This window comes from Coffea arabica, chromosome 10e (assembly GCF_036785885.1).
Source record: "Coffea arabica cultivar ET-39 chromosome 10e, Coffea Arabica ET-39 HiFi, whole genome shotgun sequence".
Classification (NCBI taxonomy): domain Eukaryota; kingdom Viridiplantae; phylum Streptophyta; class Magnoliopsida; order Gentianales; family Rubiaceae; genus Coffea; species Coffea arabica.
The window spans coordinates 10,019,066-10,084,048 of record NC_092328.1 but is presented as its reverse complement, the minus strand read 5'-3'; the positions used below and the strand labels follow the sequence as shown (position 1 = coordinate 10,084,048).

Below are 64,983 nucleotides of genomic sequence, written 5' to 3'. Positions count from 1 at the left end.
GGGATCACAGTCAACAGATAATACCCAACAGTCAGAGAGCCAATAGCGAAAAGAAACACAGTGACCCCACCAAAACCAGAATAAGCAAACCGACACAAAGATGCCCCACTGGCATCACACGTGTACCAAATATCAGATCCACCAAAGCCCACGAATATTTTCAGTCCAAATTTGAGTCAAATAGAGCACAGATTCCAAATTCAACGACTAGTGGCAAAAATAGAGTAAAACAGAGGTACCACTTTCTATCCACGCTGGAGGAGACCGCGGTGGAGACGTACGGCGAGAGAGGCACACGAGGGATGTGCGAGTGTGCTGGGCAAGGCGCGCGGTTGATGGGCTCGCAGCGTGCGCAGGCTCTAATAGGTCGGGTCGCACGCGCAGGAGATTCGCGCTCTTGCTCTGTGCTGGTCGTGCACTGAAGGGGCGCTCGCTGACTGTCGAGCGCGAGAGAGGGCTGGCGGGCGCGCGACTGCTCTGGGGCTAGGCTCCCGCGAAGAGGGTGTGCGGTGGAGAAGGTGCCCGCAGACTGTCGCGCGAAGGAGATGCGCGCACTGGTGAGACTCAGGTGAAGCGCGTAAGTGCGCGCTGCTCGTGCTGTTGGAGCGTACGATTGAAGCGCGCTGTGCGGCTGTGCCGCGCGTGTGGCTAGCTGCGCGAGGCTGGGCGGTGCTCGTCAGATCTTGTCAGCGGCGGAGTGGAGAGGGGGAGCGACGGCGCCTAAATGAGAATGGAGTGGTGGTGGGAGAGAGAGATAGTGAGAGAGACCCGCGGCCGCACCGGCGGCACGCAAGGTGAAGCGGCGGCGGACCAACAAGAAAATTGAAAAGATGACTTGAAATAAAAAAAACAACTAGAAAAGAGAAAGGAAAGGGACAAACAGAATACTAAGAGAAAAGAGAAAAGTAGGCTTGGATAGGTCCTGGTCAAATAATTTTTTTTTCTCTTTGACTTTCATTACCGGAAGGATTGGAATGCGTGGGCACGTCCTAGAACTGCTAGTCTCCAATTTGCTCAGGGTACCTGGTGTACCCCTTCCAAGGCGTGGACACGCCTTGGAACCCCTAGTCTTCTGTTTATCACCACAAAAGCAATTAAATTAGAAAAATAGAACTGAAAAATTGCAAAGTAACGAAAAATGACCACACTAATACTGTAATCAGGGTTGCCTCCTAAGCAGCGTCTTTCTTTAATGTCTTTGGCTAGACATTGCCCCGTTTGTTCACAGAGGATAAAACCGTGTAACTTGTTTCAGTGTTTCATTTTCTTTGTAATCCTGATATTCCTCGTAAATAGAGTAATTCTTGAACACACGAGCTACGGTTTTCCATGGATTAGTAGATGACGCCAAACAAGTCAACAAGAATCTTAATTCTTCACTCACTCCTCCATCACGAGCACTTATTGGTTTGAGATATTTTGCCATCGTGACTCTTAACTTATTCCTGTCATGAAACTCAAAATCGTCTGGTATAATAAATTCAATCTCACTAATAGGAATTAAAGAATAAAAGTTAGAAAAATATTGATTAAGGAATAGAGGAGATGTCACCGCATTTGGAGATTGTTTACTGGATTCATCCACTTGAACCATTTGATGTTGGAGTCTCATTTCATGCACTTCAACTTTCTTTTCAACTGCATCTTTAGATCCTTCTTCTTGAGATTATCATAGTACCATGTCATTTGTCAGGATAATTGCACTCTCATCTTTCTCATGGTCGATAATAGTTTGTGAGGGCAATTCTTCACTCATTCCAGAAGTCAATTGCGTTATCCTAGATGTCAATTGATCCATTTGATCTGCCAGGTTAAGCATGCTCGCTTGTGTCTCCTGATGAAATTGATATGTGTTAGTAGCTAATAATTCAATCATTTCTTCAAGAGACCTACCTAACATGGATGATAATTGTTGAGAATCTTGCTGTTAAAAATTCATTGGCCCTTGTTCATAATTAAGATTAGAATTATCCCACCATCCTTGATCATACCCGTTTGAATAAGGGTCATACCACGTTTGATATTGAGGTGAAAAATCTCCAAAAGTATCGATTGGAGCACTTCGGCCATCTTGAAATGTGAAGTATATGTCGGTTGAATGATTTGAGGCAAAATAAATTTCACAATTTGCAACAGTCCATTGATCATTAGAAAAAGTACGAGTCTCATATCCCCTTCTAGAAATAAAATCCAGTGCATTACCAAAATACGAAATGTTAGCAGCCATAAACTATATATAAAAAAATAAGAGCAAAAATAAAAAAATAAAAAAAAGATGAACTCAAAATGAAACAAATTAATCAGGCACCAGTCCTCGGCAACGGCGCCAAAAATTGACAGGTTGTTGAGCCTGTGCAATAATAATTACCTACTCAAGAAAAATACAAATTTTGTATATAGCAGTGGGTAGGGTCGAATCCGCAGGGATTGGGGATAATTCGTTTCTTCCAGAGTCCGAAGTATGGGGGATTTTTGGAGAATATAAAATAACTAATTACTAACTAATCAAACAACTAATAAAAATAAACAAGAATTAATCAATAACCAATACAACTCTAGCCAAAGGTGCAACTTTTCAGACACGGTCCATTCAACTGATCATCGATGCAAAGATAATTCAATTATTCATTACTAGATTGGTTATAATTGTCATACACGCGATAAACAACCAACCTTTCCTTACTTTTTCGATAGTCAAGGTACGACCGTTAACTATTTCTCTAATCAAGAAATAATCCTAGGTACGACCGTAGGATTTAATTCCTCGTTTGTATTAAGAATTAGAAAAGCCCAATTCTAACTAATAAACACGCTACAAGGGTTTGTTTAAATTAGATCATACGTTTCGTTAACATGAAACCAATCACGCTAGTCGCCACTGGTATTAATCAATAGAACAATTACGGATTCAATCAATTAATATGACAGTAGATTATTAGGTTAATTTGAATATCGGACCCTTGACATTCAAATAACAAAACAATCATAAGCAATTAAACCAGAAAACGTACGAATACCAATGAATAAAAGAAATAAGTAAAATAATTCGATCTCACAGATATTTAGAACCGAGTTTTCAAGTTGACCTTCGACTAGATGAAAAACTTAGCCATGCCTCATGAGAAAATATCCACGTAATTTAATTGAGGTCAAGGCCATCACGTTTTCCGTTAAGTAATCAAGTAGTCAAAGCTATTCTCTTAATAATCAATAGTACTAACCAAGCTATGTTCCAGTGGTTCTCATAGAAGAGAGCAAAAAAAAGCGGCAAAAACGAGACTAAGGAACCAAGAACGAAAAACTCCTATCTAACCACAATTCCCCCCTTTCTCTATGTGGCCCCCGCTTGATAAGGAAAAAAACAGCAGCCCCCGGGAAAAAGTTCAAGCACTATCGAGGAATTCCCTTCTATTTCGTTTCCTCCAACTAGTAGGACTCCTCGTACAAGGTAACTCTTCATCAACAAAAAGAAAAGACAATCCGTTTCTTCTCTCCTTGTGGGCCAGGTTCGTGGAGCTTTTAGAAGCCTCCCCCGTGTGGAGTATTTGTCTCGAGAAGATCTCCTTTTTAGTACTTTTCTGACCCACTTCCTGAAATTAAATCCAAATACTAAATATAAGTATATGTTAACAATTAAAACAATATTTGGCAGGGACAAAGGGGAAATTAACAATAAAATTACTAATAATTATCACCCTATCATAGTCGAAATTCTGCAATTTGCTCAGTCATTTCTCTTATGTTCACACCACTTTCCAGCTATTTTTGGTAAGGGAATTCGGCTGCACATGCTTCAGAAGACAAAAAGGAAGAGGTATAGCCAAAGTTCCAAGTCAAAAACCATTGTTTTTTACTTTCTTAACAAAATGAAGATTTGAGAATCAATCAAGAGGAGATGTAACGGTGGAAAATGGAGCTTTTGATCAGTTTATAGGCAGAGAGAAAATAGAGGTCAGAGATCAGAACGGGAGAAGCTTGGAGTCTGCAGAAATGTAGTTCTTCCATTTCCTTAGTGTAGGATAGTTTAGCTAGTTAGTTCATCCTTCTTGTATATTAGCTAGATTAGGATGAAGATGGAGATGAAGAAGGAGGAGTTGAAACTCAAGTGACATGGGTTATCTCTTCTCCAACTCTTTATCTTTTGTACTTGATTCCAAGTTTAGTTAATATGCAAGTTCTAGATTTTGTGTTTATTATGTATCTTTAAAGTTTATGCCTTGGGTTTGGTTGAACTTCCTATGATTATTAGTATTTATTATTTGGCTATTTGATTGCTATTATTTGATAAAGTTATTTAGCACTTTATCTCTTTAAATCATGATTAATCTGGTACCATTGATTGTGATTATCTAACGTGTTGTTTCTGCAATGAAAATTGAGATTTAACACTGGTTCAAGAAGTACTAAACATAGGGAGTATACTCACGAGAGTAGAGGTGCACCTATGTGATTTTAGTGATTCATTTCATATAATTTCATTGAAGAAATTAACTTGTAGCTAATTTCATAACCATGAGAATAGCTATGGATTAGTTATGAGTATAATTGATTCACTACGAAAGTAGGATTCATAAGTATAAGGAAATTACACCATAGTTAGCCTAGATAGTAGTACTCAATGATCCAAATATAGCACTTGCATGAGTAGTAAGGGATACCATAACCTAAGGAGTTTTCATTTGTTATTTTGCATAAGTTCAGTAGGTTTCATTTCTTATAATTCATTGATAGTCTAAATAATAGAGAAGTTTTAGTAGTACCAGTAATTGTTCAATCTTTCTCGTGGGATCGACCCGATATATGCCCTAAACTACTAGTTGACCTATATACTTGCAGTGAAATGGGTGTAAATCAGATTTTTTAACTTGTAGGTATATCAAAATCCCGTCAAAAACTCCGCCCAAATTTTTTCAAAATCTTTTCCAAAATTGCACTATGACCCAGAAACTATGATGGATTGTCAAATTTCCCTAATGGTTGAACCAATTTAAATATGATTTTGAAGAATTCATTTCTTTCGTGACTTGTGATTAGTATTATGTGATTATGATAAGTGCACTTTAGGAAGTATATTTAATAAAGTGAGGACAATTATGCCTCTATTTCTATCTTTAATAAGTTCTCTCCCTTCACTTTGATTTACAAATAGGTGATTGATATAGTTTAATTGGTAATGTTTTTCCATTTCCATGATAAAAGAGAGTTGTATATACATATATATATGTTCTAGAAAAAAAAGAGAGAGAAAAAGAAGAAGAAAGAAAAAGAGAAGCAATAAAGTTGCACCGACTACTTAAGTATTGAGCAACCGGGAATCCCCATCTAAAAATGTTGATTTTCGTGTAAAAAAGTACTTGAGGTAAAAAGGTGTTGTGACCTTGATATGGAAGTGCGGAGTAATTGGGGATTTTCACTTAAAAGTGTCGACCTTTGCGTAAAAAGGCATTTGCAATGTTCAAGTGTTGGCATTTAGCATATATTTATGATACCCTCCTATAGTAAAAGTTTGAAAAAAAATGGAATATAAAGGAAAGTATTACCTTGTGACTATATGAGTCGGTTATTTGTGAGGACAAATTATGGTGAGAGAATGATTTGAATGTGGTTAAATTTATGCATAATTGTTTCCCCTTTATTGAGTATTATGAGTATTGAGTGCATTTTGAAGAATTGCATCGTGATTAATAGCCAAGTTGTGAGAAGTGAATTTGAAAAAGCATATTTTCTATTTGGCACTTGAATTGTTGTTTGAGTGGTTTCTTGCATTGCTTGAGGACAAGCAATGATTCAAGTGTGGGGGAGTTTGATAAGTGAATATTTTGTATATATTTTTGTACAGTTTTGCACGAGCTTTTGCCATATTTTTAGAGGATTATAGTCGTACTTAAGCTCTTTTTGGTGCAAATTGCTTCAAGTGTTGTTTAGTGATCGGGACTTACAAAATGAGTAGATTAATGCATAAACATGTGATATTTTGTAGGTTATCAAGGCATGAAACACTTACATAAAATAAAGAAGAGGCAAGATGCTAGTTGGAGGACAACGGACAAGTGAAACAAGGAGCGAAAATCGAGCGAAAGAGAAAAGAATTTGAAGATGGAAATAGGGGAGAGGGATCCGAGCTCGGATCCAGTCTCATCCCCAGTGATCCGAGTCCTCGTCTAATCTTCTGGAGAAGTGGACCCGAGGGCCAGACGATCCGAGCTCGGATGGATTTGAAGAAGGCCTCGAATCTTGCATGAAGAATGGTGAAGAAAAGATTGAAGGAAGGGATCCGAGCTCGGATCAATTTCACCCCTCAGATCTAGGCCTCGGATCTTTCTCTCTCCTCTGCAACTTGCAGAACAACTTGTCCTCAGTTCATACTTACTTTTTGACTCATGTTTCACACTTAATTTCTGCTGGAAGCTGGCAGACCTCTTGTACATTTGAACAAGCAATATGTGAAGATTTCAATGAGGGGCAAATTTGGAAAGGAAGGGAGAAAAAGACATTATTAGAGAAGAGTAGAAGATAGTAGAAGTAGTTGATATCAGATTTTAGCATTAGAACTTAGAAATTAGTCTTGTCTTGTTCTCTCTGGCTAGTAACTTTTGTGGAGAATAATTGGAGACTTTATTGTACACCATTTTGTTGAAGAAATTGAAGATCATTGGGAGCTTCTTCATTAACATTGGCTAAGCTTTCTTTAATCTACCTTTTACTTGTGATTCATGATGTGTTCATGCAATGAAACTATGTGTTTTCTTGTTATATCTTACATGAGTAGCTAAATTTCTAGATCTAAGAAGTAGATGAAGCTTATGACTACTTGATATGAAGTGGATATGATTTACATTTGTTACATCTTGTATTAACTTGTCTACTTGTGCATGCTTAGCCCTTGTTGTTGCTTGATCACCAATAACAAGCTCTTAGTTGTTATTATTCAATGAAAATTGGTAATAATGATGGAACAACATGAGTAGAGCTTAAGTAGTAGACTCATGAGAATAGAGGTACACTTAAGTGGATTAAACTTGCATTTCATGAAGGAAACAAGAGTAGAACTAGTATTTCACCATGAGAATAGGGAAAACTAGACTATTTTAGGCCATTTTATCATGAGAAAGAGATTTGGTAAAATAGGAAATGAATCCCTAGTTAAACAAGGGTTGTAACAAGAGGTAAATTTATTCATTTGTGTTGTTTATGCCATAAGTGGAATCTACATCCCTAGACTCAAGTTTTTAGTGAATTTTCTCCATTTGTTATCTTGCAATTGTTTAGTTAAGACTTACAGGTAGTAGTAGTTATAGATTCTCTTGCTTTAATTATTAGTTAGTCTAAATAATAGAGTAAGTAAAGGACCTAGTACTTGTTTAAGTTGCTCCTTGTGGGATCGACCCGATATTTGTTCCAAAACTACTAAATTGACCTGTATACTTGCAGTCTAAACCGGTAAAATTCGGAATTAAACATGCACTTATATAAAAATCCCGTCAATTAAAGTAAAAAGTAGAAAGCAATCCCATCATATTTGTCTTTATGCATCATTAATAAAGGACATAAGGGAAATTTCAGAGTAAAAAATAGTTAGAAATGTCAAACATGACAAACATTTTGGAACAGCCCAAAAAGAAAAATATGACACTTTCAATGAGACGAAGGGAGTAATAGTAGGTGTTTTAAGGTATTAATAATTTATTTTTAAGAGTATATTTAAGGTGTTTTCAAGCCAAAAAATATTATTAACTTTGAAGTGTTTACAGTCAACTTGAGGAGTTTTTCAAATTATTAGAATTTTAGAAAACTAGGAAAAATTTAAATTATGTGTTTTTTTTTTTTTTTGATAGCAAGCATAAAGTTCGCTGCCTATTTAATCACAAAATATGGAGTCAAAATTTCAAATGATTGATCAGAACGAATTGGGCCTCGTGGATCACAAAGATCTACAACAAATCATCTGCAACTACTTTTAAGGCTTTGTCAATGGGTACTCGAACACAACATCTTTGCCTGAAAGCTTTCTGTAAACTGCAGCAAAAGTCTCCAGCTTATATTCAGTATTGTTTCTTTCCTTGGGGTCCAAGAAGACCTTCATTATCTTGGATCCATCAATGCGATATCTAACGCGCTTCCCAACAATCTCAGCAGGGACAACAACATCCTCTAACATGGCATCATGTACTGTAGTTAAAGTCCGGCTGCGGGGTCGTTGAACGGCGGATCCTTTCTTTGGGGGCCTCAGTATCCTTCGGGTGGCAATCAGAATCACATCCTTGCCACTGAATTTCTTCTCCAACTCCCTGACAAGCCTGATGTGAATCTTGCGGAAAGCTTTTCTGAGTCTGTATGGCACATGGATAACAACAGCCTTCCGGTTTCCAGAGACATCAATTTGAACAGCAGAATTGATGTACAGATTTAAATTATGTTTACAAAATCATTCAATATGTTTTCTGAAAAGTGTTTTTGAATTTCAATATTTAATATTTATTGTGCCAACTAATGGCATGAAAACTATTAAAATGTTTTTCAATATTGTTAATATCCTATAATTCTTAACTACAAAGCGATATCAATGAAGTTTTTAAAAGTTTAAAGGATTAAACTACATTTGTTATGAAAACAAAAATGGTGCAGAAGAAAAGGGCAATATTGGATTGAACACATATTCTCTATCCAAAAATGAGCTTTTCTAATAATACATTTTAAAATGGATTTATAATGTTACAAAAAGTTAAAAATAAGGAAAGTAAGTAATATTTTTCAAATTTCAAGAATGCCAAACCTCAGAGGAGGTTTATAAAATGATCACTATAATATATGTAGCCTTCTAATTATAAACACTTCCATCATTGTTCAAAGCCCCAAACTAACATGGTACATAAACTCGAGAACGAATACGTTTTGAATCGCTGAAGACCACGTTTGAGCATGTTTGCATACAAATTTTGTTCAGTTCCTCTTATTTATTATAAAGTATCAATTTTTTTTTGGCTTGATTTGCTTCCATTAATTCAAAGTCTGACAATTACATAGTAGATTTTTGTTTTAGGACTGGTATTGGGGGAATGGGGCAAATAAAGGATCCAAGTATTTAATCAAGTGTTAATTAACTGAATGTTCAAAGTTCTGTGCTTTTTTGTTAAATTCTGCTGAAAAAGTTGAATTTTTGGGTGACTTTCCAACTTTAGCGGTGATATTAAATGTAGTTATTTGGATATTAATTCCAACGGGAGATGCATAATGGGGCGCCAGTCAGGATTGTCATTATCAATTATTATTGGGTAATAGTTAGCTAGCTTTGCTAAATTTTTTGTATTAAGTGATCTATTGAACCTCTCAACTGACGTTACGTCTAATTATTAGTTGTAAGATGTGATTTGACAAATGAATTGATAACAAGGTTGTTGAATTGATAACAAGGTTGTTGAAATTAGAAACAAAGTCATCTTCAAGTTTTCAATAACATGGTAACAGTTGAAGCCTACTTAATCACCCCTTGACTTTTCAATGTTTTATGAATGTATATGTGAATTAAATTAAAAGATGCATTTTGTGGTGATTAACATAACCTTTAACTTCCTGTAGAGCTGCCCTACGAAGCTTCAGACTTGAGCAGTAGGGAATTAGATACGCGGATGTAAATTGCATGGGTGGTTTGGTGCTCTACAATGGAAATGCCAAAAAGATTTGGCCATGCAGATCGGGGAAAAGGTTATCTTTGATGCATCTTGAGCAATCAATTGGACTCTTCTAATTGTCTCTCCATCTACGTCTTGCTAAGTCCCAAAAAAGCTGGAACTCCCCGTATTGTTCAAGTCCGAGTATTGCTACTCAAATACTTGACCAAGGAGAATAGCTGATCATTGGTCAAATTTTGGCAATTTTTCTAACAAGACAGTCATGTGTTTGACAGGAAAAGGCTTGGGAGGAAATTTCTTAGTATTCTTGTTTAGCAAAATTGGGCTCTGACGTAGTAATAGTGTGGTTCTTTTTATCTTTTCAGGGGCTTTGTTGAATAATTACACTCTAGGGTTTAAAACTAGTTAAACTAAGGTTGCGTTCTTTAAAACTGAAATCTGAAATTTGAAATCTCAATCCATTAAATTATTGAATTGTTAATTATTAAATCTAATATATTTGAGTGTATATCCCATTCAGTGATGAGTGAATAACTTATCACTTAATTTTGGGAGCAAATTTTGCATAAAAAATTCAATGCCACTTAATTAATTCAAATGTTCAATTTTTTATTATCAAACATGTCTAAACATATTAAGATCTGAATCTATTAAATTTAAGTGCTTAATTGGGTTATCAAACATGACCTAAGAAAGAGAATAATGGGTTTCTTTAATATAATGAACTAATTAACATGATGTTAAAAAAAATTATTTCCACTATATTAGAAATATTTGGAATCAACCAAAAATAAACTGGAAAAAATTCGGGCAGTCAACTACAAGCAAAAAAACTGCAAGATGTATAGGGTATGTAGCCGCGCCCCGTGGGTAGGTTGGCTGGAACTGGTCGTCTGTAGTTACAGCAAGGTCTCAGGTTCGACCCCCATATGTTACCGTTGTTGGGTATCTTTGGGGCGAAACTCTGCCCAACTTGGGGGGATTAGCCTCCAGACCCGAAAAAAAAAATAGTATATGTAGCCTTCTAACTATAAGCACGCCTATCATTTCTAGTTCAAAGACCCAAACTAATATGTTACATAAACTGATTTCCATTTTAGTTAAGTATTTACAACTTTTAATTTGGAATTTAAGATGCCACATGTTGGAGGAATTCAATTGGGAGAATATTTTTACTGAATTCTTGATTTGTACAACAACATAATGCCTATATTTATAGGCTTTGTAAAATGATACTTAAAACCAATGAATCTAGATTAATATTCTACAAGATACTTAAAACCTAATTGATGCTAATGTATAGTAATTGATATAAAAGAATAGGGATAATTTCCAAAACCTCCCCTGAGGTTTCAAATAATTTCACTTGGCTCCCTTAAGGTTTCAAAAATTACACCCACCTCCCTTGCCTATTAAAAATGACAATACTAACCTTAATATATTAATAAAACTCCCTTGTTGCCATGTTTTTACAAAGGATATATTTTATAATTTTTTTCCTTTTTCCTTGATATTCATTTCTCTAATATTTCATTAGAATTATAGAAGAACTATCAATGGTATCCCTAATATCTATCTCGATCAAATGTTAAACGAGTAATTTTTTTTTATCACTTTTAATATCATCCAATTTTAGTAGCTCTTTTTTTTTTGTATCAAAATCAAGAATAAATAAAAATAAATGGCCCCAAATCACTACCAAACTATGGTAGTTCTATAACTAAACTAGTTCATAAACTTTTTATCAAAAAAAATATAGTCCATAAATTTTTTTTAAAAAAAAGATAGCACTTTTTTCTTTATCTTAAAAAGAATCTATATCCCTAATAAAGCACTCTAAACAATAGCCTATTATATCAAAAGATTTATTGTTATAGTTAATTATTAATTAACAAATATTGGCATGAAAAACTTGAGACTCTTTTTCTTTTATAATTGTGCCAAATTATTTTATAATTGTTTAGAAGAATAAATTAAACTTTATAAAATAAGGACATTTTTGGGTATTCATTAAATTTTTTACCCTATTTTAAGGTTTGGTTACTAAGGTGTCAAATCAAGGGAGGTAAACGTAATTTTTAAAACTTCAACGGAACTAAGTGAAATAGTTAAAATCCTTAGGGGAGGTTTCCGAAATTATCCCAAAAGAATATTTTAAATCAACATCCCCTCAATTTCAGCGCTGTTGCAAGGAAACCAACTTCAGTTTGTACACGAGATCATTTGGAAGAAAATTATACAAGGTAAGATACTAATTGATGCTAACGAACAGTAATTAATACAACAAAATATTTTACATTAACACCACGAGTGACCACACCTAATTCAAATTCAAATTAATTTCAAATATATTATTTTAATTATATATAGCTAATCTGGGATCAAGCCTTAATTTGCTGTATGTATCTTTCCTTATCCTAGGAAAGGCCAAAGAGGATATTTATTGCTTATGTTGAACTACCAAGAAAGGCTTTTGAGCATCTCTTATCCTTAACGTAAGTGCATGTATCATTTTCAAGAAGAGGCAAAGAAGTTTCTTTATTTCCAAAAACCAGGTCATGAAAATAGATCACCTAACACCTCGATTGGCGTCGGTGTTAAAAGGGTTATATCACTAAACCTGCAACATTTGTTGTCATTTGCACTTTTCTCCCTATTGTTACTTTTGTTGAACTTTGCCTCATCTGTTAAGTCACGTCAGTTTTTCCTGTTCTCAAAAGTTTGGATTTTACCATTATCTTCATTTTTCTCTATTCGTCTTTTTCCTGCCCAGACTTCTCATGTCACCCATTTCTAGCGAAGAAATCTTTTTTTTTTTTTTGAAAACTAAGTTTCTAAAATATTTCACTTCTACTAAAAAAAAATCTAACCATATTAAGTAAATTCAAATTTTTGTTGTTTAAAATTACATGATATTCATTTTTTTAACATCTTTATAATCGTTTGTGTACATGAAATGATTTTGTTTTTCATATCACATGGAACTTGACACAAATTAATCCTACTTATTAGGACATCATCTTACTAACTAAATCAGGTTTATTCCCTCTTTAGTTAATTGTTTACAACTTCTAATTTTGGAATTTAAGACGCCACCGTGGCCATACCTGATTAAAACCTAAATCAATTTCAAATATCAGTTTAATTGTATATAGATAATCAGGGACAAAGTCTTTCCAGCATCCATCTATTTTAATCCTAGAAAAAGGCAAGAGATATTTATTCCTCTAGTCCACACAGTCAAAAGGACTTTCGAGCATCTCTTTTCCTTAACGTAAGTATATATATATCATTTTCAAGAAAGAGACAAAGAAGTACCTCTGGCCAGTCTGGAAGTGAATGATTTTCCTGTAACGTGGTTGGAATTAATCTACTTTCTGTATTTCCAACCAGGTCATGAAAAATAATCACCTAAAAGCTGGATTAGTATTGGTATTTAAGTTGCAATCATGACCTTTTCAAATCAACTAACACCACTAACTGAATATTAAGAAGACTTAATTTGCAAACAAGATTAGTTGTGGTACGAAATTTCTCTGGATTTATAATGGGCAGAAGTGCATGAATATTAACTTCTTAACTTCTAGAAACAATTAGTAAAGTTTGACTAGGTGATATGGAAAATTACAGTGGCATGGGATAGTACGTTCTATCACAAAACCTTTTTTCAGTTTGGATCAGATTAGTGCTCTAATTTATTATTGCATATCCAACTAAAGATGTATTTGATAAAACTGAAATCTGAAAACTAAAGTTTGAAATCTGAAATCTGAAGTTTGAATCTATTAAGTTATTGAATTGTTAAATATTAAATCTAATACATTTGAGTGTATATTACATTTAGTGATATGTGAATAGTTTATCACTTAATTTTGGAAGCAAGTTTTGCCTAGAAAATTCAGTGCCACTTAATTAATTCAGATGTTCAATTTTTAGTTATCAAACGGTCTGAATATGTTAAGATCTGATTCCATTAAGTTTAAATGTTGAATTGGGTTATCAAATAGGGTCTAAGTATATTTAGTCAGACGATCCGAATCCACCCAAACTTTTATTTAACCAAAAAAAATTTGTCAGAGGATCCAAATCTAAAAAAGATATGATTGAATTTTTTGCTGCTCCTCATAGCTACTTCTCTACACTATTCTTCCTGGGAATTATTTTCACTTAATGATTAAAAAGTATGGAAGGTGAACAAAAAAACAAGCACCAAATCATCCATAGGCAACAGTTGATTGCAAAAAGAGGAAATAGAGTGGAACATTTAAAAGAAATTTTTTTTTGAGCGGCTTAAATAAAATTAAGTTTTGTAATAGTACTCTTTTTTCAATAATACCTTATGCATATCCCTCGAAAAGAATGTACAATTAAGCATCAATTAGGCCTCTCTAAGGAGTAAGTTCAAAGTATTTGTTGTACTCAGAACATTCAAAGACAGCATCTCACTAGTACCTGTTGGAAGACTTTACGCACGATATCAGTTGCAGGAAATTCAAAAGGAAAAAATCATTATCTAGAATCACGAGGAATTCAAAAATTAGATCACGAACTTTTCAAACTTTTTGCCATCAAAGTAAAACTTTAATCCGGAAATTAACACTGATAGGGGACCTTTTCAATTGGTATATACCTTTCTTGTTCTTTTTTTTTTTTTCCAGAGGAACAGGAAGGGAAAACCAATATTGAATGCTCAGAATGTTAGCCATAAGAAGATATAGGGTTATAAATTTGGTGCAACATGCTCCCATAAAAATCGAGTGGCAAGAAATCTAAAATTTCATGCAAAAACATGCGGCCCATTGTTAAATCGTTCGCTATCTGCCCAAACCAATTTAATTAAAAGAAGCTAAAGTGCCAATGGAAGTGTATCATTTTCCATGGAGAAAAATGATCGGATCGGTTGGGGTATAAAATTGAGAACAAAATGATTCCAGAAAAGTTTGGGTGGAAAAAAAGAAAGTTCAGCTGAGAGTCTCAGCTAGATAAATGCATCTACTTAGTTGTTGAGAAAAGATTCATCTTGCTGTGACTTAATATTTAAGTATAAAAAGTCACCAACCTAACCTGTAGACCTAGTTGTCAATCAGGTGTAACCGTCTTCATGTGATAGAGTAATAAACTTGGCGAATAGTCAAATGAAATATGCCTATATATAGCTTCAAATCTTTGCCCAAATCCCTCGAACCATCAACCAAAGAGTTAGTGTAAGAAATACTAGATCTCGTCCACAATTACCATGGGATCTCCGTTCCTGATAACCTTAGCCACAATGGCACTATTTTCATCCCTTGCCATCGCTTCTGATCCTAGCCCTTTGCAGGATTTTTGTGTTGCAATCAATGATCCTAAAACGGCTGGTAATTCCTTGTACCTATCAGAGCATGTTGCGAAACATTTCTCTTTTTCTCAGTACAATTTTCGTGTCCTGTCATGTTTTGGCTTGACTTATAAGTTATCTCTTTATTACTATTATTTATTATTTTCACAACATCGTGCATGATGGATAATAAGACATGCAAAAATCAATCTGGGTTTGTTTTGTCTCATTATTACATTACTAACAGCTAGTTTTTTAAATGCAGTGTTTGTGAACGGAAAGATTTGCAAGGACCCAAAGGTTGTGAAGGCCAACGATTTCTTCTTTCGGGGACTGAACAAACCTCGAAATACAGCAAATCGACAAGGTTCTAATGTTACTGCTGTGAACGTCAACAATCTAGCTGGACTCAACACTTTGGGAGTTTCCCTAGCTCGTCTTGATTTCGCTCCTCATGGCCTAAACCCACCCCATACCCATCCTCGTGCAACCGAGGTCCTATTCGTGTTAGAGGGCACTCTTCATGTTGGTTTTGTCACTTCAAATCCACCAAATAACATGAAAAATCAACTCTTTACGAAAACGTTGAATCCAGGAGATGTTTTCGTGTTCCCTGAAGGTCTGATTCACTTCCAATTTAATTTTGGGAAGACGAATGCTGTTGCATTTGCTGGTTTCGGCAGCCAAAATCCAGGAGTCATTACTATTGCAAATGCTGTCTTTGGATCAGATCCTCTCATTTCTCCAGCTGTTCTCGCTAAGGCATTCCAAGTTGACAAGAAAGTCATTGACTTACTTGAGGCACAGTTTTCTTGAGACAACCAGAAAGGATCCATGGATTTGTTGTAAATTTCTACTAGCATGACTCTTGTGCTATATATGCACAGGACATTGCCATGATTATCTTGATAATCCTACTTTATTATATGTTTGAGAATAGTGTGATATTTTATTAATTAGCTAACGTGTCCTTTTCGATGAAGTAATTTTTGCACGTACAAGTCAAGAAGGAAGGGAAAAGCTCAAAAGAAAATAATGACATTTGGTGAGTTTTAGCTTTTTTTTTTTTTTTGGCTGAAACGATAAGTGATTTTATAGATTATCAAAACTATACATTTGCGAGCAAAGGCTCGAATGATCTATACACGCAGTGTACTTAGACACTGAGGAATCCAAAGTTCCTCATCTTCGATTATGCCTATGGCATATGAACTAATTCTAATACTAGCATGATTATCTTTCTTTTTTACTAAGCAAAAAGAGCACATTTGAAACAACAAACTTAATTGATAAATGTCCTCCACTAAGGTTGCCGATCTCATATCTTGAGCTTTCCTGGACAAAATGCAGCTGAGAACTTGCTTGTTGTGGATTTGTATCTCAATCTTTCTCCAGTTTAGCACTAGAGCTTTGCTCATTAGTAGCTTAATGGCCACCATTTCATCAATGTGTTTATGTCCAGTGCTTCTTTCCTTCACTGTCCAGCTCTTGATGATATGTTGAGTGTCCACCAGCTCTTGATGAGATGTTGGTGAGTCTTAGTGATTAGACTTCATTTCAACGTTGTAGGATAGAGGACAGAACTATTAAAATTTGAGAAACGTAAATTAATTGGCACCAAATAACTCGCTACAAAATCCTCTTAGAAGAGTTAGCTAAACACCAAAGTTATCTCTCCTGCTTCCTAAACCCAAAAATTTGCCTTGGATGCATGTTCTTAGTCAAGGCGGAGCAAAGGGCAGGGAGGGGCACCGTCTCACAAAGTCTAGAAATTCATGTTTTGTCCTCTATAAAATTTTGAAAAATTTTAAAATTTTCTATATATATGTATGTGTATATATATATGTTTGCTCCCAAGTTTCTAGAAAATCATGCTTTCTCTTTTAAAAGTTTGAGAATTTTCAAAATTTCCTATATACATTAAGTTATTTGTCCTCGAAACTTTTCAAAATTTTTATAATGACTCCAAAATTTACATGTGTATGCGTTTCACTCCCTCAAATTAAATTTTCTAATTCTGCTACTGTTTTCAGCAAACAATTGATTAGGATCTAACATGTCAAATATTTTTTATACTCCTAAGGGAAGTGCATTAAACCAGGAATATTGTTTGTACTTCTTTAAAGAAGGAACTGCATTGTTTGTGGTGTATATGTGATGAATAACAGAATTTACTGCATTAATCCAGAAGAAAATATTATGATGCATCTTTAAGCCTGTGTACTACTGCCAGTGTACATCAAGATCAAATCATAAAGGGCTTTTGTATAGATATAACTATTTGGAATATCTTAAACATGAGTTGTAAGTTTGATCAGTAGCTTAAACATGAGGCTTCAGTAGTGGTGAAACCAGAAATAATTGTTAGGGGAAAATGGCCAATTTCGTTCCTATACTTTTATACTTGTGCCGATTTAGTCCCTTTATTTTATTCTTGGCCAATTAGATACCTTAACTTAAGATGCAAGTCCAATTAAGGCTATCCACGGCAGCGCCACTAGGAAATATCAAGCGGGCATGAAATTGACCACATAGAGAGGGCTACTTTCAGAACATCACTTATGGATCTTCAATAAAGCCAACTAATTCATACGGTAACAGAACTAAAATGAAAGTGAGAAGCTTAATTTGCAGATTTGTCCAATTGGAGAGCTAGGGTTCATCCGAGAAAGGGAAGTCTCCCTAAATTCCCAAATTGTTTATAGAATCATTGCAAATGCAGGCAAGGAGAAATTGGGTCAAAGCAACATCAAGTTCAGGTAGTGTTTCAAGTAATAATGGCGCAAATCGATTTGAAACAACAACAGAAATTTACCTAGGGAAGGATGAATACTACAATGGAGACCTAATTGTGCGTTGCCACTGCCTTGAAGAGTGTCGAGTAGTTACTTCGTGGACAGAGTCAAATCCTTCGAGAAGATTTCACGGCTACAAAAATTCTGGGGTACTATTTCTGGGTACACATATTTCAATTATGAAAATTTAATGAATTTTGTTGAAGTAAACTACGAATTAATTGTGAATGCAGAAATCTGGAGCTTGTAATTTCTTTCTATGGTACGATCCACCCATACCTCAGAAGATGAAGAATGTAATTGCTTCATTATTGAGGGACCTCATACGTGTGGAGGGAGAAAATGCAAAATTGAAGCTTGAGATAAGAAAATTGAGAACAAAAGTGAAACTAATGATATTGGCATGTGTTTGTTTATGTTGCTGCGTTTTAATTACTACTGTGCTTGATGGCAATGGAAGACAAAAGCATGGTGTGTTGGAGCTGAAGATGCTAAACTAGTTTTGACATGTTCTAGATCTTTTGAATACATGGCTGCTAATTTCTTTGAATTTGTACAAGTTGTCAGGAGAAAGATGGTAGTATGTTATGAATTTGTAAAAGTTTGAGGAGAAATGTGCTACATTATAAACTTGAATGTGAATGATAAGCAGCCAAGTGCACTAGTTTTTTGGTTGGAAATTGTTTGGGAATTAGCTTGGTCACTGGAAACTTGTGGAAGCAAAAAAAATGGACAAAATTGAAGCCTGTTTATGGATATTTTCATTTTGAACCAATTCAGCGAAATATCTAACATGGTCACCAAACAAAGTTATTAAAGGTCTCCCAAATTTTGGATAGAATTTTGCTTGTCTTTTGACCCTTCCATTTGGCACCAATTCAACAAAATAGCTTACACATTCACCAAAAATAGGATGACTAGTTTTGCAATTGAATAACATAGTCAAAGTTACATAAAAGTTATGCAGTACACAAACAAGTTGTCCGCTAAATACCATAAAATCCAAAAGTAACTACAATAGCCAACGTTTGAGCAGTTTGGTTGTGGAAGCCAACGCATTTTGACCCTTCCACTACAACGAGTTCCAAAAATAGCCAAAACTAACTAAATTAACAAAAACTAACTGCCATCAACATGTTTTAGTAAAATATGACTCTCTTCAACTGTCCTAATCATTGTCCATGAAACTATCTAGTTCATCCAACAACCTATGTGCCTGCAAAATACATTTGAAATGAGAACCAACAAAGAGTAATGGCTGATAGTTTGAAATTAGACTGAGTTTTTAATGCAAAAAACATACAGTTTCTTTTCTTCTTTTGCCTTTTCTTGGAGACACAACAGCAACCATCTTGGATCTCCAAAGTTGGGCCCGCGTGCAAGGGCAAGTTTTTTGGCTTTGGCCTGGAGCATGACAGAAAAGATAGCAAACAGTTCGACGAACTTTTTTGAACTTAACTCTAGAGCAGAGGACTGCACATGAATCGTTTCAGCCAGCTCACCCGCTTGGATATTGACTGTTGAGCAGTGAAACATACATTTAGTAAGCATGCCCTTTAAACACACTTAAATTAAAAAAATATGGAAGCTGTATACCTGAATTGGACTTTATGGCTGCCATATTTTTTGAAGATTCACTATCATCTTCATTGATTGTTGCAGATACAGACACAGGTGTTTCTTCTCTTGCTTGGATATTAGTTGTCCCCGTGGTAGTCAATGGACAAGTTCTGACATTGTGCCCAAGTCCTTTGCATTTTCTGCACTTGTTCGAGTTCAAAAGAGATTGTCTTCCACTATCTTCAGCAGCCAACACATTAGTTGTATGGTTCAATGGACATCTTCTTATATTATGCCTTTTTTCTTGACATTTGGTACAAGTAATTTGTGTAACACCCTTCCTGGATAGTCTCTTACAGCCTTTAGAATCATATCATGGCTCATCTGGTTGCCTCCTCCTTGCCTTTTTAGGCCTACCAGGAAGTTTCAACTTCTTTGGCGCATTAATGGAGTCCTTCTTAGATTTTCTCTAGTTTTTGGGTACATTAATTGGTCCAATAGCTAGCTCATAGGCTTTTAAATAGGCATCTCTTGAATGACAAGGATCCACAAGACGCTCTGGCTCATTTTGCTGCAATGAAACATAGCATGTAACATGTGAACATGGTATACCGATGGATTTTTCCCTTGCATCTACAATCACCGAATTAAAGCTTTCACAAAGATTATTGAGAAGAATGTCACATTTGGCTAAAGTCCAAAAAATGTGACCTTGACCAAGGGCGAGGTGATGTATTATCCATCAACCACTTGTGTTCACTCTTATCATATTGCTTCAAGGAGTCCATCTCGACCTCAAATTTGTTCACATATGTTTCACTTGCACAGCCCCAAAACATGCCCTTTATTATTTTGCTAGGATGACGTTTCTTGAAGTTATTGTGTAGATATCTCACGCAGTGCCCATGTCCCACATTTGGAAGAATATCATGCATGGCTGAACCCAATACTTGTCATCAATAAATGCCAAAATTAAGCAATCATGAACTAAACTAATATGGTCCATATTTAAAACTTAGCCATGGTCATATGTATTACCTTTTGTCGGTCACTTATGAATGTTCACTTGCTTTGCTCATGGATGCTGAGATCAAATTTCAAAAACTCGATGAAACACCTCCAAGAATTCTTATTTTCTACCTCAACAACTACGTATGCAATAGGATAGATGCAGTCATTTGCATCTATCCCTACATTTTTTAGTAGAACTCCTAGGTATGGACCACATAGATAGCCGCCATCTACACCAATAACAGCTTCACAACCGGCTTTGAAGCCTTTCTTCAATGCTGCAAAGCAAATGTACAGCCTTTGGAATCACAGTTTTCCACTAAGCTCATCAATTTCTATCTCCATATGAACAGTTGATCCTAGATTTGATCGCAAGAGTTCATCACAATAGTCCCACATCCTTTTGTACTGTTCCTTGTAGTTCCTTGGATCAACATCTTTACTTTTGCGAATGTCTTGTAAACCTGATCTTTGGTAATATGCACATTCAATTCTTGATGGACTTTTTCCTTAAAGTCTCCAACTGAAATCTTCCTATTCAACCGCAAGAAGTCCCTGTAATGTACACTTAGAAACCTAGAATTGGCCAGCTTATGGTAGAATGTCCTTCCACATCCATGATTCAAGGATATTTACAGCTTGATAGATCTCACACTCCTTGCGTTTATTCTATATATTTACTTAGATGACCATAGTCTGTATGACAAAGGCATCACTATCTGGTTCCTTGGTCAGGTGAATGAACCATTTGCACTCAACATTCTTGCATTTTGCCCTTATTCTATTGGCATCATTTTTTTTCCAACCATGGTCTTTGCCCCACAGCACCCCATAATAATCAACTGTAGCTTTGAATACCTTTTTTGTGTCAAACAGTAACCCAACAAAAAATCTTGGATCCTTCATGTCAATTTCTGGTCTAAATCGAACATACCTTGGCTTCTTTGGTGCACTATATATCTTCATCTGAGGGCCCATAATGGCTGTTTAACTCTTCTGTGTTCATTGAGTTTGATTCTTCTTGGACCGCAATCTGCTCTCCATCATATATGTTGAAATCAGCAGCAGCATAAGTGTCTTCACTTGTGCATGTTCTTGCTTAGATGTGTGTGTTTTTTTCCTATTTTCTTTAGCACCCGTCTTCAAACATTTTCCCTGCATACCAGCCTCAAGATTGCGAATCTAAATTTCAAGTGACTTATCAATATTGGAAGTACAATTCTTGTATATTATGTCATCCTCATCCTTGCTAAAATCATAATCATTGTCATGAAAATTATCGCAACTATCATTACTATCATCTACCTCATCACTATCTTCAACAGTTTCACTAACTCTTCTTTTGCTTTTTTTCCTTTTACCCCCTTTACCCCCATCAACTTCTTCAATTGGTACATGAACTGGAAGTTCATTACTCTCAAAGAAGTCATCAAATGTCATATCTACATGGAACAAGTTTTCATCTAAAAACTTAACAAAGTCTTCATTTTCTTGAGTTGAGTAGCCCTTACTAGCATCATCTTCATCTGCTTTCGTCAACAAGTCTTTATTTTCAGCAGTTGAGCAGTCCTTGCCAGCATTCAAAAATCTGATATGAAACTCACGAACTACATAAAGTTCAGCTTTACCACTTTGTTTACCTATACAAGTCATCTCCCAAACATCCTCCTCAACATGTATTTCTCTAAGTCTTAACTTGCTATCTACTGAAGGGATTCTATACATGTATCTACAATCATCAGTACACCCAAGATATGCACAATAAGTCTTCATAATTTTCAGGTTCATTCTTGTGGCAATAACCCTGTCAAAAAGCTCCATGCTTCCCCCTATATATTTTTGTTCTATTTCTTCAACATAAGCCCCGCCATAGTAAATGGCTAGGTCAAACACATCCAACTGTTTACCTATTGTATTTTGCAAAAAACGACAAAAGAAAAATATATGTTAAACCTTTGTTGACACATGCTCATGTCTGCCTTTTGAGGAACATGAAAGCAACTTCTCAAATTAACTCAATAAAGCCTTAAGAACCACATGAACCATCTTTTTTCAAGAAAAAATGAAAAAAAATTAAGCTTAAATCTTTTCTGATTGCTCAACAATTGACCCCATTCAAGTAATGCAATGCAGTACAATAAATAGAATTGGAAGCCAGATAAACCAACCCCACATACCATTAAACCAGTTAACAAATAAACCAACCCCACACCACATGAGTCCTCTTTTTCCAAAAAAAATTTGAACAAAATTAAACCTTTTCTGGTTTCTCATCAGATGATCCATTCCAGTAATGTTGTTTAATAAACACAATTGCAAGCCAAACAAACCAGCCCCACATGTTATTAAACAAGTTAACAAATGAACAAAATCGATTCCTAAACATTTGAACTTACTATTTCTGCTTGATTGCCCTTCATCAAAATTGCCTTTCACGCTCAATTCGCACCCCATTTTGTCTGTTGTTGCAATCCCATCGGCCTCCTCTTTCTTGTCCATCATCAATCACTAGAATTTTGCCCAAATATCTCTTGGATTAACCCTAATAATTTTCTACATAAGTCATTTTCAGTTTGGTATTTCTTCAAAGTTTAATCTTGTATACGAAGTGATTTTAGTTGGCTTTATTGAAGGCCCATAAGTGATGTTCCGAAAGTAAACCTCTCTATGTGGTCAATTTCATGCCCGCTTGATATTTCTTGGTGGCGCCGCCGTGAAGGGTTTCAATTAGACTTGCATTTTAAGTTAAGGTATCTAATTGGACAAGAATAAAATAAAGGGACTAAATCGACACAAGCATAAAAGTATAGGGACGAAATTGGCCATTTTTCCTAATTGTTAGTGGCAGCAAAAATAATATCAAAATTTCTTTCTTGTCTTTCCTAAAACTAGTACATGACAAAAATATTCACATAAACTATATTACATCTATTTAGTGGGAGCTCTTATATATTCATGTGGAACTATTTCATTGGTTTTGGAGCAACTATTAAACTTGCCAAGTAGTTACTCTAAACTGATATAAAATTTTCTATTTAATGAGCAATATAATACAAATCACATAATAACACAATAATTTTCTTTAAAAAATATAAGAAACCTTTAAAGTAACTAAAACCTATAGTTTTCTAAGGCACAAGGACATGAAATTTCTTGTTTTATGGAAAAAGTCCTTCCACTTTATTGGAAAAAATTTCGTTTACTTTATTTTTACTAGCCAACACAATTGCTCTATACTTTACTTTTGTTGAAAACATTCACAAAATTCATTTTACTAATGTAGAAGGCCACTGTATGAATTTTGTAACATTTCATATCCATTAAGTTACAAAACTAATTACTTATATTTACTTCTAAACAACACAATAGGCGTACAATTGAAAATATTTCAAAATTACATGAGTCATAATAGGGGCATAACTGAAATTTTTTTTAAATAATATGGGCAATTGTAGAATTATGTGGGGGCTGTGGGTTATGCCCCCAGTTTTCCCATCGTAGCTCTGCCTCTGGGCTTCAAATCTGTGTCCTATGGTAGCCGTCCAGTTCATCCAAAAATCGTTTAAGCTAAGCTGGTTGCATGGAGGCAATTGTTTACAAGAGTCCTTTCTTTTTTACACTTTCTGTTGTGAGCCAAAGACAAGAAAGCCGCCAAGAATGTAGAAAAATAAAAGCCTGCCTAGTGCCGGGAGATGTTACTGGCACTTTTTAAAAAGTTTCTAGCATTCCCTATGAAGTACTATAGACCTTTAAAGAGTTTTCCTGTCGAAATTTATCTCCTTGTGTTAAAGACAAGAGATGAAGCTTTGAGAAACATTCTGCCCTTCTGTTCATTCGATGACGCATATATATACAGGATTTGGCCAAAACTTTAGCCGCAAGAGAATCCTCCTATGATTGAGGAATATACGTAGAATTATACCAGAATCCAATCAGCTAGAGACATACCAAAATCCCAGCCAAACTAATATATATCTAATATTATCTATACAGCTAATACCCCCCCTCAAGTTGGAGCATGAAGATTCGAAATGCCCAACTTGGCGAGTAATTGAACAAACTGACGCTTGCCCAGTGCTTTGGTAAGAATTTCAGCCAATTGATGAGTAGTCGGAACATAGGCTGGACAAATGGTACTATGACAAATCTCATCTCGAACGAAATGACAGTCAACCTCAATATGCTTAGTGCATTCATGAAAAACGGGATTCTGAGCGATGTGTAATGCAGACTGACGATCACAATAGATGCGCATAGGAGTAGGATGGTGAACACCAAGAGTAAAGAGCAACCCGCGTAACCATTTCAACTCACATGTGGTGACGGCTAAAGCGCGGTACTCGACTTCTGCAGATGAACGAGATACCGTTGGTTGCTTCTTAGTTTTCCACGAAATCAGAGAATCACCAAGAAACACAAAGTATGCGGTCAAAGATCTACGTGTCATAGGACAACTTGCCCAATCATCATCACAATAGGCCGTTAGGCGTAAGTCAGAGAAGGATTTGAGCAATATACCCTGACCCGGATTGGACTTCAGATAGCGAACCACTCGTAGAGCTGCTTCCCAATGCGCCTCCTTCGACTGCTGCATGAATTGAGCTAAGATATGAACACAATAGGATAATTCGGGACGTGTGATAGTCAAATATATAAGGCGGCCAACTAGCCTGCGATACTGCGCAGGAGATTTCATATCGACACCCTCATTAAATCCCAGACGATGATTTTGCTCTATAGGAGTGCCAGCTGTCTTGGATCCCAAGAGACCCGTCTCAGAAATACTATCCAACGCATATTTGCGTTGACTGAGAACAATGCCAGTAGAATTTCGAACAACTTCAAAACCTAAAAAATATTTGAGCGTACCAAGATCCTTCATATGGAAACAGTGGCTTAAGTAACATTTGAAACATTGTATAGCCGCCGAATCATTACCTCCAATCATCAGGTCATCAACATAAACCAAAATTGATAAGTGCACAGCATCTTGCTGGTAAGTAAACAAAGAGTAGTCGGAGGAAGACTGAACAAAACCGTAGTGAGTAAGGGCCGCTGCTAACTTGGCAAACCAACACCGTGGGGCTTGTCGCAAACCATAGAGAGACTTGCGTAGATGACACACTTTGTTGGGTCCTGACATCTCAAATCCTGGAGGCAAACGCATATATACTTCTTCGTCAAGCTCACCATGAAGGAAAGCATTCTGTACATCTATTTGATGTAATTCCCAGCACTTTGCCGCTGCCACTGCGAGGATTGTGCGAACTGTCACCATATTGACCATCGGTGCGAAGGTTTCTGTGTAGTCAATTCCTTCGACTTGATGATTACCAAAAACCACCAAGCGAGCTTTATAACATTCAATGGACCCGTTTGCATGATATTTAATGCGGTAGACTCATTTGCTGCCTAACGCTTTCTTCCCCTTAGGCAACTCTTCAATGGTCCACGTACCATTAGCTTCCAACGCCTTTATCTCTTCCTTCATTGCATCGCGCCAACATTGAGAACGAACGGCTTCTGAATAACTTGAAGACTCACGTCCTGCAGTTATAGCCGCCAAGAAACGGCAATGCGGCAAGGAGAATTGATTACAGGTTCCATAGTGAGAAATAGGATATGGTGTACCTGTGGACTCCGTCGATGATGAATGAGCAGGTGACGGGCTAAGACGAGCTGTATGTGTGACATAATCTTGAAGCCGAACAGAAGAATACCGTTGCCATTGTCCACGACCAAGCACAACCTCTGGCTCAGTAGTATTGCCTCGGTTCCCATTGTCGTACCCACCGATGTCCTCAAGTACTCTCTCAGAGTGAGAGGTAGATGAGCTCCTGTGTCCTTCGCGATCGGTAGAAGGCAAGAGCCAGTGTGCTTCCTCTTCAAAATTACCAAAAGCATGTGGAGTTGAAATTGCATTGGAGATGTCGCAATCAACAATCTTCATAGAGAAAGGAAGCTCGGACTCAATAAATACCACATCGCGTGACTCAAACAGGACGCCAGTATCTAAATCATATAACCTCCACCCCTTCTTTGCATAAAGGTATCCAACGAATACACATTTACGACTTCGACTGGTGAATTTATCTCTGTCGCGATTAAGACTGTGTGCATAGCAGAGACAACCGAAGACTCGTAAATTATTCAAAGATAGTGCTTTGCCAAACAATACTTCAAAAGGTGTTTTTCCATCCAGAAATGGTGTGGGAGTTCGATTAATTAAATTGCCTGCAGTCAAAATGCATTCACCCCAAAATGTGATAGGCAAACAAGATTGAAAACAAAGCACCCTTCCCACATTAAGGATATGTCTATGTTTACGTTCAACGCGCCCATTTTGCTGAGGAGTGTCCACCATAGACATTTGATGAATGATTCCAAGATCTTTCAAGTAACTGGTTAAACATGTAAATTCTTTGCCATTGTCACTACGAACAATTTTGACCTTTCTATTAAATTGGTGTTCAGTGAAAGCCAAAATTTTTTTAAGGATCTTAGGTACCTCGTGCTTCTTCTTTATCAAGAAGATCCAAACAGCACGTGAGTAATTATCCACAATAGTTAGAAAATATTTAGAACCACAAAGAGACACTTCACGATATGGACCCCATAAATCACAATGTATTAACTCAAAAATTTCAGCAGCCTTATTTTCACTAGAAACAAAAGGAGTTCGGGTATGTTTTGCCCGCAAACAGATATCACAATGACCTAAATCTGACCCAAACTTAATACCACCGATCATAGGAGAAAGGGATTCCACAACTCGCTTAGAGGGGTGTCCTAGTCTTTGGTGCCACGGCGCCGTTCACCTTATTTGCTCGAGCAGAAAATACTTCCCTCACAACATACAGCCTTTCTCACTCTTTACCCACTCTAATCAGTATCCTCGAAGTGCGGTCCTATACAACACATAGACAATCAGTAAACTTTAATATAAGAGTCTTGTCTCGAGCCAACTTTGACACTGAGATCAAATTGCAGTCTAAGTCAAATACAAATAAGACATTCTTGAGACACAAAGATCCCAAAATAACAGTTTCTTTCTTTGTAGCCATAACCTGTTCACCATTGGGCAACTTCACAGGATAAGGAGGAATATTCCATACTTCGCTAAAAGATTCAACGACTCCAGTCATATGATGCAAAGCGCCGGTATCAAAAAGCCATTGTAAATTTGCCTTACCAGACAAATGATGGCTCGACGTTGATTTGTGTGTACTCAAGAGTGACTTCAATGTCAACCAATCTTCTGCACTAAGATTTTCCAGCCCCACCTTGTCTGCATCTCCAAGAACATGCATCGATGATGCAGTAGTGTCTACGGTCTGCACAGCAGTTGCATTTGCCGCGCCACCCCTACCGCGATCTGGTCGTCCGCCTTTTCCTCTACCACGGTCAGTCGTATCTGCTCCTCGCCTAGCAGGAAATCCATGTAACCGATAGCAAGTGTCAATGGCGTGTCCTGATCTTTGACAATACGAACATAGAGGCCTGTCCTCTCGTCGAGTTCCTCCTGAATTGCGCGATCCGTCTGCAACTGGTGCCTTGACTGCAAAACTGACCGGATCCGTCTTCTCAGGAGTGGGATTTTGCATCATAGAGCAAACCTGCTCCTATTCCGTCACTTGCGAGTAGACTCGGTACATGTTAGGTAAGGGATCAGTTGCTATTATGGTGGACCGAATGGTGCTGTAAGGAGTTTCATCGAGTCCCAGGAGAAATTAATGAACTCTCTCCTCTTCACTGCGCCGTTCCAGCCGTGCATTGAGATTGCACATACAACCACGACAAGTTCACACCGGCATCGGATCGTGATCATTCAGATCATCCCAGATCTTTTTGAGTCTACTGTAATAGCCCATAACGGTATCACCATTTTGTTTACACTTTGAAACTTCAGTTTTTAATTGATGAACCCTCGCTCCATTGCGTACAGAAAACTGTTGTTGGATATCATCCCACAACTCTTTGGCCGTTTCTCTGTAAGAGATTGTGGAATGCAGACTTGGTTCTATCGTATTAAAGATCCATGAGATAATCATAGAGTTCACAGTCCACCAATCTTCTACCTCGTTTGAGTCATTAGTTGGTTGTTTGATTGAACCATCGATAAACCCATTTTTCTTCTTTGCTCGAAGCGAAATACAAATTGCTTTCGCCCACTCTTCATAGTTGGTACCTTTCAATTGAGTATGAGTAATTAGGTTTCCTGGATTATCATTTGGCATAAGGGCAAACGGCGAGATGGATTTCTTCCCATCATCTGATCCGGAATCCCTCGAAGGCACCATGGATCTTTGGTATCAAAAGAGTCACTTTTCCTTGTGTGGCTCTGATACCACGTTAAAGACAAGAGATGAAGCTTTGAGAAACATTCTGCCCTTCTGTTCATTCGATGATGCATATATATATAGGATTTGGCCAAAACTTTAGCCGCAAGAGAATCCTTCTATGATTGAGGAACATACCTAGAATTATACCAGAATCCAATCACCTAGAGATATACCAGAATCCCAGCCAAACTAATATATAGCTAATATTATCTATACAACTAATATACAGCTAATACCTTGCTAAAGCTTAAGACTGCAGCAATTTCCATCAAAGGGTCTTTCATGCCTTGCAAAAGAGAAGTGGCCAACTCCTCTCCCAACCTCCCAGTCCTCCATTACTTACCCCAAATCCTTTCCCCACTCTAACATTTATTTATTTTTTCCTTCTCCTTCATAGACCCACAACAAGTTGCCACCATTATTTCCACTTCCATCTAATCCGTAAATTCTTATATTATTTGGAACCAATTGATGTGTCCTTTTATTGTTTACCCATGGACTGTTTTGGGACAGTGACAACTAAATTGTGGATACTGGTTTTGATTTTGAAGTCCCTTTGCAATTACTTGTGGATTTTATGTTATTGCTGAAACTAGAGAATTTTATGTACAATCAGTGGCCATGGTTAATATAACATAACTATAAATTGCTTAAAACAAGCACCGGTAAGAAAATTATGGAGCAGGGAATTGGAGGGCTATGGTTAGTGTGTAAGGTTGTAGTCGCTAATAATTCTCTTGATTCTTGCTCCCATGACGATGTTCAAAGTTCACTGATTTTCTGTTTAGGTTGGTGCACTGAAACATTGCACTTTTAATATTTCTCTATTTTTTGGAGTAATTTGTTGGTTATGGTCCTCATGCTTGTGAATGTTAATGATGGCTGATCAATTGTTGGATTAATTGGACGGTGAAGAGGGAAAGATTGGTGGATCTGTTGGTAGAGTACTTGGCTATTGATGTGGGTTCAAAGGACAGTGATAGTAGTAAAAGTCAAAAGAAGTTTTGGTTGGTGTTGTTTTGGTGATTGAAGGATACGGGCCCAAACGTTGTCAAGAAAACCTTTTGAGTCGGTTTTGTGTAAAATGCATAAGATGCAACTTTGCATGCACACGGTGTAACTCACTTTCAACAACGTGTAACTATAGAACAAAATTTTATGGATCCCACACATGATGTAAAAAATGATGTAGAAATGCAATCTGGGCCTTACATTTTTTGGAGATAATTGCAAAAACCTCCATGAGGTTTCTAGCAATTTCACTCAGCTCCCCCGAGGTTTCAATAATTACATAGACTTCCCTTGATCCAATCAAATAACTAAAATATCCTCCACTTAATAGTTAATTCATAAAGGGACATTTAAAGCCAAAAAATACTTCTTATTATTCTACTTGCCATTTCCTAATCTCAAAGAATAATCTTCATCAATTTTCTAATTTTCATCTCTTCCCCTTCCCTCCATCCCTCTTTCATACTCTTCTTTCTTTTCTTCTACAACTATTTCTTCCTTTCACCAAATACTACACTTTATTGTTACCAATCATACCACTATCAATTTTTTATCATCTCCAAAATTTATCTGTACTCTTTTGTCTTCCTGTCTTTTCCTTACTATAAAAATTTTAGACTCTTTCTTTTTTTTTAAAAAAAAAGTTTTACTCTTTACAAATGTTAGCCAATTCAAGTTACCAAATTAACAAGGTGCAGACAGTGAATTTTATTGCCAAACTAGGGGAAGATGAAAAAGGTGGCAACGATATAGGGAAAAAAATGAAACTGAGAGTTAGAAGATAAAGAAGTGACTGTTATGTTTGTTAAACCAAAAAGTCTAGTAATTTAAAAACTCATTGGTTCTCTCTTTTATTTATCTATTGATTATGGTTTTACTATGAAAGTAGAATTTGGCCTCTATTTCTAAGAGTGCTAGATTATTAATGATGAATTATGGTCTTAGAGACATGAGGGCATTTTTGGTTTAGTATTGAGAGTGGTGGTAGAGAGTTGCATTAGACAAGAATTAGCAAGTAATGAATTTTGAGATGAGTTGGATTCGTTAGACTTTGTTTACTTTAATGAGTATGTCACGTACAAGAAGTTAAAATTAAAACCTTGTTTTGTTTTGTCTTGTTCTTTAGAAGAAGGGTATTTTAGGATATTTGTAAAAAGATATAGACTATTGGTTCTATATTGTTATATAAACCTTAAAAGCGAGGGAGGTAGGTGTAATTTTTGAAACTTGAGGAGAGCTCTCTATAATTGCTGGAAACCTCAAGGGAGGTTTCTGAAATTATCCCTTTTTTTGGTCAATTTTGGCCGTGAACCTTCAGGAATGATTGCATTCCGATGATTGAATATGATGGTGCAGGAGGGAGAAGGAACTCTAAAGCTAGTGGCAAACGTGATTGAATATAGGAATCAATTGGAGTTGGAGATTAGTGGAGTGGTTTGAGTACGAATCAAAAAAAAAAAGAAAAAGAAAGTATAATAGGGGCATTTTAGAATATTCATTGTATATTTTTGCTCGCATAAGCAAAGTGAATTTTTCTGTTACTAGAAACATGAAGGGGTGTAGGTGTAATTACTGAAATTAGAGGGGTACTGTCTGTAATTATTAAAAATCTCAGGGGAGGTTTCTGAAATTATTCCCTATCATTTTCCTTCAAAAATAGCCAAAAAAAAAAAAAAACAAAGCCATAAACATATTCATAGAAATCAGCTGAAAAGCAGAAGGAAAAAAGTACAAAAAATAGCCCAAAAAAAAAAAAAGGCAAAACAAGATTAAGGGGAAAAAAAAAAGGGAGTTAGCACGCCAACGCCACATAATTCCTTATCTTATAACCAACCGCCACCAAAAAAGAAAATTCCAGCTAGCTCGCCGCGCCAGTGAAAACTACAGCTCCGTTGGCTAGCGGCTGGCTGGCCGGAGACTTGAATCATGGCCGCCATCTCTACAGCCACTGAGGCGGTCGAAACTCCTTTGTTAGACGACGTCGTCGAAGGAAGCTTTGACTACAAAGGCCGTCCGGTCAAGCGATCCAAATCCGGTCGATGGAGATCCGCATCTTTCATCATAGGTACCATAAACCAATTCATCTCTAACCAAATTTTTTTCATTTTTATTCGGATAAGACAAGATTCTAATTGATTTTTATTACTATTTTTTTTTTTTTTTTACATTTTCGTTTTTCTGAAGGTGTTGAGGTGGCTGAGAGATTTGCTTATTACGGAATAAGTTCGAATTTAATAAGTTACTTGACGGGCCCACTTGGCCAATCCACCGCTACGGCGGCGGAGAACGTTAATGCTTGGTCGGGCACGGCGTCGCTTTTACCACTTTTGGGCGCTTTTATAGCTGACTCGTTTCTGGGTCGTTATCGCACCATTGTAGTTGCCTCCGTGCTTTATATCCTGGTTAGTTACTGCTTGTACCTTGTGCTAATTCTGTGGTACTTTCTTTAGCTTGTTTCCATGTACTTGTCCCTTGTGCTTAGTTTGTGGTGCTTTTGTCTTTTTCACATTCGTTCTGCTTGTACTTCATGCTTAATGAAATTAAAATGCTTTAGTTCATTGTGCATTATCATTTGTAATGCATAATATTGAGAAAAAAAGTTGTATTTCGAGGTATAAAGAGAGTTTTGGTTGGGACTTGTGTGGGGGGGGGGGGGGATAATGCTATAATTTTGTGACTTCAAATTTTTTTTTTTTTGTGTCCAATCCTTTTAATCCACCAGCATTATATATGGCATGTTGCAAATTTTCGACTACACCGGCTAAAATGTGGTCCCAAACAAGGAATTAGGCAGTACTATGTTTGGTAACGTAGTTGAATTGTTGGCTTACATGATCTATCCAGTAGTTGGTAGGCTGTTGCACTTGAATTTGGAAGCTTCATATTTCATTGATAATGGGGCTTTTTGTTTTAGGGACTGCTGTTTCATTTGGTTGAGTTTCAGATGCAATTTATTTTTTTGTGACCGGGATATTAGGGGATCTTCAGTTTTCTGACTGGGGATATAATAGTGGTTGAGCATATGTATGTATGGGTTCGGTGAAAGGATCCCCTGAATATTGGGTAGCTTTTATTAAACTGGGTCGGATACTTTATGAAATGGGTGGAGTAACAGAAAATATAGCGAGAAGGGCAATTTCAATAGCGGCATCCAAAATGCCTATACGGACTCAATTCATTATTTCGAGATAAATGATAGAACAAGTAGAGTCAAGCTGGGGCGTCATTTTCACTCTTGCAACAGGAATGAGTGCTCCACAAGACCAGAGAAGTTGCTCCCTCACCCCGCGTGAAGTCATTTCCTAAGATGGCTCCTCTTATTCTACGATAACCCAAGCAGGAGCTCGATGAGTCTGCTCGGAACTGGTTGATTTCTAAGCCATTCGTTCTCCCCTCTCGGTTGGCCTTTGCCGGCCAGTAGAGCAAAGTAGCAATAGCTTGATGAAGTTGAGATGTGTTGTATGGTGATGCTTTAGAATACAGTGATCTTTAAAACTTTAGGAATCAGTGGTTGAGAGGAGCTTACATCCTTCTGCCTTGGGGTTTCTTTGATCTGTGCTGCTAGCTTGAGAGGGTTGCTTTTACGATAATTATTTCTGACAGCCACGCTTATGATGGAGCAACCTCCTCTGCTTCCATTGAGAAATTACTTTCTTAGAGGTGGGTAAGATAAATTGAGGTTGAGCTTGCTAAAGGATGGGAATTTTTCAGCCAAGAATTCTAGCACATTTATAGCCTTTAACAACCGAATGCCTGAATTCTGTTTTTGCTAGATTAGTTGGAGCATATTGGACCTACATATATCTAAGCCAGTCCATAGGTCAAAAACCAATGAAATAAGCTCCAAATAACTTAAATGTAGCATGCAACTGGACCATTCAGCTGTGACACGAATTCTAGGTTATTTGAATTTTTTTTGAACTTTGTATTGTCTTTAGCCCTTGTTTGCATTTTTTTTTATAATTTGGTTTTATGTTTGAGTACTACTTTATTTTGGATGTAATAAGCACTAAAATTAATATAGCTATATTTCTCCTCAATTTTAGGAGTAATATTACATATCAAATATGTTAGAAAATTGATTCTGGTGTTGTGTTATTTGTCGCAAAAAATCAATTTACTGGCTATAGTTATATAAGAATTACTCTTTGTTGCATGAAAAAGATGCTTCAGATTTGAACAACAAAGTTACCAATGGAAGAAACAATAAATTGATCAGAATATGAAAGAATGAGTTTCATTGCATATTGGAGATTTTTGACTCAGTGAACAAAATTGACCATTATCATCTTAACAACTGTAATATTCTTGTGAAACACTTAGTTAATCATTGGATTTCGATGAATGACAGGGACTTGGCTTATTGACGATTTCAGCTGTTCTTCCCTCTTTCAAGTCTTCCGAGTGTCAGCATATAGAGAATGTTATTTCATGTTCTCCACCTGAGTTCCAAATTATTTTCTTCTTCTTTTCATTGTATCTAGTGGCATTAGCCCAAGGAGGGCATAAGCCTTGCGTTCAAGCTTTTGGAGCTGACCAGTTTGATGGACAAGATCCAGAAGAGTATAAAGCCAAAAGCTCATTCTTCAATTGGTGGTATTTCGGTATGTGTGGAGGTACCATGGTCGCCTTGACGATTCTGAACTATATTCAGGATAATCTTAGCTGGGGTCTTGGATTTGGAATTCCCTGTCTCGTCATGGGAGTTGCACTTATCTTGTTTCTGCTTGGAACTATGACCTATCGATTCCATGTCCATAGCGATGAGATGAGTCCTTTTGTAAGAATAGGCCGGGTTTTTGTGAATGCAGCAAGGAATTGGAGAACCACATCTTCTGCAATATCTATGGAAGAGGAGTCTAAGGGCATTTTGCCTTACCAAGGTTCAGCTCAATTCAAGTGAGCGATGATCTAAACCTATATTTAACTTTCCTGAGAATTTTAAGTTAATGATTTTATTCTTACATGATTTTACAGCTACTCCTCGTAAAATTGCGTTTATTGACTTTAAATAGCTTTTCCATTGATAAGTGATTTCATGATTTTCTTCTAGCTTCAGAGACCCTATAATCAGAGGCCAAGAATCAAAATTGCTTGACTTGACCACTTCTATTGTATTTGTGATAGGTTTCTGAACAAAGCATTGGTGCAACCTGATGGTTCAAAGGAAGATGGAAAAGTTTGTAGCGTCAGTGAGATTGAAGAGGCCAAAGCAGTTGTTAGGCTATTTCCAATATGGGTCACGAGTTTGGTTTATGCAATTGTATTTTCACAAGCATCCACTTTGTTTACCAAGCAAGGAGTTACAATGGATAGATCTATTGGTCCAAGCTTTGAAGTACCAGCTGCCTCCTTACTAACTTTTATCAGCTTTTCAATATTTGTCTTTATCCCTATCTATGACCGCATTTTGGTTCCTATCGCAAGAGCAATAACCAGAAAACCGTCAGGTATAACAATGCTGCAACGCATTGGAACTGGAATAGTTATATCCTGTCTTTCCATGTTTATAGCTGCTCTAGTTGAGATGAAGCGTCTTGAAACTGCTCAAGAGTATGGGTTGGTTGATAAGCCAGGTGCAACAGTTCCGATGAATGTGGCATGGCTGATACCTCAGTATGTGCTTTTGGGAGTTTCTGAATCATTTACCATGGTTGGTTTGCAAGAATTCTTCTACGACCAGATGCCTAGTGAGATGAAAAGCATAGGCCTCGCTCTATACCTCAGTATCTTTGGCATAGGGAGCTTCCTAAGCAGTTTTCTGATCTCTATCATTGAGAAAGCAACAGGCGGGGATGGAAGGGATAGCTGGTTCGCCGACAACTTGAATAAGGCACACCTTGATTATTTTTACTGGCTGCTTGCTACACTTAGTGCAGTGGCATTAATTGCTTATCTGTATTTTGCAAAATCTTATATTTACAACCGAGGCAGTAACATTTGAAGCTGCCTGAATTCACATCTACCAAGCTAGTAGGTTTGTGGAATGTGGTGAGATTGTACAGAATGTACAATGGTACAACCACTCGCTTTCTAGTTTCTACGGCTCCTGGACATTGTTCACTCTAGCACTCTTTTAAATAAAGTGTTGCTAATTGTAATGCTACGCCACAATTGGTCCCTTTTCAGTTGATCGTGCAGCAGCCAATGTGCCCCTCCGCCCGGCACCCTCCTGCACTAGAACATGGTTACAGCAACTGTTCATGGCCTCGTGCTCCTGTAAAATGAGCAGTCAGGAACCTGCCTGCGAATGGGAATGTACGTGGTTCAGTGTTGTAATATTAATGTAGCAGGTTAGGCGAAATGAACCCGATCTTCAATTCGAGTATGTTTCTCGTGTAATATGGGATTCTTGGAAAATATTACATTAGACATTAGATTGATAATCAGGGGACAAAAAAAAATGTCAAAGATTTATGCGAATAACTATATGCCAATTTAAGTTGATCTTGGACAGAATATTAGTTGGAGTGAAGGTTTTAGCACTTCAGCAGTTACGCTTGTCGTTTGTTTTGTCACATGACAAACCTAAATTTCCAGTTGAAATTCATGCAGTAAGAAAATATTTGGTCCTAAATGGAAAAAAAAAAATCGTAAACAGTTGGTTGCCGGAGAATTTCAATGAAAAATTCATAAATTTCCAATAGGAAGCAGTCCGTTTTATGTAGCCAAACAAAAAAAAAAAATTTTAAAAAACTTTTTCCTTGTTTGGCAACCATAATTGGCTATCTTAATTTGGGGTCAATTAGTCAAACCGGCTAATAATTACGAGTAAATCTTATATATATAAATGCAAAATTTGAATTTCACACAGTTGTCATTCATCCAAGTCTCCCAGTAAGTGTACTGTTAGTGTAAGAAAGATTAACCTACTAATTATTGTATATAATGTTCTCTAAGAATATCTATTTGGCGTTGTTGCTTATGTCCATAAACAGATAGGTAGGGATATCAAAGTCTTCTACCTCTCATCATCGCTCGTTTTTACTGAAAAATAAAAATACAAAATTCATGATTTTTTTTTCAATTTAGACTTGTACCAAATGAGAAAAATATTTAATATATTCTTAACTCATTATGTAATGGTTAACAACTTGGCATCTGTTATTTACCCACAGCCAGTATCTTGACCACATATCTCCTCTTACTACATCTACTTAATTTGAGTTTAAACTTTAAACCATGCATTCATGCGACAGCCCCTTCAGTTCAAGTATCACACACTAAATATCTTACTAAAAAAAAAATACTAATTCTATATAAGGTTAAAAGATGAATCAAGTTATTTGATACTTGAATTAAGTTTGACTTGGTAAGAGCTCGTTTGGAATTAGTTTGCCAACTCGTCAAATCAAGATTGAATAACATTTTGTGTTAAATAACATTCAAGCTCGATTAAAAAAAAATTCATTCAAACTTGATTCAGCAAATAAATAAGTCAAGTTTGAATAAAATTTCAAATTTGTTAAAATAATCAAACAAGTTTGAACATTAGATATTCGATTTGATTAGACTGGTTCATACCCCTAATTCCATATGCTATCTGGAGCTAGCTTTATCCATGTTCTCCAGAAAATCATTCTATTTTTGACAATTTTCACCTGTAAGAAAATAAAGAAATTAAAAAGAAAAGGTATCTCACTTGGGCTGAGGATAAACACGTTGCAATGAGTAATCAGAAAGGGGCGGTCCAAAATGGTCCTTGATAGCCATTAGCACACATATAATATAGCCCAATTTTCAGGATCCCCACACCCAAAAAAAAAAAAAAAAAAAAAAAACTTTAGCTTGTTGGACCAAAAAAGTAATGGTGGAGTAGTATTAACTTCTTAACCGAAAATGACTAGAAAAATTCCTTCCCTTTAACAAAAAAAAAGAAAAATTCCCACAAGTGTTGAGCATTTGATGCATGCTTGCAGTGGCATGCAACCCGTATACACCCACCCACCCACTGCCGAAGGGTCTTGCCAAGCTTAAATGGCTTTTTCAACTTCCTTCCTCAGATTTTCAAGCTGGGATTGTGGGAATTTCGTTGAAAATCCAATGTGCCAGTTTTGGGGTGGACTCTCTAGTCTAGTTTTGTACTAGTACTCGGAAGTTCTACAGACATGGCCAGTACTGATCCTATTGGATTAGCCATCATTCCTGCAGATATTCCCAGTTCTGATGAAGAAGTTTCAGCTTGTCATCATGATACGATTGATGGTGTTGTAGATTATCAAGGTCTCCCAGCAAAAAGATCCCAATCAGGAAAATGGAAATCTGCTTATTTCATTATAGGTGAGATTAATTCCTATCAATTCTTTCTTAATGAAACCAGGAATATCTATGTAGGTGAATTAATGGCTGCATCTCATTTTCATCTTGTACTTAAGAAACTTTTTTAAACTAGTGCAAAATGGAAAATTTTATTATTGTTATTATTTTTTTTAACAAAAAACTTGTTTCATCACATTGATAACTTACTTGGAAATTGCACCTCTACTTTTCTTAAACTTTTACTTACTATTTAATTCGTGTTATTTTAGCTATTTATTTATGATTTTTCCTTGAATTTTCTGCACAATATTAGGATAAGATAATCATGAAGCAAGAAAACTAGCCTAGTGATTTTATCATAGACTCTTTGCATAACACTAGTCTTTATACTTGTACACATATATTTCCACACTTGAAGCAGCAAAAATTCATCATTAGAGGATTAAACATTGTTAGTCGATCTCTCTTCACTTCTCTTTTTATATCAAGTCGGCCTTGTGTAAATAGTTAATTCTTGAAGAACTATAGCTAGATTATGCTATAATACATTATACACGTACCAAAACTTTTGTAATTACCCAAACTCGTAGTACTACTTTGCATGTCTGCTGTTTTAGTTTGTGAATTGGAGAGCAGGTGTTGGAGTAGCAGAGAGGTTTGCATACTTTGGAGTAGGTTCCAATCTTATAACTTACCTTACGGGTCATCTTAGGCAGTCAACAGCCGTTGCAGCTGCCAATGTTAACTTGTGGACAGGCGCCGGAGCAATGCTGCCGCTTGTGGGGGCATTTGTGGCCGATTCATTTCTAGGCCGGTATCGGACCATCGTGGTTGCATCTGTGATTTACATCCTGGTTGGTTTCTTTTTGTTTTGAACCCTCGTCTGTGTCAATATATGTGATGTAGAGAGTCATATTTAAAACCATTGTGAAGTAGTGCAATTTTGTTCTTAAAGAATTCTTTTGATATTGTTGTTGTGAATTGGATTTTCCGTGACAAGTCTCTGAGCATATTACTAAGTCGTTATGTTGTTGATAACTTCCAAAAGGAAACCCTTGATAGAGACAGAGGATCTAATCCTTTTGAAGGAGCATCACTAATACCACAGCCTCGCTGTCTAGGATCTTACCCTTTGAACATATGAGCTACACCGTAAAATAGGTAATCGAGATTGGAGACACCAGTTACTGAATCTTTAAAAAGTGAAAATATGATCTAAATTCTCTCTAACCAGTGAAAGATGTCATGAAAGATGCTGACAAATAGCTACATGATTGTGCATCCTGACTGCTAAATTGTACTAATTCAACTGATATGAATTGCAGGCACTTGGCCTATTAACCATATCTGCTATGCTCAACTGCCAAAGCAACATCAGCATGCAATCATGTTCCCCTAGCCAATTACAAGTTATTCTCTTCTTCTTTTCTCTATATTTAATAGCACTTAGCCAGGGGGCGCACAAGCCATGCATTGTCGCATTTGGAGCGGACCAGTTTGATGGACAAGATTCAGAAGAGAGCAGAAGCAAAAGTTCATTCTTCAATTGGTGGTATTTTGGTTTATGTGCAGGTCCTTTGAGTGCACTATTGGTCTTAAACTACATTCAAGATAACCTTAGTTGGGCTCTCGGCTTTGGGATCCCATGCAGCTCTCTTGCAGTGGCCCTACTCGTATTCTTACTTGGCACTAAGACTTATAGGTATAAAGTGAAAGATGAAGAGAAGTTTTCCGTTTCAAATATTGGCAATTTGTTTGCTAAAGGAGCTAAGTATCGGCAGTTTGTCCCTTCATCAAAGTCTAGTGAAGGAGTACATGCAACAGTCAATGAAGCAAGATCCAAGCAATATGAGTAAGATGATACTACTTACATAAGTGAGAATGTCTTTTCTTATTGTGCCTTTATGGCATCTTTCTGAGACTTCAACCTATGAAGAGGAAGCTACAGGAAAAAAAAAGTAATACTTAAAGGACATGCTTGTGCTTGTAAAAAATGTGGAATATGATTCTTCTGTTCTGCATTTAGATTTTGATGTTGGGAGGATACAACTAACATCGGAAAAAACTCTGTAATCTTAAGCTGATAAATTAGAACTATGATGTTTATTGAAACTTGGAGAAAGTTCATCGAGGTTCATGAACCTCTAAATGTATTTAATTGCAGCTCAATGTACCAAATGTTGGTTTTTAAAATGGTCCTCTATCAGAATTTTGACAAAAATGAGTTTCGGTGAGTTCAATATTCATTTAAATCATTGCCTATAATCCACCAATAATTTATTCAAAAGTTTGAATTGATCTTGAATCTTTTTAACCACGTACAGATTTCTCAATGAAGCTTTGCTGGAAAAAGATGATCTTGAGAAGTACAAGGATGTGTCCGAAGTCTGTGAATTTGAAGAATTAAAGTCACTTAAAGATTTGTTTCCTATATGGGCTACATCCTTGGCATATGCTGTTGTGTTTGCACAAACTTCCACTTTGTTCACAGAACAAGGAGTTACAATGGATAAATCAATAGGTTCAGGATTTGTGTTACCGGCTGCTTCACTTCAGTATTTAACAGGCATTTCCATTATCCTTTTTGCCCCTATTTATGACCGCATTTTTGTCCCTCTTGCAAGAACTATCACCGGAAGGCCATCAGGGATAACGAAGCTGCAGAGAATTGGAATAGGAATGGTTCTATGTACTGCTTCAATGATCATTGCTGCTCTTGTTGAAAGAAAGAGACTTCAAATTGCTCAATGGAATGGTTTAGCTGGTCTGCCACATGCAACGGTTCCTATGAGTTTTTGGTGGTTGGTGCCTCAGTATATATTGTTCGGAATTGCTGATGTTTTCACTGTGGTTGGTTTGCAGGAGCTTTTCTATGATCAAATGCCAAGTGAATTGAAAACTATAGGCCTCTCTTTTTTTCTGAGTATCTTTCGAATTGGGAGCTTTCTAAGCAGTTTTCTTATCTCCAGCATTGAGAGATTCACAAGCACCGGCAGCAGAGTCGGAGGTTGGTTTTCCAGTAACTTGAATCTAGCACATCTTGATTACTTTTACTGGTTACTTGCTGGATTTAGTATGGTGGAGTTCTTAGCCTTCTTGTATCATGCAAATTCTTATGCCTATAATGGTCAAGGTCGTTCCACTGCCTGAATTGGCTGTAACTGTAATAGTTAAGATGATTATGTAGGATTGCCAAGGACAGACAGGAGCAATGTGTAAGATACAGGATTTGATTCTAGAATTTGAGTACGTCAATCCTCCACTCATTTAAAAATTTATTACCTATTTTTGAGCTGGTTGTTTTCGTTGTAGTTCTTGATGTAGATTCATGTTATCTGACATCAAATTATGGAGGAAAATATTGAGTAGCCTGACTTATCTTGGATCAAAAACTGATGGGTGTAATTTTAGATTCTATTTTGTCTTGAGGCCCTTGAAATATATAGAACTGGCCAGAACAATTCTCACAAATGTGGTTTATGCACTCAAATATCAAAAGTAATTCAGTTAAATTTTAACTTGAAAAGCAATTTTAGAATGGATTTTTAACAAAGCATCTCAACTTTGGAGATTCTCTTGTGCTTAGTTCAACTACTATTGATGAAATGGGAAAGAACAAAATATGCTTAAAGCTGTTGATTGACTGCAACATTTGCACCTTTCTTTCACCGAACTTTGTATGTCATATCTTGTAATCTGACTTTATCGTACGTAGGAGGTTTCAGCTGCTGGGCTGGAATTATTCAATTACAATATATTTATTGTGCTGAAAATCTTATTTCAGGACTCAAATAATTCAAGACTTCAATCACCTGAAAGTCTTATTTCAGGTTAGCTATTGACCTGCAGAGATTGAAGGGCTTGGTGCTATTTCTCTAGTTGATAGAATGTAATCTGTTTTTCAGTCTATTTACATATATATGATTAACCCGTTAGTTATGGAATTTGGTTTACTTTGTCCAACTATTGTCATCCTAATGGATAACATTAGCCCAAAAAAAAAAAAAAGAAGAAGAAGAAGAGGAAGAAAAAGAAGAAAAAGAGAGATTGCTAGTGAGAGTGGATGAGTGATTATGCAAATAAGAAAGTGCATTTGTTTCTTTTAAATTTATTTTTCCTTTTTGTTTTTTAAATGAATGATTCCCTGTCAGTCAACAGCTATTACTTGCTTGAAACCGGAATATGAAAATCCCTACCAACGAGAAAGGAATATATGAGATCGATTCTCAACTTCTTCTTTTTTTTGGTAAAAAATAAAAAAGTCCCCTGTGATGAACCTAATACACAGAAAAGCCCTCCATGGTTTCAAAATATACAACACGACCTCTCATGCTTTGAACTAAATTGTAAATGTGACGGAATCCGCTAAACTTAACGGAAATGGATAAAATGCCCTGATATAATTAAGCAAAAGACAATTCAAAAAAATCATTTGTTTTATTCTCTAAATAGAGAGAATTGAGGGTTAAGGGGTAGAATAGGTATATTTGATAAAAATTAGGCATAAAATTTTTTTTTAGGTTCCAATAAGTCATTTCCGTTAAATTTAACGGATTCCGTCAGCTTTACAATTTAGTTCAAAGCATGAGGTGTCGTGTTGTATATTTTGAAACCATAGGGGATTTTTCTGTGTATTAAACTTACCACATGAGGCTTTTTTGTTTTTTACCCTTTTTTTTTTTGGTCCTTTTCCTTTTCAATTTTTTTTGCTTTGGAAAATTGATTCAAATGAAGCCGTTCAAAGTGAGAGAGTAGTAACTAATGAGTTTGGGGCAGCTGGTAAGCGGGTTGCTAATACCAATGGGAGGTTACAAGTTCTACCCCTCCCTTTGATGCCTTGAAAAGTTTTGAACCAAACTTTCATCCCTGAGTAAGAGTCGGACCTTGGAAGCCCAGATTCCTCTTCTTCACAACTCGATCTGATGTTGTCAATGGCTATACAGATTATAAAGGATATGCACCGAATCGATCAAAAGCTGGAGGATGGAAATCTGCAGCATTCATCTGGTCAGGAAATCTCTCTGCTCTTTCTTTTGTCCACCTTTCTATTGGCTGATCAGAAACTAGAAATATTGATTGAATTGGCTTCATTCACTTTCATGTGCCGGAAGTCTTGAGAGATTTACATATTATGGAATAGAATCAAATCTTAATACTTACCGGGCCACTTAGAGAATCTGTGGCATTACATTCAGGACAACGTAAATTGGGTCCTGTTTTTAATGGGACGTAAGACATATCGATTTGCTCTCAGGCAAGGCAATAAAGATAAAGAAATCCCTGATGAGAGAATCCATGCACAATTCGCTCAAGTGACAGATGCTTCATACAGCAACGAGAATCCTCAAAGCTCTAAAAACCAAAGGTAAGGAAATATATCTTACTCCCATACTACTTTTCATGGAATTTTATAGATATTGAACTTACATTTCCTGTTTTCATACTGCTCTTAATTTTCTTTTTTGGGTAAAAAGCAATTGGAGAAGGCTAATAATTTTTTGAGATAAAAAGAAGGGTTTATTTTCTTGCTTTTCTTCCTAATTGGTTTATCAAATAATGATTATTGAAACATAACTAATGCAGAATATTTGTGGTTAGGTTTCTGGAGGATGTATTATCTGCAGCTGATGGTGATGCAAAGAACATCGATACAATCTCCAACAGGAATAACAAGACGAACGTTTTAAAGCTGCTTCCTATATGGAATACTTGCTTAACATACACAATTTCATATTCTCAAGCCACCACATTTTTTACCAAGCAAGCAAGTGCTGTGGATAGATCATTAGGCCCAACTATTAACATTCCGGCAGCCTCACTAAGGACTTTCATCGCTTTTTCTATTTTGTTCGGCATTACGATTTATGATCAAATTTTTGTGCTAATTGCAAAAAAGGTTACAGGATATTCTTCTGGTATAACAAAGTTGCAGCGAATACGAACTGGGATGGCCATATCTGTCCTTAACATGGTTGTTGCAGCTCTGGCTGAAATGAAACGACTCAAAAATGCTGGTGCCTTAGGCAGAGGAAATTTCTTGAGCAGTTTTCTCATTTCTGCAATTGAGAAAGTGACAAGTGGAAATGGAAGAGACAGTAGGCTCTGTGATAATTTGAATCATGCACATCTTGATTACTTCTATTGGTTGCTTGCTGGAGTTGGGGTTTTGGGTTTAGTTGTCTATGCATACCTAGCAAATTCATACAAATATGAGGGATATGCTTCTAGAAAGAAGAGGATCCAAAACATTGATTAATTAGACAAGTAGATGCGTAGAAACACTAATAAAGTGTTTCATTTGACCATTAGATTCTGATTTTAAAACATCAATATTTTTTTTAATGTTCTCATTTGCTTTTATATCTAAATGTGAGAATTTTCAATAAGTACAAAAGTTAAAATTTAGAACATGCGTGCAAGTAACTCTTGTTGATTTTGAATTAAAGATGTGTGCCCTCAAAATTCAATTCAATGGAAGCGATGTAGGATGTTTACACTCAAATCATCCCTTTTTCCTTCCCCTTGTAAGATTTAGAATATCTTAAACCAAAATTGGAAAAAAAAAAGGGTGTATATCAAATTGGGAGCTAAATATTAGCACTTCATTTGGTTCAATGAAAAGAAAAAATAATTCTATCTTTTGTTGCATTTACAACAAACTATTTATCTCTTTGGGTGTAGCCTTGGAGTAATTGGCATCAAAATTGTGGTAAATGAATATACAAGGTAGGAATATGCATGAAATTCAAGTGGATATTCATATCTATTGTAGCTATGGCATTCATTCAATTTAAATGAAAATGTTGAATCTTGCCGTGTATCATTCCGTACTTGTAGTGTGGATTTCAAATTGATTCAACTCCTTAAAAGAATGAAACTCATCCCACTCCCAAAACAAACATAGAAGGCTGAGTTATTTTTTTCCTTTTCACTTGAGTAAAAAAGTCATAGCTAGTGCTATCATAAAGATAGAGAGTACCCTTTATTAGTTGATTTCTTTTGACTTGTGGACGGTTGCACACAGCTGCTTTGCTTTTGTCACATGATTATAGGAAAGCTGTATTTATCCCTACAGCGAATATTATCCCCAAAAAAAAAACACTAAATACTATTTACTCCCTATGTAGAGTCATTAGTTGAAATACTAATGCACTTACTTAAATGCTAAATCAATCGATGGCTTAATCACTTTGGGCAAAAGTATTGGGGAGATTATGTAGATAAATATAAAAATAACAGGGAGATAAAGTGAATATCTATACAAACCATAAGCGAGTTACATAGATAATAAGATTTTATCATACACGCTTTTAAAGTACATTTGGTATGAACGCTGTAACTTATTTTGCATTTCGTCCATTTTCCACTTTACATAAAACCACAAGGAGTTATGTCGTGGTCATCTGACATTATATAAAATCACAGGGGGTAATAAGTAATTTACCTTAATTCTTTTTTAAATAAGCTACATAAATTATGGAGCTACTTAATTTCTTCAAAGCAAAGCAAGTGATTCCACAATCTGCGGAAGGTTCATCAAACTGCCCTGCTTAACTTGTGCCGTGAACATGAATGTCACACAAGTGAAAACCTTTTCATAGAAAAGCATGAGACACAGTTGATTAGATTCTTTCCATCTTTAATGAAAACAGAAAAAAGGAGGCATTTTTCTTCTTCCTAGTTGATTGACAAGATATTTTCTCCATATTGCTTTACTCTTACTCCATCAATGTTGCTGCCGTAGAAGCATGCCTGTGTTACCATTACTTAATCATGCTACCAAACCGCAAGATCCACTTAATATAAAGAATTTTCGATGGTGACTTTAGGGAAGATGAATTTAAGCTGTCATTTAAGCCCACATGGCTTTTTATCAGCTAGGGTCAGCATAATCTGCTTTAATTCATTAAATACTTAAAATCTGGAATTTAATTAACTGCACGTTTGTAAAGAGTAAGGTTACTTTGGCTATAATCAATGCTGAGCTTCTAATCAAATTTGGGATGTAATGTTTCCTCGTAGACAGATATTATATATTATGCGTACCTCCAGATTGACTGATCCATTATCTTGATTTGATTCCTTGTTCATTTGACTATCTCTAGAATGGATGGATGCAGAAACTTGGAAGCACAAACACAAATTCCCTTTCTTCAGAGGGATGAAGTAGTGGATGGCTATGCTGATTACCAAGGTTATGCAATTAAGCGATCCGAATCAGGTGGTTGGAGATCAGCATCTTTCATTCTAGGTGAGACAATATCTTAGCTCTTTGCTTCTTTCTTTAGTCCCATTTTTTATTCTTTGGTCTCTATATTCACTTGCTACACAAGAAGGTTGGAATGTGTGAATCTATCTCATAACCAAAAGCTAGATGGTTCACAACTTCCCAACGTCTGCATTTCAGGAAAACCAGGATGTTAGGTTTATGTGTTGATTCAGTTGGCTTTGTTTTTGTACAGTTTCTGGAAGTCTTGAGAGGTTTGCATATTTTGGAATAGAATCAAATCTCATTAGCTACCTTACCGGGCCCCTTGGAGAATCCATAGCAACAGCAGCTGCAAATGTCAATACATGGATCGGTGTTGCTTCACTTGTACCAGTTTTTGGATCATTTTTTGCAGATTCATTCCTTGCCCGCTATCAGGCAATCATCCTTGCTTCTGTTATTTACATCTTGGTGAGTACTTTGTTGTCTTCCTTTCAATTTTTTCAATGAACTTGTCGTTCTTAAAATGGGAGAAATTCCAGGGACTAGGCCTTTTGACCCTCTCAACAGTACCTACTTCATTGATCAGCGTTTCAACCTTTCAAGGTAGAGATATAGTGGCTCAGATTCTATTTTTTGTGTCACTATATCTGGTGGCTCTAGGACAAGTATATAAATCATGCGTTCAAGCCTTTGGAGCTGATCAGTTTGATGGAAATCATCCAGATGAGAAAAAAGCCAAGAGCTCATTTTTCAACTGGTGGCTCTGTTGCTTGTGCATAGGTGCTACTGCAGCACATTTGATCTTACACTACATTCAGGACAACATAAATTGGGGAATTGGTTTTGGGATTCCATTTATTGCTATGACAATTGGTTTGGTCCTATTTCAAATAGGTAATAGAACTTATCGCTTTTCTGCCAGACAGAACGATGCAGATGAAATCCTGAATGAGAGCATCTGTCAAAGGTACACTTTTTTTTTTCTTTTTTTTTTTTCAGAAAAGAACTGTATTTAGCGAATTCTCGTATCAATCAGTGGCAATCAAGTCTATATCCCCCTAACTGATTTGTTAGAGTCTATATAGTTGACACCTTGCGAAAGCTAAGAATTTTCTTGTCAGGTTTATCAAAGTTTTGCCTGCAGCAGAAGACTCAGGGGAAGCAATTACCACCAAGACTAATGGGGCAAAGATATTTCTAAGGCTGCTTCCTATTTGGTCTACTTGTTTAACCTATACAATAGCAATGGCTCAAGTCTCCACATTGTTTACTAAGCAAGCAAGTACAGTAGACAGATCATTAGGGCCAAGTTTTAGCATACCACCGGCCTCGCTGCGAGCTTTCATTGCCCTTTCTATTTCATTCTGCATTCCCATTTACGATCAAATTTTTGTCCCTATTGCAAGAAAAATCACAAATTTTTCCACTGGCATAACAATGCTGCAGAGGATGGGAACTGGGATGGCGATATCCGTCATGAATATGGTTATTGCTGCTCTGATTGAAATGAAAAGACTCAAAACTGCTAAAGATTTTGGTCTGGTTGATATTCCAAATGCAGCAGTTCCCATGAGCTTCTGGTGGTTGGTGCCTCAGTTCACGTTGATCGGCCTTACAGATGTGTTCATTCTTGTAGGTTCACAGGAATTTTTCTATGATCAGGTTCCTACTGAATTAAGGAGTTTGGGGATCTCCCTTTATTTTGGTGCCGTAGGCACAGGAAACTTCTTGAGTAGTTTTCTCATCTCTGCCATTCAGAAAGCTACAAGTCAAAATGGAAGAGACGGTTGGTTTTCTGATAACTTGAATCGGGCACATCTTGATTACTTCTATTGGCTTCTTGCTGGAATTGGTATTTTTGGATTCGTACTCTTTGCATACTTGGCAAAATCCTATGACTACGAGGAAAATGCTCCTAAAGAGAATTTTCAACCATAATATTTGCTTTTGGCTGGCAGAAGAATGTGCCAAGTGCATAAATTAGTTAGGATAAGATGAAGTGGAAGCTATCATTCCCTTCGTTTGCTTCAAAAACAGTTTAAGATAATTTTCTATAGTTGATCCATGCAACTTCTTTTGAAGCATCTATTCATTTGTTATAGTTTTGGGGAAAGAGGGAAGGTTGAGTTAAACTTAATTAGATCGTACTAGGTGCTCATTCGAAACCTTGCTCTTGTTTTGGCACTGTAATTAGAACTTAGAAGCGATGCTAAATTTGTAAATGACCCTCATAGGAAATTAATGAATGACGACTTCATTAGTAGACTTCACTAGTGCTCTAGTATCTTACCAACTATTCAAGGGGTGAAACAAGCACAATAGAATTCGCAACAACTAGCTTTGGAGTTCTCCGAGAAAAATTTAAAAGCTTATGTTGAGGGTTCAATTAGATTTTGAAGGGTTGAGTTTGAACATTACCATAAAGAAAAGAGTTTGAACTTTAATTTCCGTTTGGATTAACTGTTTTTAGAGGTGTTTTTGAAATATTTTATTGTAACAATGTAATTGAAAAATTTTATTGTAGATGAGGTTATTTTTTAGGTTATTTTTTATATTTTTGGTATTTTTTAAGGTTGTTTTTTATGTTTTTGGTATTTTTGAAGTTGTTTTTTTTTAATATATTTTTGAGGTTGTTCTTTCTTTCTTTTTTTTTTTTTGTATATTTGGTATTTTTGAAATTATTTTTATTTGTGTATTACTGTAGTATTATAATTGAAAAACTTGTTTTTCAAAAAATCCCAATCCAAACAGAATTAATCGATTCATATGTTCACTTATAGAGTAGTTTGGAAGGCTTAATTGGTGTTGGTGCTTGTCTTACGTAGTACACAGACATCAAAGGTCAAGCAGGGTTAGTTTTCAAACACGTAACCGTCTCTCTAACTTCAATTATAGGCTCCAAGACACACTCAATTCAGAATTGGCTAGAGTACATTATTCCACATCACTTCCTGTGTCTTCACCCCGTCACTTCAATCTCAATGAAATCATTTGCCAGGTAGAGTATAGATATTAATGCTGTCAACTGAGTTTCATGAGTTCGGTTTAACAAGTCCAAACCCGGTACACAAAGCAAAGGAGGTTTTCAGACCCATATAAGAAGGCTCATTTTCGCTCCCACTTCAATACGGGTTTCGGATTCAGATTCGGTTCAGTCCAATCTCATAGTTATATAGAATATATGTTTAATGTTTATAAACTACTATGAATTTATATATAAATTATTAATTTTTGTATGTTATAGTGTGTATAATTATAGATTATATATATATTATTCCACACACACACACTTATACACAGGCTAGCCTTAATGAAATCTGAGCTTAGCAAAGATCAAATTCAGCGTACATTTAATTCGAATCTAATATTCAGATCCAAATTTTGTCCAACTTTATTAAACATAAGGCTTAGTGGACTATTTTCTAGTCGGACTTCGGGCTAGCCGGATCCGGTTGAGAGTCCTGCTAAATTTGCTTTCTTTGAGTTGACATTAACGATGGAAATGCCACTGAAGTCATCAGAATTTGACAATTGAGAAGATGGGATTTGGCCAAAAAACTAAAGGCTTTGACATAATTTCAATAATTTGGATAGCGTGTACAACATAGAAACCTCAGATTATTTCCTCTTTTTTTTCCACTAAGATATACTTTTGGCATAGTACAAATAAAATGGGTTGATTATGTATAAGTCAAATATAGGAACAAATTAGATCTTTTTTTTCTTAAGATTTGTGTGACTTGAATTTTCATGACAAGTAAAACTCAACTATTTGCTTAGATGTTGTTTTGCAGCTCTATTATGAACATTTTTCATGTTGTGTTAAATTTTTAAGTGCTTTGATGAAATTGTTCTAAATGAAATGAAATGCCCTATTTTTCTATTAAGCAGATATGCGTTCTCTAAATAGAAAAAATCATTCAAAATGTCCCTTATATTTTTCCAAATACAAATTTTCGTCCTTCACTTTTAAAATGTTAACTTTAAGTCTCTTATAAAATCAAATTAGTAAATTTGGTCTCAATCTAGGTTTTCAATTACTTTTTAACCTAAAGCCATTCATGACCCATATATAATAAATTTTATGTACAAAAAGGTCATATCCCACTTTTTAATGACAAAGTGAATATGGATTAATTACAAGTGGGTTCTAATTTTTTCGCCTAAAAAATTACTATATGTAGATCACTTGATGGATTTAGGATAAAAAGTAATCGAAAACTTAGATTGGTCGGAATCAAAAATTTATCAACTTGATTTTGTAAGGGACGTTAAGTTACCATTTTAAAAGTGAAGAATGAAAAACTTCATTTGGCAAAATGTGAGGAATATTTTGAACGATTTTTCCTTTTAAATAAGAACTCTTTGTACTCTTTATGAAATGATTTTTCTTAATGATGCGATGTAAATTATCCACCACACTTAATTATTTCTAACTAGCTGTTGATCATTTCGGTATTGAATTACCATCGGCAAGGGTGGTTGCTTATTATTTTTTCTCTTGTCTTTATTTCTATTTGTATACTTTTGTCCTTATTTCCCCCCTCATTTGAAGTTGTTATTTCCTTAACATTTTTAATAGTAAACTATTTCAATAGTAAGGAGTTTTGACCAACCATAGGTAGGTAAGGAGTTATAGTAAACTATTTCAATATTTTTGACAAGCCATAGGTCGTTAAGGAGTTTTGGTTAGGAAGTTTTTCATATGTATTGCTATCATAATAAAAATGTAATGGAGGTGTGTTCTACAATAATGGTTACCACCGTGAACTAAAAATAATACATTGCACAATAAAACAAGAACGGGCATAATGGAAATAACAAAAATTAAGACCATATTATGTTACACTCCAAATCACCAAACTCTATAAATTTATAAGAGTAATATAACAATAGTAGTTATAATAGATAGGTATATCTACAAAAGAGATACTCCTCAGTCCTTTGTCTGGAAAGAACTATCTTAAAATATTTATTTTATTCAAAAACAGAACCCAATTGGCTTGACAAATCTTAATAAGGTGAACCAGTCCACCTACTTCCTGCAATTGGAGGAGATTCTAAACAAAAAGCATGAATCACGAGATCATAAAACTTGCTTGCCTTCTTAATGAAAAAGTAATAAAGCTTTTACTTTTAATAATTGATTGAGAAGATATTTCTCTTTCGCTGCATTAAGGGTCATGATAGAGAATGAATTTCGGAATTTAAATAGGGGGAAATAAGTTGTCACATGATTCTAGATGGCTCCCTCAATATCACTATAATCAACTTAAAAATCCTACTAAATACTACTAGCTAGTTCAAATCTTCAATAAAGAAGTTCAAGAGAAAGATCATTCAACCATGATTAATATCTAACCTCCTATCAAAGAAGGATGAAGTGATCCTCCTATGACTAATAGAGAAATATATAACTAGAAAACCTTAACATTTCCTTATTAACATGGCAATCTCCACAGTGAATGAAACAACAAATCCGGAAGCTCAAACCCCTCTTCTTCACGGTGATGATGCAGTGGACAGCAATGCTGATTACAAAAATTGTGCAAAGGGTTCCAGATTAGGAGGTTGGAGGTCCGCAGGTTTCGTCCTAGGTCAGAATATATTTTAGTTTTTGCTTCCAATTTGCATTTTTTGTCCAAAAAGAGAGAACAAAAATGTACTTTTATTGTTACAAATTACAGACTCTTTTCAATGTTTATCCAACAACATTCGTCTAGTTTTTGCTCTCTCTACATACAAGACATAACCATCCCCCATTTTTTAAGAGAAGAAGACTGTACTTTAACATTGTTACTATTAGGAACTCTTAGATTTTATGAGATTTATTGTATATGTGACACAAAAGTATTTACTAATACACTGCCAAGTATAACAATTAATATTTGACTGTACAATTTAATTCAAAACATGAGATATCGTGTTATACGTTTTATAACTACGGGAGGTTTTTCTGTATATTAAATTTATCATATGGGGTTTTTTTTTATTTTTTACCCATAAATATTTTTGTGCCAAGTATTATGCAGGAACTAATAATCAGCAGAAGTTTACTTGTACAGGTAGTGGAAGTCTAGAGCGATTTGCCTTTCGTGGTGTAGAAAGCAATCTCATAAATTATCCGACAGGCCCGCTTGGAGAATCCATGGCAATTGCAGCTGGAAATGCGAATTTGTGGACAGGTTTGGGAGCCCTTTTGCCTGTTTTCGGAGCATTGCTTGCTGATTCATTTCTTCGTATCTATGAACAAATATCATAACTCCAATGGGGTATATCCTGGTTGGTCCTTTTTCTCCCTTTATTCTTCCTTTTTAACGTTTTTGGTTAATTATAATTAGTTTTCACTTGCTTTTGGTTTTCTAAGTTTGTTATTTTTATAATGCTGCTTCTGAATTGGTACCATATAACTTATAATACATGCTATGTTCATGGCAGTCCCATCATCAGGGATCAAAATTGAAGGCAAATTTTATTTCCTCTTTCCTACTTGTTCATGAATCATGATTTATATAGATCAGCCTATAAAATTGATATGAAATTGCCACTATTAATTAATAGATCGGTATCATTGGTTTGGGCTGGCTTATGTCAATGGCGTTTTGGCAAACATCAATTTGCCCATCAGGAGATTATTATTGAATTAAGTTCCTTTGGGCTCTTCTCAGATTTCTAAGTTGGATTTAGCACGCATATAAGCTTCAATTGGACACAACTATATGCACAGTTGCAGCCCAAGATTAGTTCATCAAGTGATTTTCATCCGGTTGAATTCAGGTAAACTTCTTAATTTTCTAAGAATTCTCATAAATATATGCTGCTATCACTTGAAAAAAATTTAAAAAGAAACTTGTCTTCAACTTGAAGAAATTAGAAAAACTTGTCTTCAACATCAATAAAGGTTAATTAGTGCCACCAATGTTGGGGTTTCTTGGGACTCGTTAATTGGGATACAAGTGTTGATTTTTTTCGGAATGGTGATTAAATGGGGGTGGGTTTACAGATGGCCTCGTCAATGGTGGACAAAAAAAACTGTACTATTTTCCATAGGGATTATCTTACTTTTACTGGAAATAAAACTTATCGACTTTCTGTTGAGGAAAGCCGCCGTGAAAGCATTTGTGCAAGCCACCATGAAATGGATCAGCAAGCGACTTTGACAGCGAATCCTCAACACAGCTCACAAAATCACAAGTAAGAAAAACATTTCTGGATCAAAATGAATATGGATTGGCTTTTCAAGTTTATTAGATGATTATGCAATTGTGGATAAGACCATAATAGTCTATACATTCGACGATTTTGTGTGCATGACTATGTGAAGGCAAAAGTTAAATTGAATTAGCTTTTTGTGGCATAGCCATGTGTAACTAGAATTAGCTAGCTACAAATACATTGTTTCAATGAATTTCTGCATTTGATGAATCATTAGTTAATTATGACATTCACTCTTGAACTATCACTGATAAGTGACTAATTTACGTAATAATTGTATGACATTTTATATTATTTTTAGTCACTTTGGTTATATTATTGGAAGAATATGAATCATTTTGGCTATAATTGGTGAAAAATGCTTTTAAGTGATTAAATGAGGTTTTTATCACTTTTTACTTGGATTTTGTGTATTTTGACAGTTTTGACACATTTTCGTATTTCGGCTATAACTTGAGTTACAATGATCGGATTGGGATGATTCTTGAACCCATTTGAAGATAAGAGATAGATCTACAACTTTAGTGAAGACATCTAAATCCAGTTTGAAGGTTTTCCAGGTCAAAATGCCGAATTACAATAGCAAATTTCTACTGGTCGAAACTGGAACAGGGCAATGAGCAGGCAAGGGTATTTCAGTCATATCTCAGCCTACACAGATCCAAATGAGGTGATTCTTGATGCATTAGAAAGATAACTCAAAAGGCTACAACTTTCGTGTTTTAGACATGAGCTGGTTCAGCCTCTAACATCAAGAAAAGATTGGTTGAAGTTGGGCCAAAAACAGAGCAAGTGATCCACACTCGGATCCACTATTCATCCGAACCCTCGGTTGTTTCTGGGTTAGTGGATCCGAGCTCGGATCCATACGGATCCGAGGTACTGTAGCAGCTCGGATCACTGGTCAGAAAAGGCTGCTCTGTACGCGTAAAACTCAATTTCACCTCCACCAACTCACATTGGATGCTAGACATGTGAGAAACATTCCCAGCTGTAAAAGGGAGATGTAATCCTCATTTCTTGACCACCTTTCATCATTAAATAGCCAAATTCATTGCAAAAAAGGAGATGGGGAGTTCATAGCAGAAAAATAGAGAGAGACATACGGGAGAAGCTTGAAGTTGCAGAAATGTAGCTCTTTCATCTCCCTAGTGTTAGTTTAGCTTAGTATAGAGTAGTGTAGCTTTTCCATTCTTGTTTATTATCTAGATTAGGATGAAGATGGAGGATGAAGAAGGCAAGGAAGAAAGCTCATGTGACAAGGGTTGTATTCCTTCCAAACTCTTTATCTTTTGTATTTGATTCCAAGTTTAGTTAATATACAAGTTCTGGATTTTGTGTTCATTATGTGTTTCTAAAGTTTATACCTTGGGTTTGGTTGAACTTTCTATAATTGTTAGTGTTTATTATTTGGTTATTTGACTGCTATGATTTGAGCAAGTTATTTAGCACTTTAGCTCTTGAAATCATGATTAATCTGGTACCATTAATTGTGATTATCTAAGGTGTTGTTTCTGCAATGAAAATTGAGATTTAACACTAGTTCAAGAAGTGCTAAACATAGGGAGTACACTCACGAAAGTAGAGGTGCACTTATGTGGTTTTTAGTGATTCATTTCATGTAATTTCATTGAAGAAATGAACTTGTAGCTAATTTCATAACCATGAAAATAGGTATGGATTAGTTATGAGTATAATTGATTCACTACGAAAGTAGGATTCAAATGCATAAGGAAATTACACCATAATTAGCCTAGATGTAGTATTCAATGATCCAAATATAGCACTTGCATGAGTAGTTAGGGATACCACAACCCAAGGAGCTTTCATTTGTTATTTTGTATAATTTCAGTAGGTTTAATTTGTTATAATTCATTGATAGTCTAAATAATAGAGAAGCTTTAGTAGTACCGGTAATTGCAATCTTCCTTGTGGGATCGACCCTTAATACCCTATACTCGCTCACGATTCGTATACTTGCGATAAATCGCGTGTGGGGTATTTAGGAGTTTATAAATGTAAAACTTGATTAGGATGAGCTTAATTGTATATGTATACTCCGCGCACGCCAAGTTTTTGGCGCCGTTGCCGGGGAAGATTTGGCAATATCGGTGTGAAGAGCAACTTTATTAGTTTAGACATAATATTAGTTATAATGTGAATGTTATTTTCTGTTATTTTTGTATTTTATGTGTGTATGTTTCATTACCTATTTTTCTTACTAATTTTGCTTTTGAGGTTGTTTAAAAGCAATTTTAGGTAATGAGAAGGGTAGGTCAATTTGGAGGACAATGCTTGAGAAGTGGAAGATTGGAAATGGATGGTTACCAAGTGCAAAGCTCCTTCAACAGAGGTAACCAAGAATTTACTGAATGTATATCTTTTGAAGATGGTTTAAGGTGCTTAAAGGCAAAATTTGATGTAATTAAGTTACAAGTTCAAATGGACACCATGATGCATGAAATTGAGCAAGGGAGGAATGTTAATGCTTTCAATTCTTATCATGTGATTTGTGACTTGTGTGGAGGTTATCATGCTATTAATACATGTATGCAAGCACAAAATGTGGATTATTATGATGAATTAGAGCATTACAATCCTTGTTTTGATCAATATAGTGCTAATTGGAGCAATTCTCCTGCTTATGGTTGGAATAATCAATGTACTTATAGTGATAATTCATATTTTTATGATCACCAACCTGAAAGTGTCCAATATGAATCAAAACCATCTTGGGAGTTGGCAATAGAAAGAGTAGCTAATGATTCTAAGCCATCTTGGGAGTTAGCTTTAGAAAAGCTAGCAAATGCAACTTCCGACCGTTTTGATAGGATTGAGGAAAGAATAGATGAATTAGCTTCTCACTATGGTAGAATACATGAGCAATTGAATGTATTGTGTGAAGTTATTTCTTCTAATAATTTGCAAAATGATCCTAGCATGAATCGTGGAAATGTTGTATGTGAAAATGGATTGCATTTGGATGAAAATGATGAATCTCAATTATATTTCAATGAGCAAATATCCATTTCACATGATAATACCTTTGAAACTAACTTTGAGCCTCAAGAGGTGAGTTTTAATGACTCATTTTTCACCCCTCTTGAGGAGTGCATTGAAAGTATAGGTTCTAAGGGTATTGCTGCCCAAGATACTCTCATGACATTTCCTTTGGTAAATTCTCAAGTGGTGCATATTCAAGGTAATATCTATGAAACACTTGGAATATGTAAGTCACTTCCATCTCTCACATCATTAGATCATGTGGCTTTTTCTATTAAGTCACCTTACAATGATCCACCAAGGCCTAAAATGGTGGATTATTCGTTAACTAAACCTCCTTGAAAAATGAGGAGAAATAGTCAAGCTATTGACTTTAAAGAAGCGCTTATTGGGAGGCAACCCAATGCTTGTTTAAGTTGGTGTTACTTTGGAGTGATTTTATGTTTAAAGTATGAGTTTGAGTTATTTTGTTATTTTTTCATTTGTAGGTTTTGGAAAAAGATGCAAAAGTGACCAATTGAGGTGAAAAAGGCGAAGTTTGATCAAAGATCTCAATACCTCAAATTCAGTAATTATGGTTTTTGATGCATTAAAGAGGTTTAGAATGCATGTTTAGATCATTTTACATGTGTGTGAATGGTTTATTTTGACATAGAAATGATCTAGGGTGTATTTTGAAGAATTGAGGTCAAACTGAAAATTGCAAAAATTCTGCAATAAGTGCAGATTCAATGGATCCAAGGCCTCGGATCCACTTCTGCAATCAGAGAAAAACTTCGAGTTTCTTGATCCGAGCTCACTTATCATGATCCGACCTCGGATCCTTTCAAAAACGACCTCGGATCCTTTCCAAACGAAGCCTCGGACCACTTTTCCTCATTCTTCCCTCTTTTTCCTCCTTCAACTCCACTTTTCTTCTTGTTGGTTGCAAGCTTTTATTCTTAAGAATTGTATTTTTATTTTTTTTTCAAGGTGCATTAATTGAAGTCTCCATTCTTTCAAGTAAAGTTGGAAATTCATCACTTGGACATGGATTCGGATTGCGTAAGTCATAAGGGGAGTATTTTCTTTTACTCTTTCTTTATTTTCCTTTTCTCACATTGAGGACAATGTGAAGTTTAAGTGTGGGGGAGGAAATATGTGAACTTGCATTCTAATGCTATGTGATGATATTTTGTGGATTTAAATGCTTAGAAATATTGGAATTGTGTTTGAATTATTTGCCATGTGGATAATTTGCCTGAAATTGGGTTTGTTGGCAGGGAGTTTTCTTCCATTTATATGGGGAAACTCCGTCAAAATTTGTCTAAAATCTTTTCCAATATTTCACTATGGCCCAAAAGTTCTTCAAATTTTTGTATTTTCATTCAAAAAGGGCTAATTTGTTCCAACTTTAAATGTTTATATTCTTCCAAATGTTGAAACTTTATATGTATGTTGGAAGGTTTAGTCCTCATTTAACTTGGAAATAGTATTATGCAATTAGAATTTTTACATTTTAGAAAGTATATTTGGTAAAGTGAGGAAAATTATGCCTATAATTTTACATGTTTAATGAGATTTCTTCTCTTTACTTAATTTTGCAAGTAAGTGATTGATATAGTCGATAAAGGTTATATTCCTCCTTTGATTATTCTTATATATTTTCTAAGAGGGGTTATCTATTTATTGTCATTTATTTCTGAAAAAGAAAAAAAAAGTAAAAAAAAAAAGAAAAAAAAAAGAAAAAAGAAAAAAAAAAGAGAAAGTAAATAAAAATTGTTCTACTCCAATGATTCATGTACCGAGTAACCGGGGGTTGGCATCAACAAATGTCGACATTCGCGTAAAAAGGTACTTGAATTAAGAGTATGCATAGCAACTTGAAAAAGTGAAATGTTGAGTAACCGGGAATCTTCACCTAAAAGTGTCGATTTTCGCGTAAAAAGGCATTCTCACTAATTAAGTAAAATTAGTATGAATAAATCCCTCTTAGATGTAAAATTTTGAGAAAAGGATGATTATAGGAGGAGGAAGGCTATAAATCGACTATGTGGGTTGCTTATTTGTGAAATTAGGTTAGGGTAAGAGATTAAGTTTAACTTGTTGAATTTAGGGTATAATTATCTTTCCTTTACTTGATATTATGAGTATTTAGTGTAAATTGAATAATTATATAATAATTATTTTCCAAGTCTTGAGGAATTAAATTGGACAAAGTGCATATATTGTTTCACCTCTTGAATCATTGCATTTGATTATGTGTGAATTGCTTGAGGACAAGCAATGATTTAAGTGTGGGGGAGTTTGATAAGTGACTAATTTACGTAATAATTGTATGACATTTTATATTATTTTTAGTCACTTTGGTTATATTATTGGAAGAATATGAATCATTTTGGCTATAATTGGTGAAAAATGCTTTTAAGTGATTAAATGAGGTTTTTATCACTTTTTACTTGGATTTTGTGTATTTTGACAGTTTTGACACATTTTCGTATTTCGGCTATAACTTGAGTTACAATGATCGGATTGGGATGATTCTTGAACCCATTTGAAGATAAGAGATAGATCTACAACTTTGGTGAAGACATCTAAATCCAGTTTGAAGGTTTTCCAGGTCAAAATGCCGAATTACAATAGCAAATTTCTACTGGTCGAAACTGGAACAGGGCAATGAGCAGGCAAGGGTATTTCAGTCATATCTCAGCCTACACAGATCCAAATGAGGTGATTCTTGATGCATTAGAAAGATAACTCAAAAGGCTACAACTTTCGTGTTTTAGACATGAGCTGGTTCAGCCTCTAACATCAAGAAAAGATTGGTTGAAGTTGGGCCAAAAACAGAGCAAGTGATCCACACTCGGATCCACTATTCATCCGAACCCTCGGTTGTTTCTGGGTTAGTGGATCCGAGCTCGGATCCATACGGATCCGAGGTACTGTAGCAGCTCGGATCACTGGTCAGAAAAGGCTGCTCTGTACGCGTAAAACTCAATTTCACCTCCACCAACTCACATTGGATGCTAGACATGTGAGAAACATTCCCAGCTGTAAAAGGGAGATGTAATCCTCATTTCTTGACCACCTTTCATCATTAAATAGCCAAATTCATTGCAAAAAAGGAGATGGGGAGTTCATAGCAGAAAAATAGAGAGAGACATACGGGAGAAGCTTGAAGTTGCAGAAATGTAGCTCTTTCATCTCCCTAGTGTTAGTTTAGCTTAGTATAGAGTAGTGTAGCTTTTCCATTCTTGTTTATTATCTAGATTAGGATGAAGATGGAGGATGAAGAAGGCAAGGAAGAAAGCTCATGTGACAAGGGTTGTATTCCTTCCAAACTCTTTATCTTTTGTATTTGATTCCAAGTTTAGTTAATATACAAGTTCTGGATTTTGTGTTCATTATGTGTTTCTAAAGTTTATACCTTGGGTTTGGTTGAACTTTCTATAATTGTTAGTGTTTATTATTTGGTTATTTGACTGCTATGATTTGAGCAAGTTATTTAGCACTTTAGCTCTTGAAATCATGATTAATCTGGTACCATTAATTGTGATTATCTAAGGTGTTGTTTCTGCAATGAAAATTGAGATTTAACACTAGTTCAAGAAGTGCTAAACATAGGGAGTACACTCACGAAAGTAGAGGTGCACTTATGTGGTTTTTAGTGATTCATTTCATGTAATTTCATTGAAGAAATGAACTTGTAGCTAATTTCATAACCATGAAAATAGGTATGGATTAGTTATGAGTATAATTGATTCACTACGAAAGTAGGATTCAAATGCATAAGGAAATTACACCATAATTAGCCTAGATGTAGTATTCAATGATCCAAATATAGCACTTGCATGAGTAGTTAGGGATACCACAACCCAAGGAGCTTTCATTTGTTATTTTGTATAATTTCAGTAGGTTTAATTTGTTATAATTCATTGATAGTCTAAATAATAGAGAAGCTTTAGTAGTACCGGTAATTGCAATCTTCCTTGTGGGATCGACCCTTAATACCCTATACTCGCTCACGATTCGTATACTTGCGATAAATCGCGTGTGGGGTATTTAGGAGTTTATAAATGTAAAACTTGATTAGGATGAGCTTAATTGTATATGTATACTCCGCGCACGCCAATCACTAATTTACGATTTGTACATTAGACTATCAATGTAATAGCTAAGTTCCTTGTAATATTAATTTGTAGCATATTGTTCAAAATCGGTTTAAACCGAGTGAATTTTGATAACTATTTGTTAATGAAATATTTTAATTTTAGTATTCAGTAAATAGATGTAAATTAAGAACATTGGTGTCCTTTTGATAGAAAAAAATTAAATAAATCTATTAGTTTTCAACTTATTTGGAAACTATGCCATGAACTGATCATGGGTCCATTTGGCACCCCTGTTATATATAAATATATATATATATATATATATATATATTAAGGATTAATTTTCTATACACTTTTAATGTTGGATATATAATACATAATTCGAATTTGAATTTGAAACCCAAAATTTGCATATGTCATGTATTCAATCGTAATAGTGTATGTAATGTCAGTGTCTATAAGATTCACTCTATTTTTATATAATGAAGAGAGGGTGGCAGAGGAAGGGAAAGAAGAGGGAAGGGGTTGATGGGTGGCGGGGAAGAAGAGGGGGAGGATGACGAGCAGTGGTGGGGAAGGATTCACTGTTGGATATATAACACATAATTCGAATTTGAATTTGAAACACAAAATTTGCATATGTTATGTATTCAATCGTAATAGTGTATGTAATGTCAGTGTCTATAAGATTCACTCTATTTTTATTTAATGAAGAGAGGGTGGCAGAGGAAGGGAAAGAAGAGGGAGGGGGTTGATGGGTGGTGGGGAAGAAGAGGGGGAGGATGACGAAAATTTGCAAATGTCATGTATTCAATCGTAATAATGTATGTAATGTCAGTGTCTATAAGATTCACTCTATTTTTATATAATGAAGAGAGGGTGGCAAAGGAAGGGAAAGAAGAGGGAGGGGGTTGATGGGTGGTGGGGAAGAAGAGGGGGAGGATGACGGGCGGTGGTGGGGAAGGAGGGTGATGGACATGGTTAGCAATATCGATTTCCGAATCGCGAATAATACCATATCTTCAGTGACTCGTTCTGACTCGGCCAATATTGGTCGATTCGAATCCGTGATGCATGGTATCGGCTGATATATCCAAGTTAACTCGGTGTTAACTTGGATATTTTTTCAGATTATGCCTTTTTTGACATTTTCTAATTTTAGTAATTTTTTCAGATTTTTTGAAAAAGTTTATGTGCTATAATATGCGTATCACTCGATATTCAACCGATATGCCTTGACGGATGTGGAACAAATGCGACCGCAACCCACGACGGCGAACCATGGAGGTGGAGGTGGAGGTGGAGGAGGAGGAGAAGGGAGAGAGGGAAAGGAGGCAGCTGCAGAGGTGGCGGTGGGCAACGGAAGTGACCGAGGCAATGGTGGATGAGGTGAGAGCAGTAATTGGTTATAGAGGGTGGTGATAAAATAGGGAAATAAGTATATATTTTTGGAAGTTTTGGGTTATATTTTTAAAATAGTTAAAGGTGTTTTAACAAGTTCCCGTAGATAAAGTTAAAAAATAAAATTTTGTTTGTTGTATTTTGACTAGCTCCAGTTTGTTTCAATTTCTAGTTTTGTTGTTGAGGTTCTTTACGAGATAATTGAGTTAAGTTTGTACCTGTACTTTCATACATGAAGAGCTGATCAATGAGGATTATAAGCATTTTTTTCAGCACTAAATACAAGTGTTGTTATTTAATTTATGCTCTAATTCCAACAGTAAATTTGCCACGAATGGAGTACTTTTGTCAGGATTCTGAGCAAAATGTTGCCTGCAACAACACAAGATAATACAAAGGATAATGCCATGTCGAGTTGCACCAGCAGCAAGGGCATCGACATGAAGAAAGTACTACGGCTGCTTCCTATACGGTCTACTTGTTTAACGTACACAATTGCCTGGGCAAAAGCTCGCACATTATTCACCAAGCAAGTAACTACTGTGGACAAATCAATAGGGCATAGCTTCCAACTCCCATCGGCTTCAATAAGGATGTTCATTCCAATCTCAAACAGTGTGCTTCACTCCCATATATGATCGAGCTTTCATACCAATTTCAAAAATTGTGACAAGAAATCTTTCAGGAGTATAAAATTTTCAAAGAATAAAAATCGTGATGGTGATATCCATCTTGAACATGATTATTGCAGCTCTAGTTGAGAAAAGAAGACTTGAAATTGCTCGAAATTATGGTCTCATTGGTGTCCCAAATGCAAAGGTTCCTATGAGCTTCTGGTGGCTGGTTCCTCAGAATGCTTTTTCTTCACTAGCATATGCGTTCACCCAAATGGGATTGCAGGAGTCTTTCTATGATCAGGTGCCTACTGAATTTAGAAGTCTGAGGCCCTCTCTATCATATGGTGCAGTAGGCGTGGGGAATTTCCTGAGCAGTTTTCTCATTTATCTTATTGATAAAACTACAAGTCGATTTTGCACAAATAGGTAGTTCTCTGATAACTTGAACCTGGCACATCTTGATTACTTCTATTAGTTTCTAGCTGGACTTGGAGCTATCAGTTTAATTTTCTTTTGCCGCTTTGCAAGATCTTGTTCGAGAAAAATGATCTTTTGAAGACTTCTCAAGCATATTTTCTTGAGAGAATGTGGATGTTATGATTCTATTAATTAGCACTACTGTATCCCGAGATTGAAATAGCATAGGAAAATTTCACTGTTTTAATTCTTTTTAGTTCTGATCACCCAACAATATTTTTTCTCTTTGTTGATTGCTCTACTCTGTATTCTGCAAAGAGAGAAATATAATTTTGACCCCTAATATTTGACACTAGTGCGGTTTTAATGGTTAAAGTTTTGGCAAATACAAATTTAGTCCTCAATATTGGTACTTTTACTATTTTAGTCATTATGTTTCGGTAAAAGTAAATCTACTCCCCAATGTTTCCAATTTGACACAAATTTAGGATAATTAACAGATTTTTCCAATTGGTGATATTATATATAGTCATGTTCAACTCACATGTTCATTAAATTAATTATACATATAGAAAATGCAAATGTAGTCACAAACTTTAAACAATAAGAACAATTCACATAACAGCATGTGTGTAACTAATTAACCAAGAAAACAAAAAAAAAAAGAAAAAAGAAAATTTTTTAAACTATATCTAGAAACCGAGTGTTAGAGTTTTTTACTTGGCATCAGTAAAGATAGAGAGAGAAAATGAGTTTTAAATCAATGAACCGAGTACTTCGATTGGTTTCAATTTTGTAGTTTAACAAAAAAAATTTACAAATTAATTAGTTATGCATGTGTTGGCATGTGAGTTATTAGTCTTTAATTTTGATGTTTAAAGTTAGTCGCTATTTTGCTTCTTTATTTTTAAATTCAATTTAATGAATACATGACTATACGTGACTAAATTTTGTTAGCAATTGGAAAAAAATTTCAATTATCGTAAATCTACTTTAAATTGGATACATTGGAGATCAGATTTGTTCTTATTGAAATATTTGCTGAAACTTTAAGAACTAAAATAGTACAGGTGCTAAATATTGGAAACTAAAATTGTATTTTTTCGTTGTATAAAAATACAATTAGATTAAACACCTTCACCAAAGTTGGTGGTAATTCTAGTGATCCAGAATTGAATGCGGGGCATGGGATTCATCTTACATGGTTGTGGAGTGTATAGGCAGAGAAATCCAGGTTTAATGCTTAAATTGTTAATTATATTTGGACCTTCTGAGGTTTTGCCAAAGTACCGTTGGATATTCTGAGATGTGAGAAAGGTAGCATTTATCCCTTCATGTTATAATTGTATGCTTAGTTAGGTAACAAAGATGAGAAAAGAATCTCACACTTCACTTAGTTCCTTTATTGCAAAATGTAAATCTGATAAAAGGGTTTAAGATCGCTAAATTGCCATTATCTCTATCTTAGAAATGCGTTTCATTTAGGACTAATCTCAAAATCCTCCGCTCGAAGTTTATTATAATTTCACCTAATTCCCCTCAAATTTTTAAGATGACGCTTGCTTCCCTTGTTTGTCCAACGATAGTGACAATTGCACCCATGTAATACAAAAAAAGGAAAATAAAAATGTTACGGACTACTCTTAGTCGCTAATTTATTTAAATTTATCGTTATTTCATTTCCTTATCCCTATAAATTAGGGATAATTTCACAAACCTCCCTTGAGGTTTCTGACAATTTCACTCGGCTCCCCTCAAGTTTAAAAAATTACACTTACCTCCCTTGACATAGTAAAATACCTATAATGCCTTCCACTTGGTAGACAATTTTAAATTTAAGGTAATAAATTTGCAAAACCCAAAAAAAATCTATTTTTCTACCTCTTGTCTATTTTGCCCCTCTCTTTTCTAATTAATATAATCTCTTTTTATTATCTTCAATTTTGTGGATATTAGCAAATTAAAATTACAAAATCAATAGAGAGAGTAGATTACGTGTCAAATTAAAAGGAAATGAAGAGACTCACAGTGATTGAGAAATAAATAATGAAATTGGTGATTGAAATAGGGAAAAAAACTAAAGATATGAAATTTATCATATTT

General features: G+C 35.6%; 8 protein-coding genes across 11 annotated transcripts; 5 read left to right on the top strand and 3 right to left on the bottom strand.

Moving 5' to 3' along the window:
* Window positions 1-7,883: 7,883 nt before the first annotated feature.
* LOC113711256 (small ribosomal subunit protein eS7-like) lies at window positions 7,884-8,407 on the bottom strand (the record flags this gene model as incomplete). The annotated part of the gene is made up of 1 exon (XM_027234420.2): window positions 7,884-8,407. A coding segment is annotated over one exon (450 nt), but the record flags the coding sequence as incomplete, so codon positions are not given.
* A 6,408-nt stretch (window positions 8,408-14,815) lies between these two features.
* Window positions 14,816-15,902, top strand: LOC113712887 (putative germin-like protein 2-1). Its single transcript, XM_027236502.2, has 2 exons — window positions 14,816-14,986; window positions 15,212-15,902. Exons 1-2 carry the CDS (start codon window positions 14,866-14,868, stop codon window positions 15,760-15,762), a joined length of 672 nt encoding a protein of 223 aa, XP_027092303.2. The 5' UTR covers window positions 14,816-14,865; the 3' UTR covers window positions 15,763-15,902.
* Window positions 15,903-25,713: 9,811 nt separating this feature from the next.
* Window positions 25,714-27,916, bottom strand: LOC140015086 (uncharacterized). Its single transcript, XM_072066965.1, has 3 exons — window positions 27,380-27,916; window positions 27,190-27,220; window positions 25,714-26,546 (listed from the first exon to the last, which is right to left on the bottom strand). The coding sequence occupies exons 1-3, from the start codon at window positions 27,914-27,916 to the stop codon at window positions 25,714-25,716; spliced, it is 1,401 nt and encodes a 466-aa protein (XP_071923066.1).
* Window positions 27,917-28,114: 198 nt separating this feature from the next.
* Window positions 28,115-28,612, bottom strand: LOC140015085 (uncharacterized). The gene has a single exon (XM_072066964.1). The coding sequence runs from the start codon at window positions 28,610-28,612 to the stop codon at window positions 28,115-28,117; it is 498 nt and encodes a 165-aa protein (XP_071923065.1).
* Window positions 28,613-31,351: 2,739 nt separating this feature from the next.
* On the top strand, window positions 31,352-35,771 carry LOC113712418 (protein NRT1/ PTR FAMILY 5.10). Its single transcript, XM_027235836.2, has 4 exons — window positions 31,352-31,730; window positions 31,850-32,067; window positions 34,017-34,564; window positions 34,793-35,771. Exons 1-4 carry the CDS (start codon window positions 31,592-31,594, stop codon window positions 35,607-35,609), a joined length of 1,722 nt encoding a protein of 573 aa, XP_027091637.2. The 5' UTR covers window positions 31,352-31,591; the 3' UTR covers window positions 35,610-35,771.
* Window positions 35,772-37,347: 1,576 nt separating this feature from the next.
* On the top strand, window positions 37,348-43,829 carry LOC140015067 (protein NRT1/ PTR FAMILY 5.10-like). Of its 4 annotated transcripts, XR_011821830.1 has the most exons (8): window positions 37,348-37,945; window positions 38,561-38,778; window positions 39,250-39,776; window positions 40,249-40,931; window positions 41,709-41,754; window positions 42,868-42,931; window positions 43,179-43,289; window positions 43,523-43,829. XR_011821830.1 is itself a non-coding variant. In XM_072066930.1 (4 exons), exons 1-4 carry the CDS (start codon window positions 37,774-37,776, stop codon window positions 41,072-41,074), a joined length of 1,743 nt encoding a protein of 580 aa, XP_071923031.1. In that variant the 5' UTR covers window positions 37,348-37,773; the 3' UTR covers window positions 41,075-41,348. The 4 variants fall into 4 exon arrangements, 3 of the variants coding, with proteins under 3 accessions (XP_071923031.1, XP_071923032.1, XP_071923033.1); XM_072066930.1 differs by lacking the exons at window positions 41,709-41,754; window positions 42,868-42,931; window positions 43,179-43,289; window positions 43,523-43,829 and having other exon boundaries at window positions 40,249-41,348; XM_072066931.1 differs by lacking the exons at window positions 41,709-41,754; window positions 42,868-42,931; window positions 43,179-43,289; window positions 43,523-43,829 and having other exon boundaries at window positions 37,794-37,945; window positions 38,637-38,778; window positions 40,249-41,348.
* LOC113711254 (protein NRT1/ PTR FAMILY 5.10-like) lies at window positions 42,856-44,180 on the top strand. The gene is made up of 3 exons (XM_027234419.1): window positions 42,856-43,025; window positions 43,179-43,289; window positions 43,508-44,180. The coding sequence occupies exons 1-3, from the start codon at window positions 42,856-42,858 to the stop codon at window positions 44,178-44,180; spliced, it is 954 nt and encodes a 317-aa protein (XP_027090220.1).
* Window positions 44,181-45,609: 1,429 nt separating this feature from the next.
* On the top strand, window positions 45,610-48,403 carry LOC113710881 (protein NRT1/ PTR FAMILY 5.10-like). Its single transcript, XM_027233941.2, has 5 exons — window positions 45,610-45,806; window positions 46,030-46,175; window positions 46,387-46,604; window positions 46,676-47,103; window positions 47,258-48,403. Exons 1-5 carry the CDS (start codon window positions 45,787-45,789, stop codon window positions 48,072-48,074), a joined length of 1,629 nt encoding a protein of 542 aa, XP_027089742.2. The 5' UTR covers window positions 45,610-45,786; the 3' UTR covers window positions 48,075-48,403.
* The last annotated feature ends 16,580 nt before the right edge of the window (window positions 48,404-64,983 follow it).

Excerpts from the sequence above, each read along its gene's own strand:
- LOC113711254 (XM_027234419.1), top strand. The coding sequence starts at position 42,856 with ATGGCTATACAGATTATAAAGGATATGCACCGAATCGATCAAAAGCTG. Across the intron at positions 43,026-43,178 it reads TTGGCTTCATTCACTTTCAT|GCAAGGCAATAAAGATAAAG; the intron begins GTGCCGGAAGTC and ends ATTTGCTCTCAG. Across the intron at positions 43,290-43,507 it reads CAAAGCTCTAAAAACCAAAG|AATATTTGTGGTTAGGTTTC; the intron begins GTAAGGAAATAT and ends TAACTAATGCAG.
- LOC113710881 (XM_027233941.2), top strand. The coding sequence starts at position 45,787 with ATGGCTTTTTATCAGCTAGG. Across the intron at positions 45,807-46,029 it reads ATGGCTTTTTATCAGCTAGG|AATGGATGGATGCAGAAACT; the intron begins GTCAGCATAATC and ends GACTATCTCTAG. Across the intron at positions 46,176-46,386 it reads ATCAGCATCTTTCATTCTAG|TTTCTGGAAGTCTTGAGAGG; the intron begins GTGAGACAATAT and ends GTTTTTGTACAG.
- LOC140015067 (XM_072066930.1), top strand. The coding sequence starts at position 37,774 with ATGGCCAGTACTGATCCTATTGGATTAGCCATCATTCCTGCAGATATT. Across the intron at positions 37,946-38,560 it reads ATCTGCTTATTTCATTATAG|GTGTTGGAGTAGCAGAGAGG; the intron begins GTGAGATTAATT and ends ATTGGAGAGCAG. Across the intron at positions 39,777-40,248 it reads GCAAGATCCAAGCAATATGA|ATTTCTCAATGAAGCTTTGC; the intron begins GTAAGATGATAC and ends AACCACGTACAG.
- LOC113712418 (XM_027235836.2), top strand. The coding sequence starts at position 31,592 with ATGGCCGCCATCTCTACAGCCACTGAGGCGGTCGAAACTCCTTTGTTA. Across the intron at positions 31,731-31,849 it reads ATCCGCATCTTTCATCATAG|GTGTTGAGGTGGCTGAGAGA; the intron begins GTACCATAAACC and ends GTTTTTCTGAAG. Across the intron at positions 32,068-34,016 it reads CCTCCGTGCTTTATATCCTG|GGACTTGGCTTATTGACGAT; the intron begins GTTAGTTACTGC and ends GATGAATGACAG.
- LOC140015085 (XM_072066964.1), bottom strand. The coding sequence starts at position 28,612 with ATGGTGCCTTCGAGGGATTCCGGATCAGATGATGGGAAGAAATCCATC.
- LOC140015086 (XM_072066965.1), bottom strand. The coding sequence starts at position 27,916 with ATGCAAAATCCCACTCCTGAGAAGACGGATCCGGTCAGTTTTGCAGTC. Across the intron at positions 27,221-27,379 it reads AGTTGCCCAATGGTGAACAG|GACCGCACTTCGAGGATACT; the intron begins GTTATGGCTACA and ends TGTGTTGTATAG. Across the intron at positions 26,547-27,189 it reads GAGGATACTGATTAGAGTGG|GCAATTTAATTAATCGAACT; the intron begins GTAAAGAGTGAG and ends TTTTGACTGCAG.
- LOC113712887 (XM_027236502.2), top strand. The coding sequence starts at position 14,866 with ATGGGATCTCCGTTCCTGATAACCTTAGCCACAATGGCACTATTTTCA. Across the intron at positions 14,987-15,211 it reads CAATGATCCTAAAACGGCTG|TGTTTGTGAACGGAAAGATT; the intron begins GTAATTCCTTGT and ends TTTTAAATGCAG.